The sequence below is a fragment of the Columba livia genome, chromosome 2 (assembly GCF_036013475.1).
Source record: "Columba livia isolate bColLiv1 breed racing homer chromosome 2, bColLiv1.pat.W.v2, whole genome shotgun sequence".
NCBI lineage: Eukaryota > Metazoa > Chordata > Aves > Columbiformes > Columbidae > Columba > Columba livia.
In genome coordinates, this window is record NC_088603.1 from 51,368,019 (window position 1) to 51,422,176 (window position 54,158).

General features: G+C 42.8%; 1 protein-coding gene and 1 long non-coding RNA gene across 16 annotated transcripts; both read left to right on the forward strand.

Annotated features, from left to right (window-relative positions):
• The first annotated feature begins 5,546 nt into the window (after nucleotides 1–5,546).
• LOC110357137 (uncharacterized) lies at nucleotides 5,547–11,988 on the forward strand. The gene is made up of 4 exons (XR_010470182.1): nucleotides 5,547–6,355; nucleotides 6,960–7,109; nucleotides 7,312–8,970; nucleotides 9,059–11,988. It is a non-coding gene; the product is annotated as an uncharacterized LOC110357137 (long non-coding RNA).
• Nucleotides 11,989–19,552: 7,564 nt separating this feature from the next.
• STARD3NL (STARD3 N-terminal like) lies at nucleotides 19,553–53,794 on the forward strand. Of its 15 annotated transcripts, XM_065051860.1 has the most exons (12): nucleotides 21,464–21,675; nucleotides 23,456–23,560; nucleotides 24,860–25,023; nucleotides 25,694–25,811; nucleotides 40,425–40,721; nucleotides 42,826–42,903; nucleotides 44,868–44,945; nucleotides 46,665–46,718; nucleotides 46,821–46,938; nucleotides 49,547–49,645; nucleotides 52,421–52,490; nucleotides 53,302–53,794. In XM_065051860.1, exons 5-11 carry the CDS (start codon nucleotides 40,497–40,499, stop codon nucleotides 52,471–52,473), a joined length of 705 nt encoding a protein of 234 aa, XP_064907932.1. In that variant the 5' UTR covers nucleotides 21,464–21,675; nucleotides 23,456–23,560; nucleotides 24,860–25,023; nucleotides 25,694–25,811; nucleotides 40,425–40,496; the 3' UTR covers nucleotides 52,474–52,490; nucleotides 53,302–53,794. The 15 variants fall into 15 exon arrangements, with proteins under 15 accessions (XP_064907930.1, XP_064907934.1, XP_064907937.1 ...); XM_065051858.1 differs by lacking the exons at nucleotides 21,464–21,675; nucleotides 23,456–23,560; nucleotides 24,860–25,023 and adding an exon at nucleotides 19,553–19,666; XM_021284235.2 differs by lacking the exons at nucleotides 21,464–21,675; nucleotides 23,456–23,560; nucleotides 24,860–25,023 and adding an exon at nucleotides 19,947–20,274.
• Nucleotides 53,795–54,158: the final 364 nt, after the last annotated feature.

Sequence of the window (54,158 nt, forward strand, 5' to 3'; positions counted from 1 at the left end):
AAGAAAATTGGTGTTTTGATTTCTAGAGCCATTCTGTGACAAGTCAGATTCCAGAAGAACTGAGCCTTAATAAGCTCTGTCCTCTGCCTCGGAGAGTAATGCTGCCTGCAAAAGTGCCCCCACCTCTCAGAGCAGGGACAGCTGCTGGTGTCACGGGGCGGCAGGCTGGGGTCTCAAACGAGCTGAGTTCCCAGGTAACTTCCGACTCTTGGGCTTTCTGCTCCTGAACGGAAATACAACTTTTGAAACCACCTGATGACACTGCCCTGCTGGGCTGGGCACAGGAGCCCTTCACTGTGACCATGGCAGGGCGGTGCAACACTGGGGTGACTTGCTGCAGGGCTGGTGTGTCATCGTGCAGCAGAGGGGGATGAAGTGCCAGCTGGGACACTGACAGTGACTGCTCCAGAGACCCCAGGAGACCCAAGGACACTGATGGGGCTTGCCTTCAAGGGAAAAGCTTTACACATTGCACAAATCTGACGTTTTCTTTCTCTCGCCTTCCCCATATCTATATGTATACAGACTAGACAGTTAATAGAAACATGTACATATAGAAAATAAAAACTATAAATGCATATGCACAGAAGCCCACTGGAGACCACTGGAGACTGCAGGAAACCGTCAGAGACTGAAGGACACTGGAGAACGTGGGAGACCAAAGGACACCGCTGGATCAGCACCTTGATATTGAAAAAGGACAAGCTTTTTCACATCTCACAAATACTTAAGACTATTTCTTTCTCTCACCCTCTATAAAAAATAGAAATACAGTACATGAGGAAGGGAAAAAAAGTCTTCTTTTTGTCTTAAAATCATTACAATGCCATCTGCAACAATAATAGATTTTAACATTAAAAGAAACATGCTCCTAGTGAGGCAGCTAGTAATAAAACACAAAAGATCTGTATCAGTTCTAGGGTACCATTGTATCTGCTGAGACTGCGGTTTTGGTAGATATACGTTTGCGAATATATAGGCTGCACGAGAGTTTGTTGATAGAAACTGGAAAACTTTGATTGTTTTTCCTCAGTTAACTTATTTTTTCCCCTTTCCTCTTCTTCCCATCCCTGTTTAGGCTTATAACCTTCCCAAAGCTATTGCAGCAGCTCACACATTAATTCTGACACAATTCTTAGAGGCTCAATAGACTTTTTGTTTTAACATTGTAAGTGACTTAAGCTTTTGTAACGCTTGATGCAAAGCTTGATTCAAAAGGGACTGCAACTCATTGCAGGACCATGTATTAAAAAGATTGCCAACTTGTAACTTGTACCGTGTGTGGTTTCACCTGAACTAAGTTTCCAAGCCTCGGCCACTCAACTCCCCTCTAATTTATGGGGACGGGACACCCTGTGGCCCCTGCGCAGCAGCCTGAGGACGCCAGGCCCTCTCCTCCCCTCTGTCCCTCTGGGCTCTTGCCGGCTGTGGGGACAACACCACTGGCAGGGAGCTGAGCAGCTGGAGGGTCACAGAGACCCGCCGAACCTCCTGGGACACTGTGGCCACTGTCCCGTTAGGGGGCCCCAGGCCTGGCAGCAGAAGGGTGCTGGAGCCCCAGGCACACAGGGGCAGCTCTGCCTGAGGGGCAGCATTTCTCCCTGGAGAGCAAAATGTCCCCACAATGGGGCCTTCATGGCCTTGTGGGCCACCATGCCGGCCACCGCAGCGTTCGTTGGGGACGCCACCAGCCTCCGTTATGGCAGGAACAGCACAGCTCTGCCAGCTGCGCCACCGTTGGATCATCCCTGGAGAAGAGAGCTCTGAGAAAAATGCGCCTCATCGAGCAGAGGAAGGAAAAGGAGGTGCAGGGAACCTCTGAAGATAGCTCCGCCGCCCAGAAAACAGCAGCTGCATGTCAGGAGCAGCAGCAGCTCCCGCAGGCAAGAGAAGCCCATAGAGGTTGACCCTCCCCGGCAAGAAGAGGAGCCAATGGAGGTGGATCCCCCGCGGGAGGAAGAAGAGGAGCCCATGGACGTGGATCCACCTCAGGCAGGGCTGCTGGGGCACAACACCAGCATGGCCGGAATGCCTCCAGCGCCGTGGTGCCCAAAGCGCCGCCAGACAGCTGGGGGCTCTCCCAGAGCCCCCAAACAGGCACCTGGCCGCAAGCGGCGCCACCCCTGCATCCACCACTAGCCGGAAGGGGCAGCACAGCCACCTCCGGGGGATGGGCCGGACCAGCAGCCGCTGTGGAGCCACAGGTGAGCCCGGCTTCCCAGCCCGCACAACCGGCCCTCCTGCCGGGGCATCTCCTCTGCCCTGCGGCCTGGGGAAGAGGCGAGGAGAGTCGCTGCCATCTTCTGGTCGGCAGCCCCAGAGCACGAGGAGGAGTCCTTAGGAGCCACCACACACTGGGGGACAGCGCCACAGACACCAGGACACCCAAGGACACCACTGGAGCTGGAGCTGGAGCTTGCCTTCAAGGGAAAAGATTTTCACATTCCACAGATAATCCCGACTTTTTCTTCTCTCGCCTTCTCCCTATGCATGTGTCTACAGACTAGATAGTTAATAGAAACACGTACATAAATACGTAAAATAAAAGGTATAAATGCGTGTGCACAGCAGCCCGCTGGAGACTGTCGGAGACCGAAGGACACCGCTGGAAACCACAGGGCACCACTGGGGAACGTGGGAGATCAAAGGACACCGCTGGAACTGCACCTTGCCATTGAAAAAGGACAAGCTTTTTCACATTTCACAAATACCTAAGACTCTTTCTTCCTCTCACCCTCTATGAAAAATAGATACGCAGTACAGGAGGAAGGGGAAAAAAGTCTTCTTTTTAACTTAAAATCGTTACGATGCTCTCTGCAACAATAATAGATTTTAACATTAAAAGAAACGTGCTCCTAGTGAGGCAGCTAGTGATAAAACACAAAAGATTTGTATCAATTCTAGGGTACCTTTGTATCTGCTGAGACTGTGGTTTTGGTAGATGTACCTTTGAGAACATATAGGCTGCACAAGAGTTTGTTGATAGAAGCTGTGAAATTTTGATTTTTTTTCCCCAGTTAACTTATTTTTTCCCCTTTCCTCTTCTTCCCATCCCTGTTTAGGCTCATAACCTTCCCAAAGCTATTGCAGCAGCTCACTCATTTTTTCTGATACGATTCTTAGAGGCTCAATAGACTTTTTGTTTTAACATTGTAAGTAACTTAAGTTTTAGTAACTCTTGATGCAAGGCTTAATTCAAAAGGGACTGCAACTCATTGCAGGACCATGTATTAAACAGATTGCCAACTTGTAACATGTACCATGTGTGGTTTCACCTGAACTAAGTTTCCAAGCCTCAGCCGCTCGTTTCCCCTCTAATTTATGGGGACGGGACACCCCGTGGCCCCTGCGCAGCAGCCTGAGGACGCCAGGCCCTCTCCTCCCCTCTGCCCCTCTGGGCTCTTGCCGGCTGTGGGGACAACACCACTGGCAGGGAGCCGAGCAGCTGGAGGGTCACAGAGACCCCCCGAACCTCCTGGGACACTGTGGCCGCTGTCCCGTGAGGGGAGCCCAGGCCTGGCAGCAGGAGGGGCCTGTAGCCCCGGGCACACAGGGGCAGCTCTGCCTGAGGGGCAGCATTTCTCCCTGGATGGTAAAATGTCCCCGCAATGGGGCCTTCATGGCCTTGTGGGCCACCATGCCGGCCACCGCAGCGTCCGTTGGGGACGCCCACCGGCCTCCGTTATGGCAGGTGGAGCACAGCTCTGCCAGCTGAGCCACCGTTGGATCATCCCTTGAGAAGAGAGCTCTGAGAAAAATGCGCCTCATCGAGCAGAGGAAGGAAAAGGAGGTGCAGGGAACCTCTGAAGATAGCTCCGCCGCCCAGAAAACAGCAGCTGCATGTCAGGAGCAGCAGCAGCTCCCGCAGGCAAGAGAAGCCCATAGAGGTTGACCCTCCCCAGCAAGAAGAGGAGCCAATGGAGGTGGATCCACTTCAGGCAGGGCTGCTGGGGCACAACATCAGCATGGCCGGGCTGCCTCCAGCGCTGTGGTGCCCGAAGCGCCGCAGGACAGCTGGGGGCTCTCCCAGAGCCCCCAAACAGGCGTCTGGCCACAAGCGGCGCCACCCCTGCATCCACCACTAGCCGGAAGGGGCAGCACAGCCACCTCCAGGGGATGGGCTGGACCAGCAGCTGCTGTGGAGCCACAGGTGAGCCCGGCTTCCCAGCCCGCACAACCGGCCCTCCTGCCGGGGCATCTCCTCTGCCCTGCGGCCTGGGGAAGAGGCGAGGAGAGTCGCTGCCATCTTCTGGTCGGCAGCCCCAGAGCACGAGGAGGAGTCCTTAGGAGCCACCACAGACCGCGGGACAGCGCCACAGACCCCAGGACACCCGAGGACACCACTGGAGCTGGAGCTTGCCATCAAGGGAAAAGATTTTCACATTCCACAGATAATTCCGACTTTTTCTTCTCTCGCCTTCTCCCTATGCATGTGTCTACAGACTAGACAGTTAATAGAAACACGTACACATATAGAAAATATAAGCTATAAGTGCGTGTGCACGGAAGCCCACTGGAGACTGTCTGAGACCGAAGGACACCGCTGGAAACCACAGGGCACCACTGGGGAACGTGGGAGACCAAAGGACACCGCTGGAACTGCACCTTGCCATTGAAAAAGGACAAGTTTTTTCACATTTCACAAATACCTAAGACTCTTTCTTTCACTCAACCTCTATAAAAAATAGATATGCAGTACAGGAGGAAGGGAAAAAAAGTGTTCTTTTTAACTTAAAATCGTTATGATGCTCTCTGTAACAATAATAGACTTTAACATTAAAAGAAACGTGCTCCTAGTGAAGCAGCTAGTAATAAAACACAAAAGATTTGTGTCAGTTCTAGAGTACCGTTGTATCTGCTGAGACTGTGGTTTTAGTAGATGTACGTTTGCGAATATATAGGCTGCATGAGAGTTTGTTGACAGAAACTGGGAAACTTTGATATTTTTTTTCCCCAGTTAACTTTTCTTTTCCCCTTTCCTCTTCTACCCATCCCTGTTTAGGCCTATAACCTTCCAAGAGCTATTGCAGCAGCTCACTCATTTCTTCTCATATAATTCTTAGAGGCTCAACAGACTTTTTGTTTTAACATTGTAAGCATGTTAAGCTTTTGTAACGATTGATGCAAGGCTTGATTCAAAAGGGACTGCAACTCATTGCAGGACCATGTATTAAACAGATTGCCAACTTGTAACTTGTACCGTGTGTGGTTTCACCTGAACTAAGTTTCCAAGCCTCGGCCACTCAACTCCCCTCTAATTTATGGGGATGGGACACCCTGTGGACCCTGCGCAGCAGCCTGAGGACGCCAGGCCCTCTCCTCCCCTCTGTCCCTCTGGGCTCTTGCCGGCTGTGGGGACAACACCACTGGCAGGGAGCCGAGCAGCTGGAGGGTCACAGAGACCCCCCGAACCTCCTGGGACACTGTGGCCGCTATCCCGTGAGGGGACCCCAGGCCTGGCACCAGGTGGGTGCTGGAGCCCCGGGCACACAGGGACAGCTCTGCCTGAGGGGCAGCATTTCTCCCTGGATGGTAAAATGTCCCCGCAATGGGGCCTTCATGGCCTTGTGGGCCGCCATGCCGGCCACCGCAGCGTTCGTTGGGGACGTCAGCAGCCTCCGTTACGGCAGTTGGAGCACAGCTCTGCCAGCTGAGCCGTCATCGGATCACGCTCAGAGAGAAGAGTCCGGAGAAGACAGCGCCGCATCGAGTGCAAGAAGGAAGAGGAGGTTCAGAGAACCCCTGAGGATGGCTCTGCCGCCCAAAAAATAGCGGCCCCCTGTCGGGAGCAGCAGCACCTCCTGCAGGCAAGAGGAGCCCATGGACGTTGACCCACCCTGGCAAGAGGAGGAGCCCATGGAGGTGGATCCGCCTCGGGAGAAGGAGGAGCCCATGGACGTGGATCCACCTCAGGCAGGGCTGCTGGGGCACAACACCAGCATGGCCGGAATGCCTCCAGCGCTGTGGTGCCCGAAGCGCCGCAGGACAGCCGGGGGCTCTCCCAGAGCCCACAAACAGGCGCCTGGCCACAAGCGGCGCCACCCCTGCAGCCGCCACTAGCCGGAAGGGGCAGCACAGCCACCTCCAGGGGATGGGCTGGACCAGCAGCTGCTGTGGAGCCACAGGTGAGCCCGGCTTCCCAGCCCGCACAACCGGCCCTCCTGCCGGGGCATCTCCTCTGCCCTGCGGCCTGGGGAAGAGGCGAGGAGAGTCGCTGCCATCTTCTGGTCGGCAGCCCCAGAGCACCGGGAGGAGTCCTTAGGAGCCACCACAGACCGCGGGACAGCGCCACAGACCCCAGGACACCCGAGGACACCGCTGGAGCTGGAGCTGGAGCTTGCCTTCAAGGGAAAAGGTTTTCACATTCCACAGATAATTCCGACTTTTTCTTCTCTCGCCTTCTCTCTATGTATGTGTATTCGGACTAGATAGATAATAGAAACACGTACATATAGAAAATAAAAGCTATAAATGCGTGTGCACGGAAGCCCACTGGAGACTGTCGGATACTGAAGGACACCGCTGGAAACCACAGGGCACCACTGGGGAACGTGGGAGACCAAAGGACACCGCTGGAACTGCACCTTGCCATTGAAAAAGGACAAGTTTTTTTACTTTTCACAAATACCTAAGACTCTTTCTTTCTCTCACCCTCTATAAAAAATAGATATGCAGTACGGGAGGAAGGGGAAAAAAGTCTTCTTTTTAACTTAAAATCGTTACGATGCTCTCTGCAATAATAATAGATGTTAACATTAAAAGAAACATGCTCCTAGTGATGCAGCTAGTAATAAAACACAAAAGATTTGTATCAGTTCTAGGGTACAACTGTATCTGTAGAGACTGTGGTTTCAGTAGATGTCCCTTTGCGAATATATAGGCTGCACGAGAGTTTGTTGATAGAAACTGGGAAACTTTGATTTTTTTTCCCCTTTCCTCTTCTTCCCATCCCTGTTTAGGCTCATGACCTTCCAAGAGCTATTGTAGCAGCTCACACATTTCTTCTGAAGGATCCAGATGCTGAAATGATGCAAAGAAATGCGGCCTACCGTCGGAGCAGACCTGATGCTGAGGAGCAAATTAAAGCCTTGGAGACAAAACCTTATGATGTATGCTTTTTATTCAGAGTATCTTCTTTAGGAACCCTTCTTTTACTGTTCTGATAGGGTGAGATTCAAGGGTCTCGTTTGCTTAGGTGTTCTGTGCTCCTCCTGTCCTTTCCGTCATGCTCCTTTCCTCCATGATCTCCATTGTGTCTTCTTATTGCATTCAGTAATTCTCATCTATGGCATTTTGTTTTTTTCTTCCCAGGTTTGGTCATGAATTCGTGACTGGGCTGCTGGAAGAAGGACTATTTTGTAGCCCTTTAGCAACCATATCATCAGCTTGGAGCCAAACAACTGCCAGCTGTTCAAACACGCTTTGCCTGCTTAATGCTACTGCATTAAAGAAAATTGGTATTTTGAGTTGTAGAGTCATTGCACATTGTGTGATGCTGGGCTGGGCACAGGAGCCCTTCGCTGTGACCAGGGCAGGGAGATGCAACGCTGGGCTTGACTCGCTGCGGAGCTGCAGGGCTGCTGTGTCATCGTGCAGCAGAGGGGGATGAAGTGCCAGCTGGGGCAGTGACAGTGACTGTGCCAGTCAGCGCAGGGCAGGCAGATCGCAGGAACAACCACAAAGCCACACATGAAATGCAAAGAGTGCATGTATTTTCGTTACCTCGCCAGCCACAGCATCCCCAAAGCAGCACCAGGGTATTGGCACAGAAGCTGTGACGCAGGCTTACGTGATGGCTGGGAACCCTGATCTTCAACTCAAAGAGTTGCTTCACGGGCAGGGGGTTTAGGTCCCTTAGAAAGAGGTGACCTCTTGTGCATTGAGACCCCACTCCTTTAGTCACTTAACTGAGAAGCTCCAGAAAGCCGCCCGTCTGCACCCAACGCATGACTGACATTTGGTTCCTCAGCAGAGTTCCCCGCTGCTGTTAATTGCCAACCCCGACAGAATGACTCCCCTACTCTAGGGCCTGCCTGATTCCCTGCAGCTTCGTGCTGTACAGCTGCAAGATCATCTGCCCGATGCTTTAGCCCCTAAAGATGGGGGGTGGACTGGAGATGCAGCAGCATCGACCTGGGGGCAAGAGGTGCAAAAACTGGGTGGATGTGGGAGACGGATGGGGTCGATTGGCCCTAATGCTGAACAAAAGACCACGGTGAGGTGGGCTGAAAATCATGAGGGGCCACCTTCTGCTCCATGAGCCTCAAGGGCCAAGAGAAACCTACTGTGGCTGGAGGGAATAAAAAAGGGATCTCATGGACTGTATGCCCACTGGGGCTGTGGAAGAGATTGTTGGAGCTTGGGAAACAAAGGGAATATAACTTCCTTGATCTTCAGAGGGGAAATTGGACGTGCTGTTCCCAGTAAGTGAGCCAGGGGACGACCAGTGGTCCCATTTAAGAATTCTCGTGGAAAATAAGATAAGGGACTTGTTGATTACTTTTCCCCTTGGCCCCTTTTAAACCCCAGTCAAACCAGTCAGGTAAGGGAAGCCAGTTTGCTGCTGGGGTGGTTCAAGACTAGGCCAAAAATGAAGGAATTCAATGGGTTTTCCACACTCCCTAGTATCCCCAAACCAATGGGTTGTAAAGCAATCAAACATGCTCCTGAAAAAAAAAGTGCTTAAACCTCATGAGCCTGGATGGGTGTCACAATTATGGGATACTGTTTTCCATGTTAACAGTCTATGGGCGGCCAGTGGTTGTCCCCAACTTAACCGCTTTCTGTCCCCAAGCCCCCTCTATTCTTCCAGGGAAGAAGGAGAACAAGGACCCATGGCCCCGCTCCACTACACCAGACAACCTGTCGTCACAGAACTACCCACCCTTGGCACTGTATATGTCTTGGGAGAAATAAATTTGCAAGTTTGACAAGTGTGAAAGATGACTTTGCAAAATCTGTTGGCTTTAGGTATGTCACTGATGAAAGAATGTGAGGCCCATAAACAGGGCCAAGTTCATGAGGAGAGGGTCACTCTGTCTCTCTCTCTTTCTCTCAGGACTGATGACCTCTTCATCTCACTCTTCCTCCTTTCTCTTCAAGTTGTTAGGCAGCGTAAGGCTTACCCCACTGTAAAGTTGGTGTTTGGGTGAATCCGTGTAGCTTATTGAGGTAAGTGCATCATTTGGGTTAAGACATAATTCTTAGAGGCTCAACAGACTTTTTGTTTTAACATTGTAAGCATGTTAAGCTTTTGTAACGATTGATGCAAGGCTTGATTCAAAAGGGACTGCAACTCATTGCAGGACCATGTATTAAACAGATTGCCAACTTGTAACTTGTACCGTGTGTGGTTTCACCTGAACGAAGTTTCCAAGCCTCAGCCGCTCGTTTCCCCTCTAATTTATGGGGACGGGACACCCCGTGGCCCCTGCGCAGCAGCCTGAGGACGCCAGGCCCTCTCCTCCCCTCTGTCCCTCTGGGCTCTTGCCGGCTGTGGGGACAACACCACTGACAGGGAGCCGAGCAGCTGGAGGGTCACGGAGACCCCCCGAACCTCCTGGGACACTGTGGCCGCTATCCCGTGAGGGGACCCCAGTCCTGGCACCATGAAGGGGATGGAGCCCCGGGCACTCAGGAGCAGCTCTGCCTGAGGTGCCTGAGGTGCAGCATTTCTCACTGAAGAGCAAAATGTCCCCACAATGGGGCCTTCATGGCCTTGTGGGCCACCATGCCGGTCACCGCAGCGTCCGTTGGGGACTTTACCAGCCTCCGTTATGGCAGTTGGAGCACAGCTCTGCCAGCTGAGCCACCGTTGGTTCATCCCTGGAGAGAAGAGTTCAGTGAAGACAGTGCCACATCAAGGCAAAGAAGCAAGAGGAGGTTCAGGGAACCTCAGAAGATGGCTCAACTGCCCAGAAAATGGCAGCTGCCTGTTGCGAGCAGCAGCAGCAGCTCCCACAGCATTGCTAATTTGGTCGTTTCTTCTCATAACTGGTATTCTGTTATTCATATACTGTTTATATAAACGGTGTTCTCTTGCTTGTATTTCTATCAATATGTGCAAGTATAAGATTATACAGAATACATCACTGTAAAATCTTTTAACCTTGCAGAACCATTTATTGCAAATAGATTACACCTGGATGCATTCTCAGCATAAAAGGGAATAAAATGTCTCTACTTTTACATATCAAGTACCTTTAATAAATGTGAAGAAAGGCACCACTCTTGATGGCTGCTGAATCAATTTCTTTATCCAAATTTATCTATATACGTACAAATTATTATGAAATGCAATGTGTTTTATATCTACATTTCACTAATTAAAAAATCCTTTAATGTTTCTAATGCATGTGAGCTTGATCTGTTGCATCCAACCCTGTTTTTAGAAAGTTGCAGTCCACAGCAATACTGATGACATAACTGTCTTTTCCAATAAAAAGATGGCCGCACAAAACAAAGATTCTCCCCTGCAGTGTTATTTCCTGGAAAGAAGGGAAAACTCCTGGACAAAAACCTGGAAATAATGTTTCTTTTTCTCTTGTAAAGCCTCTACGAGCTACAGTGGGTCAGACACTATTTTAAAATTTTCATAGATACATTTTTCCTTCTCTCTATAGTGCAATGGTTCAGGATTGCTAAACTGAACACTAAGAATGAGAACAGCACAGTGTTTTAGCTTGGCTGACAACCAGATGAACACTGACAAAATATCTCACGCATCTGAAGGCCTTTTGTCAGGGTATGCTCTTCTTATGTATCTTCACTTCCAGCATCCAGTTTCTACATTTTGAGGGCCAAAGGAATTTCTGAATTTCATCCTTTCCAGGATATCTTTTGCGTGATGAGAGAGGCAGTATTTTCTTACATGCCGGCGTTTCTTGCCATGCAGAGCCACAGATGACTTTCATGGTCCCTTCCAACGCCTTCCCATCCCCCAAAAAAACACTTTGGGCCCTTTTTCCCAGGCGATGAGGGGCGCAGCCACGGGGTGCAGGCAAGGGGACCCACCAGCCCTCCCCGCCACCGGCCCAGCATGCACCCGGGGAGGCTCACGGACACCAGCTCCCAGGCTCCTGCCGCTCTGTCCATCACCCAGCCTCTGGTCTGCACCCGCCAGAAATCGGCTGATCCCCTCCCCCCAAAAAAAGCATTTCCCATGAGTTTATCGGTAGGATAAGCACAAAGGACCAGCGTCCTGGTTGTACCCATTCATGGTGAGAGACCACCAAGTTTCTGAGCAGCTTGAAAGATCCCACTCTACTCAGTGCTTGCCACAGCACACGTGGAATATTGTGTTCAGTTTTCATCCCTGCTATACATAAAAGGTGCAGGCAGACTGGAGAAGGTCCAGAAAAGTGCCACAAAGATGAGCAAAGGACTGGGAAGTTGCCATGTGAGGAAAGGCTGAGGAAACTGGGCTTGTTCAGCCTTGAGAAAAGAAGGCTTAGGGGAGACCTTATCACCCTGTTCCAGTATTTAAAGGGTGGCTATGAAGAAGATGGAGACTTCCTTTGTAAAAGGAGTCATGTGGAAATGAGAAGGGGTGATGGGTACAAGTTACTCCTGGGGAGATTCAATCCGAAATAACAGGGAATTTTTTCACTATGAGAACAATCAGCCATCGGAATAATCTCCCCAGGCAAGTGATTGATTCCCCAACATTGGACAGTTTTAAGATTCATCTGGAGAGGGTGCTGGGCCATCTTGTCTAAACTGTGTTTTGCCAAGAAAGGTTGGACCAGATGATCCTTGTGGTCCCTTCCAACCTGGTATTCTATGATTCCATGATTCTATGATCCTTACTGCATACCACTGCACACTCTGAGTGTGCCTCTGATATATTTTATATCCCACTAGAGCCAAAAGGGGCTTTGCAGGGGACCCGTATGATGGAGTAGATGCTATGCCAGCACAGGTCCTGAACAGCAGCTTCAAAAAGAGCATCTCAGGTTAGAGTAACTCACCTGACTAGATTCAACTGAAAATGCATCCAATACATGAGATCCATGTGTATTATTTTAGAAAACAAACTTAAACTGCATGGGAATTTCACAAGAAACTGCAGTTATGGAAACAGCAAAAGACATGGAAAGGAGTACATGACATTTTCAGATAGTAGTCAGTTAAAAGAACAGAGTAAATAAGCTTCATTGAAAGAGCTGGGTCTCTTCACTCTGGAGAAGAGAAGGGCATCACATCAATATTTATAAATATCTCAAGGGTGGATGTCAAGAAGATGGGACCGGACTCTTTTCAGTGGTGCCTAATGGTAGGATGAGGGGCAACAGGCACAGACTGAAGTACAGGAGATTCCATCTGAATATGAGGAGAAACTTCTTTACCTTGAGGGTGCCAGAGCACTGGAACAGGCTGCCCAGGGAGGTTGTGGAGTCTCCTCTGGAGACATTCGAGACCCGCCCGGACATATTCCTGCACAATCTGCTCTGGGTGAACCTACTTTAGCAGGTGGGTTGGACTAGATGATCTCCAGAGGTCCCTTACAATCCAAACCATTCTGTGATTCTGTGATTCATTAAATTTGAGTGTAGAAAATTAAAATATTAATTCTGCAGTTCATTCTGCTGGGTTTGTATATACTGTTTTGGGAGAAAGGACTGTAGTTATTTTAAAATCTGATACCCATTTATATGGTCATGTGCTAAAGCATAGAGAAAAAAAAATAAAGTACAAGGTTTAGTCATTTGAATTTTTCAGTTTTCTTTGCCACCTGCATAATTCTGCTTGTCTCATTTTTTATTTGCATGATTTAATCTTTTTTTATCCACTTAGTCAGAATAGCCCACAAATGTTTTGTTCAGAAAAATATTTGTCACTCAGACAGGAACAACATATTTGACATTAGTGGTGTTCCTATTAAAACATCCTTAAAGCAAAACAGAGAGGAGGAAGAGCGGGGAGGAAACAAGGGTAAGAGGGACCTACTCACTCTTTAGCCATTTAAGATTTAAAAAAAATGGATGGTAGCCATTTCAGCACTCCTTTCAAATGGTTTTGAACAGCTTTTTTTGAAACATCCTTTTAAAGGAATCCTTTTGTTGAAGCAACATGTCAGCATTTTCAAGCTTTCTAGAACTGATGTTGCTCTAAACATACATTAATTCCTTAGAGTTCAGTATATTTATGTTCAGAAAATGTTATTGAACATAAATGGGGGTAAAGGTCTTTGCAAACATTTAAATTACCCAGGAGACACTTGCTCTCTTGTTAGTACTGCGTTGTTAACCACATACGTCTAAAATCTGAGAAGTATTGACTATCTACTTAGATTATTATAGTCATACTGATAAAACCATAACTGTAAATTTGTTTGTTGAAGGCTGTAAATCTACTTAACTCCGTTGGTGTGATGTCTCAGGCTTTACAGAATGAGCATTATAAAACCTTTTTGGGTAAATCCAGTTTGGTGAAAAACTCTGTCTTGCTTACAGGGCAGTTTCTCTACAATAATCTGGACATATTTCCTCTTTTAACAGCACAAAGCATATCAAAGGGTCATACTTAAAACTTGCAGGCTAGGGTGTTGGGGTATTTTCGTAATTTTAGCTTCTCCTTTTTCAGTTAAACATATTTGTTTCAATAAATCTCATCACAAGAAGTACAAAAATAATATCCTTTTAAGCTTCATAAAACGATCAAATGTTTATTTGATCATGCAAGCATATACCCATATTCCTAAGGTTAACCTTACTAAATATATTTAGATGCATAAAGGAAGTTATTTAGGTGGAATACATGGAGAATTAAAACCAGAAATATATAAAAAGCAGATAAAAGAGAATAAAGCAGATCAAGAGGAGAGTGTATATATAGTAGTTCATGCACAAAAACATAGCTCATGGCTAAAAAGGGGATAATTATTGATGTCTACGAGGATTGCATATACAAGGTTTTTGATAAAGATAGCAAAATAGCTTTAGGCACAGGTAGAGGGTTTATCATCAGTTTTTAAGGAAAAGAAACTGTGAAAACTCCGTTAAATGTTTGAAACTGCTCATTCTTGCTCTCATTAAACTCAAAAACGCACACTGTGGGTGAGAGCACTTTTCCTGGGGCAGAGGCTTGATATAAAAGAAAAGGGAAGGACAATCTTAAAAAGTTATATAGAGAAACAGGGCCTCTTTAAATTGGATGGAGGGGAACTGATGAGGGTAAAAAATTAATAGAAAATAATAATATGCATTAGAAAGATATGGTAATTGAAGTGGAAAAGACGAAGAGTTTGCAGAGAGAACATGAGTGTGCACAGCCAGAAAAATGAAAAATCAGCTGTGAAGTGACCTGGCAGCATTCTGTGTGCTCAAAGAACTTTCTAAAAGTCAACAGAAATTCAAAATGGTCTTTTGTTTAAAACTAAAGTACAAGTATTTCTTGCTTCTACCCAAGTGAATGAGCTCCTATCTTTAAGATAGAATTTGTCTTGCTTTGATGATGGCAAGAGCTCAGAGAGGAACATTTCCGTCACTGAGTTGACTAGCAAGCTGCTGTGGGTTTAAGCCAAATAAAGCTTCAGTTGACATCAGAGAGAGTGGGATTTGGAGGCTGTTTCTTTTCCAGGGAAAAGGTTCCCTTCAGATCCCAGGGTTATAAAGTTTGATTCATGCACATGTTAGAAATTTGGGGGCTTTTAGCATTTGAGAAAACAAGTGTAGGTGGGAAGTATCTAATTTCATGGCATGCAAAAGGTACCTTTTAATACAGTATTGTTACGAAATATTTTGAGCAGAGCTGCTCAGCTACTGCACTGATTATTAAGCAGCAATTACTGCTTCTGCTAGTACCATCACGTCATCCTAAAAGGAAAATCTAAAAAAGAATGTGTTTTATTTCAGTGCCTGACAAATGGTTGGAGTTTGGGTCTTGGATTCACTTAGTCATTTTCTTGTCACAAAGTAAGCTTACAGCTCTGAGTGGTTCGTTCCCTTAAATTGAACCACATAATGGAAGAAAGCATTAACACCAGCTTTAACATTGAAGTGTAATAAGCAAGTTATGTGAGAATCTTAACTCTATAATCACTTCATAATTTCTCATGCAAAAGGGTTTTTTTCTTCCTGATCTATTGCAGAAATACTTGATCACATCCTACCCATATTATCTATTTGGGAGGCAATCTGATCACCCCCAGTGTAACCTACTTCATTTTTCTTGAAGGAAAAGTAGACATTGGGATCTTATTAGCCAGAGAAGCAGAGTTGTTAACTCCCAGCTAGCCAGGGATGTCTTTGGTCACGGATTTGCAGCTTGAGGTCTGACAACCAGAATGTCTCATCACATCCTTAAATGTATTTAAGCAGACCAGTTCCTTTGACTTCAAAGGAGATTTGGGGGTATAATGGCTTGGTCCATCTTAGTGTCTATCTTTAGCTTCCTTGTTTATTTACAGGATTATTTGTTTATGTTCTGTTGCATGAACCAACTAACTCATTTTAGCTGTTTACCAGAGCATGAAAGAGCAGGAAGAGATACTTGACACTCTTACGTCAAAAAGTGGCTCATCTTGCATCCATCTAATTGATGTAATGAGGCATATTAGAGATAACTGTTGCAGTGCCCAGGTTTCACCCTAGAGCATTATTTGCTGTGAGAAAATTAAGTGATGTCCCAAAGCCAGGGTGGACAGCAAAGAGCAGTGTCCTGCCTTAACTGAGACACCCTGCCTTTAGACCTGCTAAGTGCCCTACGTAAAGGATCACACTGAAAAAATGATCCATATTCCAGTTCCAGCACTGACTAGGAAGCTCTGTATTGCAACCTGGTCCCCAGGAAAGCCAACCAACAAGACGGTAGTCTTGCTCCTTCCCAAACTCCTCTCCACTGATGCCGCAGACTGACACAACCTCTTTCTAAAAAGCATCATTAGGAAAAGCTCAGACATATTTGCCTCCATTTGGTATCCCTTTTGCCCCACCCTTGCCACAGCTTAAGGCTGAGTAATCTTTAGAAATAAATTTAGATCCAGCGGTGGTAACACTTTTGAATATAGAATTAGGATTCCTTCGGCCCTCAAATAAATACTGAACCCTAATGGTTTCTCCCCAGAAAGAAAGAATTTAAAGCTGACAATAAGCATGTTGAAAAAAAAATACATAAATATTATTAAACTGTCCTGGTTGCTGGCTACTTATTCTGCCAAGGCACATATTTTTGCCACACGCTTTTTACAGTGGGGGCAGATCTAAAGGCTGAAAGTATGAACTTAAGAAGAAGCAGCGGAAAACCAAATGAGGAAGGCTTTAGGATGTAACTTATGAGTCCTGACCCTAAGCTTCTCTCTCCATTCCTCTTGCTCCGGAAGATTAGACACTCTTTCCTCAGTGCCCTGTAATAAGCACACATGAACAAAGTCCAAGGTAAAAATTGAAGTGAAAAGTTGTCCAAGACCTACCTCCTTTGGAAGGAGGAGCAGGCATTCCGTTAATCTGCACATTAAACTCAGTCACTCACATTGAAACATCAGCATCAGGACAGAGAGACATGCCTCTGTTTATAAAATGCTATTGAAGAGGCTGCAGAGTCCTTTCTTACACGATCTGATGTTGTCTGTCCTTCCCTACTTTCAGATCCACTAAAGCTTAGGAAAATACCTCTGCACAGCCTGGAAAAAACTGCCCATTAGTCCATGCTCAGCTCATTTTTTCCAAGTCTGCACTGTTAAATGACCTCTCTTTGGGCAGCATTGCAATCATAAGATTGCTTGATTGAACTTCTTCATAAATAAGGATTTTCAAAGTAAATTTCTATATAATTTAATCTGTCCAAAGTTACCTGAGTGGCTTCTAAATATAAATCCATGAATCTCTCAAATTGTTATCCAAAAGCAGAGATTGATTATCAGCTCTCAAAATTAAGGTGTTATTTAGCTCACTAAGATGATCTGAAATGAAGGCATTCAGTAACGATACTGTGTGTGATACACAAGAAGATATTTTGCTTCTCAGAATTTCAGTAGATTTGAAAACATAGCCTTAGCATATTGTGCTAAGCACTTTAATTGCTAACTATTTTAATAAAGTTTTTTCAACAAACCTTACTTGAATTTCCCTGAATAATGCAAGACATGATCTTTGACTCCTTATGGCAGGAACTGAAACAGTTTTTCACCCATCAGGATCACCTCCACACACCCTGAAGAACAGGAAAAGCAGAACAAATGCTGTTTTCTCCTCAGTGAGATTCTGTAGGGTAGTATTTTGACCAATCTAGCAGAAGAGAGAAAATAGGCCACTTAGGAGGAGGAACAGACTCAAACATTAATCTGACAGGTCCTTAGACACCAATTTTTTATCTTAAGACAAAGATTTGTCCTCTCTCCTAGATGTGATCCAGGATCCCTTTTCACCCTGCCTTCCATATTCGCCTCATGTCTTTCCCTTAAAGCCAACCACTCCTTTCCCTAGCTCTCCACATCTCTAGAGCTTAAACTCTCCCAGTTCTCACCATTAATCTAGAAGAGCTGTCAACAGGACAAGAGGCTTGAGGTGAGAGACACGTTGCACAACCTAATATTAATAGTTTAAAGAAGATGTTTTTTATGTTGATCTCAGTGCTACTTTACATTACTTCTACATTTTCAGGAATTTAGATTTGAGAGGTTTTTGCTATTCTAATACCATATCTATTGTAACTACAAAACAGAATAGCCATTCTGAAGCTACAAACTAATCACCTTCTACATAGTCCTTTCCTTGCAGCCAGATCTCTTTTTTATGATTAACCAGTCAGCTGCCTGGTTCTGTGAATATATAAGATTACCAGGCCTGAGTCTCAGATGATTATGACTATGATGTGTCTTTATTGGTTTATACCAATTTATTCCATTAGTAATCTGCAGGAATATTGAGGGTTCTGCTTGGCTTGCAATATTAATGGTTACACACAGCCTGCATAGGCTTCAGCTAGCTGAAAGCTAGCCTGTATTTATTGAACTTGGCTATATTTTCAAGATGTAACACTGGGCTTTTTTGTAGTTTGATAACCACTCATCAGGCCTGAATAACAGTGGCTTTTCATGTGTTTTCACAAATTATGCTCCTAATCTGTTCAGCTAAACATCAACCACACTTTATTTCAAGACAAATTTATTTCAGCGTATGCAGTGACAAACGGCAGCTGCTTTTGTTTTGCAATGTTTTAAACAACGTGTATCAAAACTATTTGGGGACAGGAAATTCACTACATGCTGCCACTGAGATTCAAAAGTCTTTCTCTTTGCATTTGTATGAAAAGTAACAATAAATCCAAAATATAGCTACATGCCTGAATGCTTGAGGTGGTCTTTAGTACAGTAACTCCGAAAAACAAAAGCAAAACCAAAAGCAAACAAACAAACAAGATAATAAAAATAAACACAGGCAAAAGGCACGGAAATCCATAAAGTGATTGTGTGTTTACTGACTGATTAAGAAAAAATGATTAGCAAAAAAAAAAAAAGATCTTGCAAGATTTTCCTCACAGCTAAAGGAACCCCCTCTCCTTCCCACGAACAAGATGCAGTAGTGGACAGGGCATTTTATTGCAAGCTCTGTGTTTGTGGAATAAGGGTGAAGGGATTCACCTCAGCTGTTATTCACCAGAATGTTTTTTATTATATTAAATGCTTAGTGTACTTGTATTTCAGCTGTGTCCCGACTCCAGGTTGAACACCTCAGCAGTCAGCATCACCTCCCTGAAGACACGCAGGGGTCCTGCAGAACCAGGCAGAGCGGGGTGTGTGTCCACTAGCTGGATAGATGCCTCGTTTTCTTAGACCTCTCCTTTAAGCCTTCTTCCTCCGTTTCCCCGCTGTAATGCAATAGCTGTGATGAATTTTGTTTTGCTCTTCTTTTCCCTGTGTATCTTGATATGTACAGCAGAGCAGAGTATTGCTGTTAATTTCTTGTTACAAGAGACATATCTTAGATCTAGCCTGCAACACTGAACTGCAGGCAAACCTTATGATATACACAAGCATTTGCCAAGCTTTGGGCTTTGATAAGGACAGGGACCCTACTTCAAAGAAAAGGATGGTTTTCTTAAGTGGCTGGTTGGTTGAGTTTCTGTCATAGTCTCACAACAATGCCAATCACACTCCAATTTTCTGGTGTTAATCTCTGTATAAGGACTCTACTATGACAAGACACAGGAGCTTAAGCAGAATTTAGGCCAAGGACAGATACTCAGCCTCACTGCTCCTTTTGATGGTTTCATTGCAATTTGGGAGGTGCTCACATTTAAAGAGACGAGCCCCCACCCGCGAGGCACGTGGCCAGGCGTGGCCCATCCGCACCTTCCTGCCCTCAGCCCCCAGCGCTGTTCGGCCGCTCAGCCCTCACACCGCGGCCAGGCCGGATCGTGGCGTGGCGTGGCCCGAGGCGGCAGCGACAGCAGCGGGGCGCTACCGAGACCCTCCCGGTGGCACTGCAGCGCGTCCCTCTCCCTTTAATTAAGTTCACAATCCCGCGCCGCCGCGCCACGGAGGGGGCAGTGGGATAAACCCCGCCCCTAAAACAGGCCCCGCTCCTTAACGGCGCGTGGCCCCGCCCCCTACGGCTCATGGTCCCGCCTCCTTCCGCGCTGGGCCCCGCCTCGCCAGTCTCCGGGGCCTGCGGCGGTGCCTGGCCGCGGTTTGGTCCTCGCCCTGGGCCGGAGCGGTGCGCCTGCGGTAAGCGTCGGTGTCGCTCCTCGGCGAGGAGCGAGAGGAAGGGGCGAAGGGCGGGAAAACGCCGAGAGGGATGCGAGGCGCGCTGCTGTCGGGCGGGCGGCCTGGCCGCACCCCCGGCGGGAGCCGCCGCCCCGGCGAGGAGGCCGCGGCTGAGGGGAGAGGCGCGAGGGCGGCTGGCGCGGGCGGGGGGGCAGCGCGCGGCCCCGCTCCCCCTTCCCTTCCGCTCCTTTCCCCTCCCTCCCGCTCTCCCTGGGGAGGGGAAGGGGCGGCCCGCTCCCTTAGGACGGCTTTGTGCGTCCTCCCCGGGTACCGCAGTCGCTGTCCCGCTGATGCGGGAGGGCGAGAAACGGCGCTTGTTGGGGGTGGAGAGAGGAGGAGGAAGAAGAAGAAGGAGGTGGTGACGTGCTGGGATGACGCCGGGAGGGGCGGGGGTCCCCTCTCCGGGAAGAGGGGTTTTGGGGGACGCTGAGTGGCAGAGCTGTGTGTGTTGCTTCTCCCGCGCCCCCGCCTCCCTCATGTCTCCTGCTGGCGAACCTGAAGGCTGGGGTGTGGGAATTGCTTTTTCCCTCTGCCTCAGACCCCAGTTCACCAAATACATCTTAACGGAGGTACAGTGACTTGTTCGTCCTGCTGAAAGCGGCGTGAACAAACCAGGGCATGCAAAACCTCCGGTTTCCATCAGGGAAAATGATATGCTGAGGTTTAATTTTAGCGTTGGACTGAATTTAAGCAACTTAGGGGAGGCACAGCGCGATTTTAGCATCCAAATGAGAAGTGGGTCATTCATTCCTGAGGTGTAATATTTTACATGTATCTCAAGGGTTACACTGGTGTGTCTGCAGAGTGAACTGGTTAAGCTTAACAGCAGTTTGATCTGCACTAGCAGTTAAAGTTACTCATTGATGAAGTGCTAACTTTGAGTCACTATCCGATTTTGTGGTGATCAGGTGTAAGTAGATACAATGATTGACTTTAACTTGGAGAATATTCACCAGAAATACTAAACTTGGAGAAAGAGGTTTTGTTGTTGTGGTGGTTTGTTTGTTTTTATTTTTAAATCATGTTATTGTGCTTAGAGGTATAAGGCCATCACAGTATTTCTGCACAGTGTTGCCAGTCCATTTTATTATGCCTATTTGTCATCCTGGTTTTTATAATGTGATGTAGGATTGTGCTGAGTATTAATTGTTGAGCCGTGATTTTGCTCTGGAAATCCCAGTGTTTGGGGGATTTGTTAGTCAATCCAGCATTGCAAGAAGGCTCATTTCTATTCATAAGGCAATAGTTTTGTGGGTTTTTTTTAGTAGATGTTTTTCATCAGCTTTGCAGTTGTAAGTAGGCCAGATGCAGAGTAACTGGGTTTTTGTTTGTTTGTTGATAGTGTTAAGGGCCATATACTTTTGGTAAAATGCACCAGTGTTCTTCTTGTTATGACAGAGATCCTTAACTTCAAATATTTGCTGCTATTTGCATGTTAGACTTTTTCAGGATGAATGTTGTTCTTTATAAACTTGTTATGTCAAGAAGGAAATAGTTGACCTTTTTAACAATGCTGAAATTTGTGAATTACTTAACTCTTAGTTCAGATGGATTAGGCATTCTTTTTGGTGCATTCAGGGACAAGAATGTGGTTTTCTTGATGTGATGTGTTCTAATTTTCATAAATTCTCAAGTGTTTAGCCATGACTTTAACACAGTTTTTCTAGGCCTTGATTCGTGTGAAAGAATGTATTGAGACTTTACCATTTTAAACTGACCATACCTTTTAATAAGTGTATTTGTTGAAATGTTTTACAGGGCTAAACCTAATTTCTAGTAAGCAGGATTAATGGATTTGATTCAATGAATGAAGTCAGCAAGCACAATATTATCAGTGCTTTTGCAGAAGTGGTTGGTGATGTAATGTTAAATCATACTTGTGACAACAGAAACTCTGATTTCACGTGGTTAGACAGCAGCATCCAGTAACTCAAACGAGTTATTTTAAAGGATCGCAGATGTATTCCTTGGTAAATGTTCTCTAATTTAACTCTGTCTGCTAAAAATCTGTTCGTAATTTGAAATCCTTAGTGATCATGTTAAAAGACAACTGGTCTATTACCTCTCAGCCTCAGTATGTTAAATTCAGCTAGGAGTAAGATTGAAAATTGAAGATTGAAAAAAAATAATCTTAGTAATGAATGAAATTAATATCTAGTAATGACATCACACTTTTCATGTTAAGATCAGCTGAAGACCTGAAAACAGCATCACTTAAGACATCAGGAGTTAATTTCTATCTAGCACTGACAGCAAAAAAATAGATTAATTATGTGGAGGTATGTCAGAATAAATATTTTATGGTGAAGGTTCAGATGCAGTTCTTTGCTAGAATTTGCTGCTGCTTGGACTGGGTAATCGTTCCCTTACACTGCTCTGTAAGCCTTGTAAGGAGAAAAATGTAGGCAATATGTAAACCCTGATACTTTTGTTTTGAGGGATATTCAAGAGCTGCAAAATAGGAGTTAAGAATGAGAAATCTTACAAACATTTATCTTGTATTCTAAAATGGACGTCAGTTTCTTAAAATACTGTATTTCTTAAGAGCTCTGAAGAATTTCTGGAGCTTTAGTTTGCCTGGAGAAAACTTTTGCACTGTTTTGTTGAATAGTTTTTGAGTGGGTGATGGAATACTGAGCATTTCGCACTAATACATAAAATGACTGACATATTTCAGAAAGAGTCCTGCAATTCTGTGCCAGCAAAATAAGAGCTTTTCTTGTCCAAGCAGTATTTGGCTAACAGTCCTGGGGCATGTGTTTGTTGTTGAATTGGAGAAAACAAACAAAGGTCTATGAGTATCCTGTGTAATAAACCAGTCTCATGCTTGAAGTTCAGGGCAACCAGATGTTTGGTCTCTTTAAGGAATTGTATTTTGTATTCAGAGAAATGCTGACATGACAAAATATATATGCTTTGGCACCTAAAAGGTTTAGTTGACTTACAGCAATTTTTTTTTTAATTGCATGTGGCTATGGCATGTTACTGGCTGTACCTATATGTAAAACATACAAAAATACTGTATGCATATGTTAATATGGGGAACTGATTGCATTTAACCTTAAAATCCTGACGTAGTTTCAGGTCTTTGGCAAGACCAGACTAGAACATCTAAACCAAAAAAGAGGTGGTTTATTTTTAAGAAAATAGTTCTGGTAATTAATTAAATAACATAATAGTATCAATTGGAATGTATTGGTCTAAAATGAGATGATATATCATCAATTCTGTAATTGAGGTACTACTTTGTATGTTCTAATGATGTAACTGATAAAATGCACGCACTTCAGTTTTGTAGTTTGCCGTGGTTAAATATCTTGAGTGCAGCTGAGATCTGAGGCAAACCTTCAGAATGTGTTATGGTGCATCTTTTTTCTGTGTTAGTTTTTAGTATTTTTCTTAGAATATAGTTGCATACTTAAGATCACACTCTTGATTAAACAAAAGCTGAACTCCACACATTTTGAATTCTGGCAAATGTGTTTTCAAGTGTGTCATGAATTCAGCATAGAGTATATTTTCAAAGTCAGTTTGATTTAACACTGCAGAACTGTTCTTTCGTGTGCTGTTCTCTCTGTCTGGTTTGAGTTTACTCATAGGTAGGCACAAAATCATACATGCTCATTTTAGAAGTAAAGAGTCTGGGATATGCTGTTAAAAAGGAACCCAGAAGGGGAAGAGGCAATGGAGAGAAAAGTAAGGCAATGCTGATACCGCATTTGCAAGCAGTTTACTCTGCCATTTCCTCAGCTCTTGTAGAACAAGAAATGAAGTTATTGTGAAAGGACAGCTGCGTTCTACAGGACACTGCTTAGTAGCAGAGCTTCTTCAGCTGCGGAGAAAAATTAGTCCAAGGTTAGAGCACTTTGATTTGACTTTGTGAATCTGTGAGTCTCACTCTTGGGATGGGAGAAGGTGACGTTGCTGTTCCCTCAAATGTCCTACTGACACAGAAGTTTTCCTTTTTTTCTTTCTTGTTTTAGCTTGCAAATTGTGCTGTGCATGCTTCAGCACCATCTTCCAACATTCTGAGAAGAGTATTGTTCAATATGAATGTGGGATGTGGGCAACTGCCTTGTTTTGTTAGGTCACCATTAGAGTACAGGAAATTGGAGAAACATATTTCTCAAAGAAATTTAAAAAACAAAAACCCACACAAAAAACAAAACAAAGCTGGTGTGGTGAGGTGGGTTTAATTTTTTTTTTTCGGGAAGAAGTTGTCTAAATATCTTTCAAATGCAGTTCTTGCTCAATTAAACAGCATAACTTTAGAATTAAGTTGTGTAATCGCTTTGTAGAAACCAAAATTTAAAACCCATGAGAAATAAATAATAGGAAGTAGGCAAAATTAATTTGCTAGCAAAAGCACAAATACTCATGTTTCCGCTTACTTTGTAACCAAGGCAAGATAATGGCTCTTTTTGCTTTGTTCTTATCTGGCATCTAGCCATGTGCTTCATGGCGTATCTTTCAAAATCTTGGTGATAAGTTATTTCAGGGCTCATTGGCATGAAACCAGATGTTCATTATAAATGTAAAAGTAATTTGTATGATGTATAAGCTGTACTCAAGTATATTTTGTGCATTCATCTTGCGTGTTAGATGAGAAATGTTGTTTTGGCCTGAGGGATAGGTAAGAGCTGCTATTTCAGGGTCAAGCAGAGCTACCTTAGTTCTGAACACTCAGAGAAAGCAAAACTCTTTGTAAGGAGTTCTTTCCTGTATGCTTGTAAGTCTTGCCCTGCCCCTCTGACGGGAAGTCTTCCCACCATTTAAATGTGTCGCATATTTGTTACTTGTAATTCCTGCTGTGTTGCTTCATTGAAAATCTAGAGTGTTGCCAGAAAGTTACATACAGCGTCTTGTGCTTGTGTTTGGGGGATTTTGTGGGTGTGTGCATGAGTTTAAGTTTTTAGTCTTACTTGGATTAAAGTCTCTCATGCCCATTGAATACAACACTATCTAAATGCCTTTCCCTCTCCTCCCCCCAACCCCCCCCCCCCCCCCCAATAACTAGCTAGGAACTCAGAGGACAGAGTGTAAGATAAGGTGTATCTTTAACTGTGTAACTAGTCGAAATCTCTGTTGAAATGAAGGTTGGAGGAGGCCATATCCTACAGACAGAGTAGGAAGGTGTGCTTTACTACTTTGCAGGAATTTCATGAGAATAAAGCTGAAGAGAACAGGAAGGAAGCCACAGAAGACAAATGGAATGTAAAGGAGATACAATCCTGTGCAAGTCATGAACAACAAAGGACAGACTTGGGTTGAAGGAAAACTTTCTTTGGACTTAACAGTTATCAGAATTGCTATCTATGGTACAATTTTTTAGCGTTAGGCTTCTACAGGTGGTCTTTGGGAACTTCATATTGGTTCATAGTAATTAATCTCACTATTCAGAACCTGAGCCTCTTGGTGCAGTGTGCAGCTATGAGTTTTAAGTTGTGCCTGCTCTTGAGACACAACCCTCTTAAAAGCAATTAAGTCAAGTTAATATTAATTCTGTAAGTGGTCATTCTATGTTTGGGCCTTCTGATGATATAATGTGACCTGAAAGTTAACTAGAATGTCACATATCAGTGAAAGTGGCACATCTTTCCTATTTCAGTCCCACTTCTAAATGTTAACTGCTGTTCTTTTAGCTTGAAGTTGGTTATTTTGTAGTTCTATATTTTTTTCAGTAAATTTTAGTTTTGAATAGATATGTCCAGTACCGTGGTGTACCTATTTGCTTGTCCAGTACCATAGTGTACCTATTTATATAGTTTAAAAATTTCTGCCTCCCTATTTTAGAACCAGAGATATAAAACCAAAGTATTTTTGTGGACTCTGTGTTTTAACTGGAAGAACAACATCTGTAGAGAAGGAATACAGGGCAGTCTTAAAATTCCCAAATGTGCTGTAAAGTAATTAATAGACAAACAAATAAGTTGGATCAATTTGAATAAGTACAGCATCAATTTTTTTTTTTTGTTTCATCTAATACAGGATTCAGGTGCTGTGCCTCTGATCTAATATGTTATGGAGTAAACAGGGTTATAAACTACATGATACATCACTCATTAGGCGACTTCTCATGACTCTAAAGACTACTACTATATGTCAGGTAGGTGTCTTCATGTAGTCCTGTAAACCTCTGAGTATTGTTGGTTATCAGAGTTGTTTCCAGTAAGATCTCCCAACAAATCTTTGCCTTAAAAAGATAGCAGGTTGGTTTTTTCCTGTGGCAAGTCTGTGTGGTGTAGTTTGTTGTGGGGTTTTGTTTTTTCCTTAATTTTTTATTTTTTGTTTTGTTTTGCTTGTGTTTTTTTGTTTGTTTGTTTACGTGTTGTTGTTGGGGTTTTTTGTTTGTTTTTGTTCTGTTTGGTTGGGTTTTTATGGCTTCCTTTCATGCCTGAATTTTGGCTAACCACTACGTGCAGCTGAGCTTGAGTATTAAAGCAGTGACTGATGAAGCCAAACTCATCTCAGTAACAGTAGGCAGCAAAACAAGGGGCAGCTTGCGAGGCTTGGGTTGAACCATAGGAAAACTCTCTGTGGGAGTTAGTGTAGCACATGTCACCTAGAGACACTGTTAGAGGCTGCCCAGGGCAGTGGCTGAGTCATCATCCCTGGAGGTACAGACATCATGCTTAGGGACATAGTTTCAGTGGACTTGACAGTGCTAGGTTAATGGTTGGACTTGATGATCTTAAAGGTCTGTTCCAACCTAAATTATTTTATGAAGCTGTTTCTTCACTAAAAGGTTTTCAGGACTCAACTGTCAAGAGGTTCAGCTGATCAAGCATCAGCACTGGTCAAGTCCAGTGCTGGTCCTGCTTTTGGGAGGAGCTTGGACTAGGTGACCTCCAAAGGCTCCTTTCAACCAACATTTCTGTGAATCTGTGGCTACACAAATCACTGAGTTTTCATTCTCTCAGTTTTCTGTAACTATGCCTGCTTCATGTTGGCTAGGTTTTCTATGAATTTGTCTTTTTATTCTGGTTATGCTCTTCGTGTCCATGTGCAAGAGGTAGTAGACAGTTGTTGACCAGTCTCTAGACAACTGTTTTGTGATAGTGAACTCTAAGGGCTTTATAATATTGGTTCTTGTTTAGCTAAAACACAGATTTGCGAGATAGAAGTGCATCTGGACATATTTCCATTTTCCAAATTCTGTACTTTCAAGGTCAGGCTATAGTATCAAGTAACTGGATCAACTTTGAAATTAAGGTGGTGTATTTCCTCAAATGTATGCTGGTTTTTGTTTGTTTGTTTGTTTGTTTGTTTGTTTTTTTAATATTCTCTCATGTTTATAAATGGACATTTGTTTCAAACAACACATTACTTTGGACTGAAAAGTATTTTAAAGGAGCTGAAACCTTAAAATGCTTCTGAGACAATGATGTGTTATAGCTAGAGACATAATGAGTGCAGCTTGGAAAGGATTTAACTGCCCTTCAGGAAAGTGAGCAATGACTATCGCGAGGTCACTAGTAATGTGTTCACTATTATACAAGCAGATTTAATGAAAATCTGTTCTTTCAATTATATAAACAGAAGAGGGAGAGAGTGTCAACAGAATGTTTCTGGTTCATTTATAGTAGAGAACAGTATAAAAAATGTGTCTGGGTAGGCTTTGAAGGCAGTGTCCAGCTCTTGGGATTGTTTTGCTCCCCTAAATTTATAGTCAGCATTACCTCATCTTCATAGAATTTGGATTTGTCTGTGTTGGCTCTTAGTCTAGTTTTATGCTGGCACTGTCAGAAAACACAATGAGGGAATTTCGCTAATACTTCTGCAGGTTAATACAGGTTCATATCAGATATTCTCAGTGTATATATGGAGTACCAAAGCAGTCTTTACAGCTGTGTATTCTGTCCAAAGTGATGGCTCGACCAACCTGTGTCTATGACTAGATAAGGAGTGAAGTTGGAATTTGTGATGGTTGTAGAGCAAATGGGTATGACACTTAGTTCCCAGACCCCAAGGTCTTTTGTTGCTTCCAGATAATGTGTTGAGTAAACTCAGATCTAGCATAGTTCACTGTGCTGACAGAGTAAACCCTGGAGTATTGGTGACAGGCCATTCCTTGTGTGGTGGCTGCTGCCCACACTGGGCCTGGGATGGAGTACTGCCTGGGGTGGGGTAATACCCAGGGTCCTTCTCACTTGAAAAGTTGCTGATTCAGAGCTTGCTAAATTGAAGACTCTTTTTCTGCGGGTGTTATGTTGCCTGTTATGCTTATACATAATTGTCTTTTATGTTACACAACGTACGTTAAAATGATCTGAAATTGTCTTTAAGTATAACTTAAATATTTGAACATTAGGAATATAATAGCAGTTACTGTATTAAGCTCTGGTCTTGTAAGGGATTTTGGTTTTGCCAGGCTATGTAGTGTGTTCCTACAGATGAGCAGGTAGTGTAAGCAGTAATGCAAGTCCTTTTAACAGAAAATAAATCTTTTGGTAAGGAGATGGACACGTAAAAAACTGTCATGTTTTATTTATTATGAGGAACCTTTCTGGCAAATAAGTGCTTTAGTTTTTGTGTTCTGTTAGGAGTGAATACTGTTCCAGTGTCAGCTCTCTTATCAGGAAGAACTTCTAATACTGAAAACCTTGTAGTTTTACAATACTTTAGCATCCTGGCCACTATATTGGCCAAGTAATCCTATTTTACTCACTGAAAATAAATAAATACTTTCAGATTATTTTTCTAACCTTCACAGAAAAGCTATTTATGGTTGGAATTCTTGGGAATTAGTTAGTGTTGTCAGAAACATACATAAAAAGTATTCTAGGTTTTCAGTGGGTTTCAACAAGTGTGACAGAATGTTAGTTTGTGTGCCTGTAGTTATTTTATGCAAATATGTTTTCTCTGATATTTTAAACTAAAACAGGGTTGCTGTATCCTAGAATTGCCTCCCTATGACAGTCACTTTCAATTTTGCTGAGCTGTAGATAGCCCTTTGAGTAAGCCTCCTTTTTTTTTTCCTTTCTTTTTTTTTTTTTTTTTTTTTTTAAATCACTTCTGTTATTCCTTCTCAGTAAAGTTCTGAAGTGTGTTTTTTTTCCCTTGGAAAGAAAAAAGCAACATAAATTGTGCTGGTGCTCATGAGTGAGACATTAACGTATTAACAGGAAAATAATTTAAAACAAGGACAATACAATGGAAGAATAGTGATAGTATAATGATAGAAAAGAGAAGAGCCATTCTGATCCTACATCTCTAAGATATATGTAAAACTGATGCGAGCAGTGCATGCCATCTGCTTCTCACAGTATGAGTAAAAGTAATTGTGTTAATTGTAAATGTAACCTGAAAATCATGAGCTAACTCTCAGCATGTATTATTAAAGTCCTTGATAGACTTTAAGGGCAGGGAAGGAGTATAGTCCTAACCTTGCTAATTTTAATTAACTCCTTTACTTTTCACTTCTTAAACTACTTCATAATAATGGGAGTAAAATCTTTAGTTCACTAGGACAAGTTTGGGAATTTAGTTCTGTTTGGAAACCTTAGTCATGGCTATAACAAGTGTTAAAAGAAGAAATCAAAACACACATTGATTTTAAATTAAATAGATACGAACTTTGCTTCTTTCCAGGAAAAAAACAAAACAACCAACCAAAACTGTTGTCTATGACGTTAAATAGATCAGTATAGAAAACTTACTTAGCTAAGTATTTTAGTGGTAGAAGTTGAGTGAAAGTGAATGTATGCAGTTATGAAGAAAAGAAAAAAAGATAAAATCTTCTCTTGAAGTCAGGAGGAGTGAGGGGAAAGTATATCACAACTACTATAATGTGGATACTAATCTTAGACTTCTTATTTCCCTCTTAAATGTTTTGACATTGAAGAGAGCTTATAAATTCTGTCATTTCACCTGCTTGAAAGGAAGGCAGTGGATGGAGTTTTTCTGGGTTTTAGTAAGGTTTTTGATACTGTCCCTCACAGCATCCTTCTGGACAAGTCATCCAGCTGTGAAGTGAGCACACACATGGTGCACTGGGTGAAGAACTGGCTGAAGGGCAGAGCTGAAAGGGTTGTAGTGAATGAGTCTACGTCTGGCTGGTGGCAGAGTACCAGGGGTGTTCGTCAGGACTCAATTCTAGGGCCAGGACTACTCAATATGTTTGTCACAGATTTGAATGAAGAGCTGAATGCACCATTGGCAAGTTTGCTGATGATACCAAACTGGGAATTGGTGTTGAATCTCTTGAGGGACAAGAGGCCTTGCAAATGGATCTGAATAGATTGAAGCACTGGAAAATCATCAATGGCAAAATATATAATAAGAACAAATGCCTGATTCTGCAGCTGGGATAGAGTAACGTCAGACAGAAGTCTAAATGAGGAGAGGGGTGGCTGGAGAGCAGCCCTGTAAAAAGAGGTCCAGGGATGCTGTTTGCCAGGAGGCTCAAGAGGAGTCAGCAAAGTGTGCCCTGGCAGCCAAGAGGGCAAACCCCATCGTGGGGTGCACTGATCACAGCATAACCAGCCTGTCAAAAGAGGTGATTATCCTGCTGTATTTAACACTGGTGTGGCCCCCTCCTTGAGTGTGTTGTGCAGTTCTGGGCCCCACAATTTAAGAAGGATGTGTGGGAATGGCTCAAAGCTGCATCCATTGGGGAGGTTCAGACCTGGCATGAGGAAATATTTTTTTCCTGAGAGGGTGGTCAAACCTTGGAACAGGCTTCCTGGTTGATGCCCCATGCCTGTCAGTGTTTAGACAATGCACTTAATACCATGCTTTAACTTCTGGTCAGCCTTGAAGTGGACAGGCATTTGGACTAGATGATTGTTGTAGGTACCTCTGCACTAGCAGAAGGCATCGAATACCCATAACCAGGTCCCAGCCTCAGCATGGGCTCTTATCACCTTATGGGAAAGGGGCACATAACTTCTGATGGGGTGAGAGCTGTGGACCATCTTGAGATAATTGGACTGTCTGAATTAATTTGCAACAAGCAAGTGTAGTTTTTGGAAGTCTTCTGTGTTCATCGAGTTCAGCTGCTGGGTTTCCACAGGATAGCAAATCTCCACATCTCTGGTACTGGCCAAGCTGAAAGATCCAAACCTTGGTCTGAAGCAGGATGTGCTCCTCAACTAAATGTTAGCAAATCTTTTTGAGGTGAGCAATACGTGTTCACTACCTGTGGATTTCTTTTTTTATTTTTTCCTCTTGTACTCATTTTTAGAAATGCCTGATCAGTTTCCAGATGAAAAACATGCTAAATCAAAAGAGACTGAGAACAACAGAACTCCATCAAAGAGAAGGTCCATCTGCCTCAGTAACCGGTCTTCAAGGTTGAGAACCATCCATGTCTACAGAGGAGCACATGAGCAGTACCAGTCTAGTTCTGCCAGGGTCCTGGGGGTGCTCCCAGGCCTCAGCGGCTGGGACCGGCCTCCCCTGGGACCCCCACCCACCGCCACCATCTCCTGTCAGGGGCCCAGGGGACATATCTCAGCTCAGCCTGGGGCCTTGAGTCCCTGCCTGAGCCGTGTTGTAGGTGTGTGTGCCCGTGTCGTCTCTGCCCCTGTCCCAGGCTGGGCCTGGGCCCTGCCCTGCAGAGAGCGGCTCTCCTGGAGGGAGGGAGCCCTCAGCGCTGGGTCAGAGCTCGTCATGCAGAACTCCCCGCATAGCAGAGCAGAACTTTTCTATTCTATTTGCTCACCATGAACTGAATAACAATGAGACGACTATATCCCTGAAATGTTGGGGGGGGGTTTAGCTCCAAAACCACTTCCAAGGAAACAAAACACAAAGAAGAAAAGTGGGATCAGGATTTTGTTTCTTTTATTTAGTTTTATTCAGTTGTTTAATTTTGTCTGCTTGTTTGTTTGTTTGTTTGTAGGTAGGTTGATGGTTGCAGGTTGGCTAGTTGGCTTAGGCTGGATTGTTTAGGATGGTCGGTTGAGATCGGATAGGTTGTTTGGTTTTGGTGGTTTTGGTTGGTTTTAGGTTGTAATTGGTTGTTTTGGATGTGAGAGCAATCTGGCTGTGACCTCTGTCACGCCATTGATGGCCAGGGTTGATTGGACTGGTGTGGCTGGCTAGGCAGGTGTCCCCTTCCTCCCTCCGTGCTTCATGTGTGTCCTTCCCAAAGCCAGGCGGTCACTCCAAGAGGATGACCTTCCCTGTTGGAGGGGTACCATTCATGGGTCAAGGGTATACGGTAGCTGCACTCCCCTTCTAGAAGTTGCAAAGAAGCTCAAGGTGCATTTATAGGAGCACCTGGCTGGGGTAGTCAAGCTTTCAAGACGGCAGGCACATCCAAGTGAGGCACTGCGTGGGGTAGGGTGTTGGTTGGTTGGGCTTTGGTCATGTAGGTTTTTTCGGGTGTTTTAGCTTGCTTGTTGAAGTGTTGTTGATTTAGCTTGGTTGTTTGAGGTTGGTTTTGGTGGTTCTATTTTGGTTTAGGTCATTTGCTTGAGATGGTTTTGTTCAGGTTGTTTATGTTGTTTGGTTTCATACTTCTGAGGTTGGTTTAAGTTGGTTAGTCTAGGTCATTAGTTTAGCTTGGTTGTTTGAGGTGGTTTTATACTTTATTAGGTGGGTTTTAAGTAGTTTGAGATTGTTTAAGGGCTGGCTTAAGTTGTTGAAGATGGGTTGGTTTAGATTTGTTTAGTTTGTTTGGATTTAGGTTGCTGAAGGTTGGTTGAAGAACACTGGTTTATGTAGTTTAAGGTAGGATTGTTTAGGTAATTTGTTTTAGGTGGGTTGGTTTTAGGGTGTTTCAGTTGGTTTATTTTGGTTGGTTTAGGTCATTTGTTGTAGATCGTTGAAGGGTTGGTTTAGGTTGTTTAAGGTGGTTTGGTTTAGATTTCTTTTGCTTGCTTGGGTTTAGGTTGCTGAAGGTTGGTTGAAGAACGCTGCTTTAGGTCGTTTTAGGTAGGATTGTTTAGGTCATTTGTTTTAGGTGGGTTTGGTTTGGGGTGTTTAGGTTGGTTTATTTTGTTTGATTTAGGTTGGTTTAGGTAATTTGTTGTAGATTGTTGAAGGTTCTTTTTAGGTTATTTGTGGCTGATTGTTTGAAGTTTTTTAAGGCTGATCGGTTTAGGTTCTTTATGGTTGGTTGTTTCCAGTTGTAGGTTGGTTTAGGTGAGTTGTTCTATGCTGGTTTAGGTAGGCTGTTCTAGCTAAGTTTAGGGCCACCTCGTGGAGCAGCAGGCACCCAGCCAAATGGCCCAAAGAAGCCCTGGCAAGCGGGCCATGCTCAATGCTGCAGAGGAAGGCAAAAAACCCCCAGAGACACTTGGTGTCCCACATGGGGGGAAAAAAAAAGCCTTCCTCCCCCCAGCTGCAGGGCACGAGAGGCCATCTTCCTGGTGCTTGAGCAGCAGGTAGGAACCGAGCCAAAAGGGCCCAGAGGAGCTCTGCAAAGTGGTCACGCTCAATGCTGCAGAGGAAGGCAAAAAACCCCCGGGGACCAGGGCCAATCTGCCCCGGGGGAAAAAATTCCTTCCTGACCCCAGTGCTGGCGATCGGCTGTTCCCTGAGCATGTGAGCCAGGCCTGGCTCCTTGTCCCACAGGCTGCTCACGCCTCCCAGGACCTGCCCAAGCCCTATCCTATCCTATCCTATCCTATCCTATCCTATCCTATCCTATCCTATCCTATCCTATCCTCCCTCAACCTGGAGCCATCTCTCGGACTTCCGAGAGTGCCCAAATGCCTCTTGAGCTGATGGAGCTTGGGGTCAAGAATCCTTCCTGTTCCTGTCAGGACACCAGTGAGTGCTCCAAAGCACTGCAACCCCTTGCAACCTCTCTGTATCCTGTTTCTTATGGCTCCTGAGCCTGTCTGTGCATGGGATGAAGATGGTGAGTTCTGCAGTGCTCTTCAAGAAGGCATCATGCCCTCGGTCTTGCCACTGCTATCCATCTGAAAAGGCTTTCCATCCAGCCATCCATCCATCAATCGCATAGGTTTGGAAGATGGCCCTGTCAGTCCCTGTGCCGTTCCTTCCCAATGCAGCAAGTTACACGCGCTGCTGCGCTGTCATTTCGTTGAGGTTGTCTGCTTGGGGAGAAGTCTTGACTGGTTTTGTGCTGTTGACCCTATGTTTGCTTGCACTTGATAGCTCTTTTCCTCCTTTGGCCTTCATCCTTGCTATCTTCCTTGAAAGTCATGGCAGCCCTCTCAGGCTTTGTCTTGCTTCTTCTAGCCATTGTCTTCTTCTGTAGGCCCTCAGTGTTCCTAACCAACTACTTAGTCTTGATTTGCTTTCATCCTGGATGGATTTTATCTTTCCTGAACCCGAGGAAGGAGCAATGTCCCTAGTGGTCCAGGTGAGTGCTGACCAGGGCTTTGCACAGGGGCTTGCCTTTCCTATGGCAGTGCCTTGCCTGACACACCAGAATGCGTTTGCCTGTATCATATTTGTGGCTCACCGTCATGCTGTGACTTACTTGTGCCTCCAGGAGCATTTTTCTACTCCGATGTGTTCAACCTGTGCCAGAAACTGATGGTGCTCTGCCTGACATTGTGTTCCCTATTTCTAGGCTGTAGATCTTCACGCAGGGTTTCTTGATGTAGGGGATTTCTCTTGTGTCGGAGCTTCAGTTGGGTGGGAGTGTGGGGGCTGTAGAACTACTCTGTGAGCTAGAGCTTCTTCTGGTTGATGGACGCTGAGGACCTGGGATTTTGTCTAGTTTGGAGAGATGGAGGCTGAGAGGCGACCTCGTTGCTCTCTACAGCTTCCAAGGAGGGAAAATGGAGAGGGAGCTGCTGATCTCTTCTCCCTGATAGCCAAGAGCAGGAGGTGTGGCAATGGCTCAAAGCTGCATCCATCAGGGGAGCTTTGGACTTGAGAAGAGGAAACTTTTCTTTACCAAGAGGGTGGTCAAAGCCCTGGAACAGGGTTCCCGGAGAAGTGGTCGATGCCCCTTGCCTGGTCAGTGTTGAAGAGGCCTTTGGACAACGCCCTTAATACTGTGTTGTAACTTCTGTTCAGCCCTGAAGTGGTCACGCATTTGGAGTAGATGATCATTGTAGGTCCCTTCCAGCTGAAGTCTTCTCTTCTTTTGTTCCTACCTCCTCCTTTCCCTAGCAGTACATGCTGAAGAAATTCCTGCTGTCGTTGCTTCCCATCCCTGCACTACCAGAAAGCACTGAATACCCTTAAGCATGTTCCATCTTCGGCACTGGCTCTGTCACCTTGTGGCAAGGAGGCACATACCTTCTGATGGGGGTGAGAGCCCTGGGCCCCCTTGTAACATCTGGGCATCCCACTTCTTACAGCTACTGGCCCTGGCCCCGCAGGGGATGAGAATGGTGAGCTCTGCAGTGCTCCTCAAGAAGGAATTCCCTTGGTCTTGCCACTGCTATCCAGCTGGAAAGGATTTCCATGCATCAGACGAGTTTGGAAGGTGGCCCTGTCAGCAGATTGCCTTGCAGCGGAGAACCTCCAGCAGCCTCATGCAAGGTCTTCCTCCCTCAGCCCCTGCCCTGTGATTCCAGCAGCTGCTCCAGTGCTTCCTCGGGGATGTGTTGGGGTTGCCCCCGGGCCAGCTCTGGCGGTGGACCCGGGAGGCTGCTCCCTTTTATAGTGCCCTGGGGCATTGTGACCTCAGCGTTGCCAGGTGCTGGCATTGTGATGTGGGGGTGACAGAGCCACACGTGTGCAGCCCCACCCACCCCCCCCATCACCTGCCCCCCCCCCTCCGCCCAGCACCCTTGGGAGGGAACCTTTGCGGTGCTTTCCCTAAGGCATTTCCTATGCCCTGAAGGCTCAAGGTGCTGTCCCTTCTCTTGGTGGTCATGCAGTGGGCACTGCTGCTGGGTGTTCCTGGCCCCTCATTTGCCTCTCAGCTACCCAGGACAAACCTCCTGCTGCTGTTCTTTTTCCCTAGGTCCACAGCAGAATCTAGCCCTGTACCTCCTGTGACCTCTCCTGATAGCTATTCTCTCTCTGATCCAGAGCTCATGTCCATGAGGCCCTACAGTGAGGAGAACCAGGACAGCTCTTTTCCTGCTGTGGCCTTCATCCGTGCTATCTTCCTTGAAAGTCATTGCAGCCCTATCAGCCTTTGCCTTGCTTCTTCTAGTTGTTGTCTTCTTCTGTAGGCCCTTCATGTTCCTAACCACCTAATACTCTTCGTTTGCTTTCATTCCAGATGTGTATTATCATTCCTCACTCCCAGCAAAGAGCAATGTCCCTAGTGGTCTAGGGAAGTTCTCACCAGGGCTTTGCACAAGGCTGACCAGGGCTTTGCACAGAGGCTTGCCTTTCCTATGGCAGTGCCTTGCCTGACATACCAGAATGCATTTGCCTGTATCACATTTGTGGCTCACCACCATGGTGTGACCTACTTGTGCCTCCAGGAGCATTTTTCTACTCTGATGTGTTCAACCAGTGCCAGAAACTGATGGTGCTCCGCCTGACATTGTGTTCCCTGTTTCTGAGCTGTAGATATTCACACAGGATTTCTTGATGTGGGGGATTTCTCTTGTGTCAAAGCTTCAGCTGGGAGGCAGTATGGGGACTGTAAAACTCTACCATGAGATGGAGCTTTTCCTGGCTCATGGATGCCATGAAATCCAGAATGTGATGTGCCCTATGTGTGTATCTTTTGGACCAGGCTGGGAGCATATTTCTAGAGATGGTTTTCTGCAGTCGAAATTCAAAAGATTTGACTATGAACATTATTGTTTCACCCATTTGATTACTTCAAATCATGAAGCATGGAGCCTCAGAGATGTGTTAAGTGCGCAGCCTGCTGAAATCTAGTTCTACACAGTCAAGTCCAGCAGATTCTGCCCTCCACCAGCTGGAGAAGGTGGGGGCCCACCCAAATCTTCTTTCTCTCCGTGGGACACCCAAAAGCCCAGCACTGGTCCCCACGGTGTCATCGGGTGCCAAGTGAGCAAATCTCATGGGTGCTCTATCAGGGGTGTGAGGTCTTTCAAGGGATTGTATTGCCTGAAAATAAATGGTGATGTTTAGGATCATTTGGATTTAGTCCCCATGTTGTCTTTAGAAACAGGCTGAGAAGGGGCTGGCAAAGACAGTCCTCTGCTATCTTCCTTTGATTTTTTTTTTCCCCATCTTTTTTTTTTTTCACCTTGCCCTGTTCTCTTAAAAATTAAAGTATTTTTCTGTCCAGGCTTCCTGCAGAGATGGTCAGTGCCCCGTGCCTATTGGTGTTTAAGAGGCATTTGGACAATGCCCTTAGTATTGTGTTTTAACTTTTAGGCAACCCTGAAGCAGTCAGGCAGTTGGACTAGATGATCGTTGTTGGTCCCTTCCAACTGAACTGAACTGTTCTAGAGAACTGTGAGTCTGATGGTACTGATTAAATTAATGGCAGTTAGTACTATTTCTATGTGGGGGAAGAGAGGATCGAATAAACGGCAGTTCTTCAGGACTTTTACTCAATTTTCGAAATGTTTTTCTTCAGTGAAGCAGCATGAATCTTGGGGTATGGAGTAGTCTTTCTTAGAGAATGTTATGAGATAACCATGTTTCTCTTCAACGTTGAGTACTGTACTGAAACATGTCTTTGGTTAGTGAATAGTTAAATGATGTTTTGTTTTGAGTAGACAGGCGTTTTAGGTAAGGTGGGTATTATAAAGCTAACAGATAAATGTGTTCTGTAGAATAAGGTTTAGTGGCTGGTTTTTGAAATAGAGCTATAGAAGTAATTGCAAAACAGTTTCTGACTGAAAATGTATATCAGTCTATGATAGCTGGAGAGAAGCAGGTTCACGGGAATTCTTAATGTGGAGTAAGTCTCTGTTTATGTTCCTAGTGTGAAGGTTCCTAGAGTCCTTCCAGTACTATAATTATACATGTTTGTTTGTTAAGGTAGAAATGTGATACAAGTTCTGTTTAACTTCAGAGTTTGACCACTTGTCTAATGGTATTTATAAATTCTAATTTGTGCACGACTCAGAGGAAGGGAGGGAGCATGTGTTACAGAGTTGAGATTACTTTCTGGGAAAAATCATTGCACAAATCCCAACACCTCTTACCCGAAGTTGGCTAAACAAGAGAGTGACAATGACAAGTAATGGAAGATGCTCAATTGTAAATCTGCTTGAAAAGGTCTTGAAACACAAACGAGTGCAGAAGAACCATTCCTGTTCTTTTTTTTAAATTGCAGTTAATGATGAACCTGATTAACTCATATTTCCACTTTTAAATTTCGCTGGTGTTGAGGTTTTGATTGTGGGGTGACAATAAAACCATGGCAGATGTATTGTTAACCTCCTCTCCCCCGCGCTTTCCCCTTCGGCCCCTCCCTCCCCCCTTCCCACTAAGGACAGGCGATTGGGAGGTAAAGAAGGACAGAGAGAAGAGAGTTGGAAAATTTACAATTGTTTTTACTAATAATACTGATAAGAATAGAGAAAATAATACAAAATATACAAAACTAATCTTGAAAGTCTCAGCAACTGCAGAAGCGGCACCCAGAGTCCTGGATTGGACTCTGCAGCCAATTGGAGCTGGATTCAGTCTGTCACTAGGCCTCAGTTTGCAGGGACAACTAGCAAGGTCCTCTTCTAATGTCGGCCATAAGGAAAAGGGATGAGATTCTCGTGATCTCCCACTTTTATATGAAGTATTCACGTGAATGGGATGTTATACTCCGTTGGTCAGTTTCTTGGTCACCTGTTTCTCGTTGCCTCTCTCACGAGAGGTGCATCCATGCTTATCAATAACTTCTCATTCCATTGCTATGTTTACCAAAACATGTATCTGGTTTTCCAGGAAAATGCAGCTAATATGAAGGTTTTAGCTGACAGGCAAATTCACTAAAAGAGGAACTTGTTTTTAACAAAACCAAGACATCTGGCCATGTGGACTCTGCTAGCACCCCTTTGAGGGAGATTAGGCCCAGCAACAGGCCTGATGGCTTTCCTAGTCCCATGGCTTCTGATAGAGAACTGTAACACATATACCTTGGGTTGGCTTTGGAAGGCCATGGGCAGGAGCATCCTGGGGTTAATTGCCAGGCAGGAGCAGGATGGCAGGAGCCTGCCTGTGCTTGTGCTTGGCCTTGTGCTTGGTTTGGCCCACAGCCAGATGCCAGAATGAGACAGTGAGTGATAACGGCGTGGTTTGCCTCAGATCGCCTCTTCCCTGCAGGCAGAGACTCAGCTGACAAGGTGGTTTCTGTTTCAGTGTGGGTCTGTTACTGTTCTCATGACGTTGCCCAAGAAAAGTGGACTTTGAGCTACCTGAAGGCTGCATGTGTGACTTGACCTAGACATTGGCCGTCCCCAGCTGGCCTGCCCTTTCCTCCCTGCCCCAGCTTTCCTTTTCCCCTGTGTCATTGTACCCTCATGTTTGCCTGGCAGTATGTGTCAAGGTTTGATTGCAGGGTGACAACAAACAATGGCAGATGTTTCGTTATCCCGCCACCCCCATTCCCCCTTTAGCCTCACCCTCCCTTTCCCACTAAGTACAGGTGATTGGAAGGCAAAGAAGGAGCAAAGAGAGAGAGAGAGCTGGAAAAATTAAAAATGTTTTACTAATGCTACTAATAAAATAGAGAAAATATTATAAAATATACAAAACCAATCTTGAAAGTCCTGGCATCCTTATCAGCGACCTTGCATTGCATTGCTATGTGTACCAAAACATGTATCTAGCTTTCAGAAAAGTGCAGTTACTAAGAAGACTTTAGCTGAAAGGAAAATTCACTAAAAGAGAAACTTGTCTTGTTTTTAACAAAACCAGGACACTATGTTACAGATCCCCTGTGGTGCTTGGGCTGGCTGTGATTTTGCAGACTTGGGAGTTGAAACACTGTTGAAATAGAAGAGTAGGAAGCGTTTCTCTTGCTGTTTTGTGGTTTGTTGAAAGTCAGCCCACACAGGAAGGGACAAAGTTTTGTTCTTGTATCTCAAAAAGTTATTGCTCCAGCATTAGAGAAGCTTGGATGATGTGATTTGTATTGCAGGTTGTATAGCTTCATCTTCTTAGTATTTTGCATAAAATTGGAGGGTTTTTGCATTTCCTTGACATTTTTGTGGCACTCTTAGTCAACTCTTTCTAGAAGCTTTAATTGGAAAAAAGGTTCTCATGGAGTAATGTGGATCGTGCATCAAACTGCTCCAGTTTTATAAGAAATTTGACCTTTTTTTTTTTTTTTAAGCCTTATAATCAGAAGAGATTTAGGATTTTAACCACTTTAACCACTGGGTTGCATACAGTTTTTTCAGAGAGACCCTGTCTGGCAATGTAAGTTGTCATAGCAGCTGAACTTATCTATAGAGCAATTATTTGCTTTATAGGATGATTACGGCACTACTTAGGGCTTTTAGTGCACATTTAATCTTTTGATTGTGTTAAGTCTGGATGTGCTGGTAGCTAACACTGCCATTTTTGAGGAATTGTATGTGGAACTTCATTTACCTTGGCTTCCTATTGATAGTATTTAAACCAGAATTGTGAACCTTAAAGATGCACAGTGTCATGATTTTTATTGATTCCCATTTAATGATCTCACTCTTAACAACATGGAGAATGGAGCTTTCTAAATCTAGACAGTGCTCCCTTATTCCCACCAGTCTAATTGAACATTAATTCTCTTGTTTCACAAATCCTTTGAGAGATGAATAGTCTAGATATATTTTAGAAACAATTTTTAGAACCTACTTGCCAAATTATCTTAGTTGTCAGTTTAGCAAAAAGAGAACTTAGATGATAAGATGAAATTACCTACTGGAATTCTGGGATTTTGGTGACTAATGTGTTTTGGTTTTGTTTGTTTGTTTAGACATTCTTCCTATATGGATCAGCCATCTAGTGATGGTGAAACTGGAAGAAGACCACTCTAAGGAAACCCAGGATGAATCGGGTGCCAGGTGATGCAGAAAATGCTCACAGTAGCAGCGTGGAATCCTGTCCTCCCTTGCGGGATGTCCCCTCCATCAACTCAACGCATCTGATGGCAAGGATTGAGTCATATGAAGGCAGAGAGAAGAAAGGCATATCAGATGTCAGGAGGACTTTCTGTCTGTTTGTTACATTTGATCTCTTATTCATAACCTTGCTGTGGATAATAGAATTAAATGTGAGTTTTCTTTTCAGTGCCTTTAGACTTTATTAATTTATTTATTCGCTTCAGGAATGGTTATTAAGTTACCCTCTTCTGTCCTAAATTATAACCTTGGTTATTGATCTGACATTATGAAGTTTCAGGAGCTGACTGTTGAAGTAGTACATTGATATAGTGAAAAATACACTTTCTGATTTTATTTTAGAAAGCAGACTTTGCTTGCCTGAATGCTGTAATTTTGGGGCTGGACTTCTGTTGTCTCTCTTGGTGGGAAGACTGTTGTATCTGGTACATAATGTTAGCTTGTCTCAGAAAAGCAGCATAGTGTTCTCATGCATTTCTTTGTTTAGGCCAGTTTCTCAACTGCTTGTTCAACTAAGAGGAGCAGGGTCTGGGTTTGATTCTCTTGTGAGGGACTCAGAGTACAGATTTTCAGATTAGCACTTTCAGAATATTCAAGACCCCCTATAGAAAATGCTACCAACTCATGGTGTTTCATTTTGAATGCTGCAGCATAATGGAACCTCAAGATCTTAGCAGTTTTTATTTTTCTGAAAAGCTTCATTTTGAGGATTATATATTAAGAACAAGAGTCTTACACTCCCAAATGTATCAGGAATGAAAACCAGTTCTTTGTCTTCTGAAGTCATAATATTAGAATTCATCATTTGAAATCTGGGATCTGATGCATGGTTAGTTTTGTTTTGTTTTTTAAATTAAGTTTTATTCATTGGTTAGTCAAATAGTACTGTGTTAGGACTGTCCGTATATGGTATGTAAGTAATAGGACTTCACAATTACTGCCAGAGTTCCCGTAAGTGTTGTTTTCCCTTTGTCGCTGTTATCCAGTGTGCTTAGGTGTAATTTATTTTTAAACACTTCAGGGAGTGGTTCTGTGGCAGTTCAAGCAAACCCTAAATCAAGGCTGTCGTGGTTCTCTCTTTATCTTTATGTTAACATAGTGCTCATGCAGCCGCACAGTGAACAGCTTGGCAGAGGGGAAGCTGATCTTCCTTATTTATGCTGGAAACAGATGATCACACCTGATGCTGTAGAGCAACCAAGGGGAAGCTATATTTAGAGAGTTTTTTGTCAGGTGACCGTAGAGGGGTGGGAGAGGAGAAGAAATAGAAGAAATTTGGGGTTGGAGTGCATAGGCAGTCCAGCGCTATAGTTGGGAGACATTTGGAAGTGTCTAGACTGTATTGCTTTGAGATGGTGAGGATATGTTGCTGGCGTGCTTTGGTACCTGCTTTCTTTGAAAGGATGACAATAGTAAAACTCAATATTAAAGCCTTCTGTTGTTGTTTTCCAGTGCTTTACATAACTATTTCATGCAGTGCTTATTTAATCTAATATTAAAAACAATAGGGTGTGGACACTAAGGTTTTTTGCTCCCATCTCAGATATATGCTCCTCTTACTCTCTGACCCAATACATCCTAAACTGTTTTCTTACTAACCCAGTTTGAACAGGAAAGTGGTGAGTCATTCCATTGGAAAGGAACACAGTTGCCAAGGATGAAGCAGATTTGTATCCTGCAAAGAATTAAACTTGGGAGTTAGTTATTTGTGGGAGAATGGTCTAATAGTTGCAGCTTCAATGTTTTTTACAGTGGCTTCTTTTGTCCTCTTGAAACAAAGTTTGTGTATGCTGATAAGGAAAAGATCTGGAGTATGAATTCAGTGACTGTTTTGTTTCCTATTTGCTAAAATGTGACTAACTAAAGCGGGTTTCTGGGTGGCTTTTTGATCAGCTGTTTTGATCCTCCTTATGAGACATAAAATGCTCTGAATTTGTGTAACAGACCTTACTTTTAATAATTTCTTCTTCCCTCAACAACTTGTTTGCTTTTATTTTGATGCACTCTGAAATACAGCTTGCACAGGCTAGCTCATAATCCTAAATGTTTTCACTTTGAAAATTATATGTAGTCATGAAAAACAAATAAGGACACTAAACTTGAAATTTATATTGTTAGCATGTATGTCCTCTGTACTTAGTTTATGATCATTTTGTACATCAGCGGGGAGCTGTTAATTTCATCTTTCAGATTTGTGTGGATTTTGGCTTCAGTAACTTCTGTTCTAAAGCTGTGTGTGGTGTTTTTTCTTTGCAGGTAAAAGGAGGCATTGAGACTACCTTAGAGAAAGAAGTCCTACAATATGACTACTCTTCTTCATATTTTGATATATTTGTAAGTGTTCTTTAAAAAAAAAAAAGACAAAAAGTATAGATTTTCAACATTCCTTCTTCCAAATATGTTCTCTAGTTTGAGTCCTGTGAAAGGGTTGATCTTCTATTGGTAATTTAAACCAGAAGGACTTGTGCCAGATTTCACCCATCTAGGAGTTGCCCAGTCCTGCTTTGGCAGCAGGCTCCTGGAGCCTGAGGATAGAGATGCTTAGGCACACTTAAATTGCATCTTCTGCTTTGGGGTTGGTGGAAGAGCAGATGAAAAAGTCAATCAAGAATATGAGACTGATGCAACATAAAGATAATTCTTTAAAAGAACAATCCCAATAGTCATGCAGCTGTAAAATCGTTTTGTTTAAACTGGCATTTTTGTCCTCCCACAGGAATAAGTCAGTTGCAGTGAGGAAAGACTTATTCTCAGGTTGGCCTGTATAGGTCATTTTTTTTCAGATTTCTTTGTTTTAACTCAATCAGGATTTTTTAATGTTCTACTAAAAACAGGTGACATGAGGTACGATTTTTCTTTACTATGTATAAGCACCTTAAGAACGTGGGATGAGCTCCTACTGCATTAGGAAATTTGCCTTTCAGCAAGGCTGTAACTCTGTAGTTGCAATGCATTTTGTGCTGCAGAGACCACGTTACTGATGTCTAAGTAAAAGCTGTTTCTTTACAGTTCTTCTAAAGGGCCCCATGTTTTTACAAGATCATTAATTCTACCAGATCTTGTTTGCCTGGCAGAGGTGAATTGGTTTGGTATCAGTCATTTTATATTGATGGCTCTATCCAGAATGTCTCTTTGAAACTAGGGTAAAAACCTGTCCTTGCTTCTCTATTGGACCATGTACTGTGTCAAATGGAATGAGATACTGGACACAAGACCTTCATATGCTAGCAAACTATGCTGCTTCTTGCTTTCTCTCCCATAATTAATTTGCTATCAGGTTCTCCCTGATATATACCTTACTGCAGAAAGTAAAAAATGTTACCTGTAAATGTTGATGCCCTGGAAATTATTTTGCCCTGTAGTTCAACCAACGGTTAAAAACATTTAGTACAAAATAATAGACTCTTTTTCTGGGGACGGAAGTATGTGATTGAATTCTGCAAAATTATTGGAGGGCTAATACAAGATTTCTTGAGTTTCTGCTACATCACTGGAACGTATATATTTGCATAAGATTAAATGGGTTCAGTGTACCTCTGGCCATGTCTGTCCTTGATTTCTATTCATTTTTAAGTGTTTCACATTTTTTAGATTCTGAACACACCTTTTAACAGTTGGAGGCAAATGAGGGCTAGGGTCTCTGACTCAGAACTCTCATCTGTCAGCTACTAATTTCATTTTCTGGCCTAGAAATACTGTAACTTAGCTTTCTTTACTGCAAAATTTTTGGAATGGCTTGCTTCTGCAGGTATCTCCATAAAGAATAATTGATTGTTGCAGCACTAATATGTCAATAAATGCTAAAAATACAGTAAGTAGAAAATTGTTTTTAAAAACTCTTCCCATTTTGCAGTTGCATTTGTGAAGTTTTTATCGTTTTTTTTTATTACATTCTTGCGCAGCAGCATGCCACTAAGATTAGTGGGATGCAAAGTGATGCTCAAGGTATTTGCTGGATTAACTGCATCTAGATTTAGCTGCCTAGATTCCAGTCGGGTAAAATGATCATGAACATCCTTTGTGTAGCTTGCTTATGTTTCTAACTTACTTGTGGAATTGCACATGCTTGCATATTTGAGCCTGCATAGGCTGAGTAGTGCTGTTTGCTTTACAAATGGGGAATTATGTTCTGTTTCTGGTTTATAAGCACACATTCCAATTTGTTTCTCGACAGCAGAACTTAGATTGCCCTGTTTTAAGTTGTTTTGTAAGCAGTTAGTATTTTCAGTGAGCTGAGAATCTTGTGGTTCTTCTTTGTTCTGAATTAACCAACAAATATTTTTTTCCTTTCTCTATAGCTACTGGCAGTCTTTCGATTTAAGGTGTTAATACTTGCATATGCAATGTGCAGACTGCGCCATTGGTGGGCAATAGCTGTGAGTAGTAGCCAAGCATAATGCAGTTTTAACTAGAATGGACCAAACAGAAAAAAATTTTAGATGCCTCTTAACGCTTGTATGTTAAGAATCATCTTGATGCTATATATAAAAATTTGCTGTACAGTAACAGATTAAAAACTTCTGTTCTGGAAGATTTTCAGCCTAAAGACAAGAATTTAATAGTGGAGTGGGTGTGGTCCCTTATTAGGTATCATGTTAATACAAATCAAAGACTTATTTTGAATCCAGTATGGATGGCTAATCGTAACCACTTGTTACATCTGACTTGTTAATCGATGTTTGAAATATATTTGCACATGAAATTGTGATCTGTATTTCAAAAAGAAGAATTGGTGTTATTGTACCAGAGATCCAGCTGTCCATTAACTCCCACATTCTAGGCTTTTTAGTTTTAGGTGCCAGCCATTGAGCAGTAGCACTTGTATTGCTTCCTGCTCCCATACAAAATGTTGAATATGCATCCCTTCTTAGAAAATAAATTCTTGGCAACTATGGGTAATGATAATTTTTTTCAGTGGTTGGGAACAAAGATCTTCTATGCAGCTGTCCTGTGTAGATGAGAAAGAATGCATAACCTGATGACAAATTCATATTTCTACCAGTTAGTACTATAGATTGTAAAACAATAGGTACGTTGCTGGCTTGGTACATTTGCAAATCTTAGACTTTTTTTCCCCCTACACTCTGGTAGGTGCATGTAGAATGTTTTCATTTATAATTTTCTTCAAGTGAGCAGCATACAGTTTCTTTAGTAGTCTGAGATTACATATCATGGGGTTTTTTAATTGTATTACTAGCATGGCACAAACACATGCATAATATAACTGCTGCTCTGTGTTTATTTTTAAGTGCATGCCTGTTAGAATCCCTTACTCTTAGTTGTGTACCTTCAGAGTATTTCTTCCAATAACATCCTCCAACCTGATGCTGTTGGTTGAGAGGTGCTGAGAGTGAACCCATCACAGTGGTAAAAACCAGATATATAAAACTTCACTGAAGGTTTTGCAGAAACCAGTAATCTTAAAATCCTACCTGTGTTTAACAGAAGCTAGTTGGGTTCTGCTATTATTTAAAGTATTGCTGGACACAAATGCACTTAGAAGCATTGCTTAAGTGAACAGGACTTGTTCACTGCTTCTTTTTTTTAATCAAGTGTTTTATGCAGCCTACCATTTTTACATGTCAGGGAACATCAGGTCTTCAAAGTGATTCATTTTACACAGTCTCATTATGTGAATTTAAATATTAGTTCAAATTTACTCATGCAAAGATGTTTTGTCATTTGAAGTGGATCTTTGGATTTGGATGGTAGTAAAAAGCTGGTGGAGCAATTGCTGTTTGCTTTTTCCCAAATACATAGGTAGATGATTTTTCTTTTTAAGGGACTTGATGAATAATATATTGCATCTTCATTCTACAGTAGTATTTCAATTTATATAACAGCATCTGTGCAGCGTCTATACTGCCTATCTGTTATGTGGAATTCAACATTTGGACATGTCTGTATTAAAAGTGACTTATATTGAGAAGATTATTATAATAGTACTTGAATTCTGTCATACCCAATATGTTTTTATTAATCTATTATCTTGCTGTTGTTAGTAAATATTTAAAATTGTAACTGATAGATAATGGCAGAAATGAGAAAGTAAATCCAGTTATTAGTCTTAACTGTTTTTACCCTGTCTCTTTCAGTTTACAACAGCAGTGACCAGTGCCTTTTTATTAGCAAAAGTAATTATTTCCCAGGTACATATTCTAATCACATGTTTGTTTTACTTTGTTCTTTTCTTGAAAGTGAGATTCTTGTGGGTAATTTCTGTGATTTTGTGTGGTTTTGTTTCCTTCAAGCTGTTCTCACAGGGTGCTTTTGGCTACGTGCTACCCATCATATCCTTCATACTGGCCTGGATTGAAACTTGGTTCTTGGACTTTAAAGTGTTACCACAAGAAGCTGAAGAAGAGAACAGTAAGCTTTTGGTTTTCCCTTCAGTCACTGCATTTGGCAACATTTGATCCTGTGTTATCTGACAGAAGAATGCTTCTTTTAGCTTCTCCAAATTTGAAGAGCTGTGGGAAAAATTAAATCATATGGCTTGATTTTTCTTTTTCTAAAAAGAAACATGTGCCTTCAACAAACTAGGTTTTTAATGAATTTAAGGAGGCAAAGTTAACAGTTACAAGGCCCAGATCAGTAATTTGTCAAGCACTCAGGAACATATATAATTTTGTATCCTTAAGACATGAAAATTTAACTGACTTGGGCTTCTAAATATTTTGGGGGGGCGCATAATGCATAGAATAAGTTGCTGGTTCCTCTTTTAGGAAGGGTAGGCACAATAACCAGCTCCATCTCACTAACTTTTCTTTTGAGGTGAAAAAGGGAAAGCAAAGTAGTATTGTGGAGAGTCTGCTTCATGCACAAACAGAATGAAACCAGAACAAGTATGAATTTCAGCCTCTTCAAGATGAGGCAGCAGGTCGTCTGATGCTCAGTTTACTCAACTAAATGGAGGAAACCCACTGATTTAGTTGAAAGAGAATATTGCTTGAGTGGTGAGGAAGAGGAAGCATAGATTTCTCCTACAGATGTTTTGTTAGTATCAACACCAGGAGAGTAACTGTACAGTGAACCTGTTGTTTGTTCATCACTGTCTGAAATGCAGTCTGAAACTCTGTTGGAAGGGCATAGTCGCCTGTTACTTAAAAATGAAAACTTTACATGGGCATGGATTACTCAATTTTTTTAGCGCTCTGAAATGTGGTCTTTCTGTTTCGGCCCCTTCTGTCATCTTTTCCGCCACTCCAAGAAAGAAGTTGGTTGAATGAGTACGTTGGGTTTTGCCTAAAGAAACAGAAACTTGGGGTACCTTTTGCTTTGAAGGGGGGGGTGCAGTGAGGAGATACAGCTGCATCACACCTTTATCTCAAAAGATAGAAATCTAACCAATTCAGAGATGTTTACATGTTTTATAGTGAATATTCATGGACAAAGCATTTGATACATACACATATAAATACTTGATGATCATATTCATAAAACTGAGATATTATAGGTAAAGATACTTTCTTTTTCTTCATTCCTTGAAATCGATGGTATTTATTCAGAAGTATGTGCTTTTAATTTGAACTTTGCATATATGCCAAAAAGATGGGATTTCACTGGAAAATGCTGGTTTTAAGCAATTAAGTCAGACAAAAGTTAGGCATGGTTGTGTTGTGTGGTGGTACTTATATAGTGCCTTATTTGCTCTTAAATCTAGGCAGATAATGAAGCGAGATTTTAATAGGTTTTTATTTTTGACCAGGTATTTTTCTCTCCTGTCTTTCATGGGAGTGGAAACCTTACTGGTTTTTGTTTGTTTGGTGGTGGTTGGATTGGTTTTGTGTTTTGTTTAATCACAAAACAGCAAAAAAAAAACCAAACCAAAACCAACCAAACAAAACCCCAACACAACACTAAACCAAAATAACAAAAAAACCCACACTAAACTGTCTTTCCACTGAAGATTTCCAGCTCTAGAAGTTTCCTTCTGTGAGCAGGATTTAAATCTAAAATCCACCTGGTATATGTCTTCTAGTATCTTGTGACTTGTTAAGTATGGAGACTGACATTCCTCTTTTTGACATAGTGGAAATAGAAGTAAAATAGTTGTCTCCTTTGGAGACTTCATGGAATAACAGAATCATAGAATCATTTAGGTTGAAAAAGACCCTTAAGATCGTCAAGTCCAACTTGTTAATAAAGCAGAACTAGTTAATAAACTAAAAAGAAATGAAGAAATAGTATTTTGGGTTGTAAAGTGTTGTTTTAAGAACTGCTGTCTACCTCAGATAGCTCTCCTGATTCAGTAAAACATAAAAGTTTCCTTTGTTTTCCCCATCAGTCTTCATGCGATAGATCGTAAAGGATGGGAGTTAATAGCCGTATGTTGACCCAAAATGCCACCTCTGACCTGTTATTATCAGAAGACCTGTTGATGGCAGCAAGGAGGAGATGAATTACTTTCTCTCCCAGCCCTTTTTGGTTTTTATCCTGTATTAAACACACCAGAAAAGCCCCATGTCATTTCCCAATCACTTTCCTGATTTTAGATGAAACTGGAGGTTTCATCTAAAAGGAGTTGAAGGTTGGAATAACTACCTATGTTGAGAGAGGTAAGTGCAAGCAAGCCATTAATGAGGACTCTTATAGTGACAAAGTGAGAAAATAATTCATTTGGTTATGTGTTGCAGCTCAATGATAAAAAAGTATGTATTTCAGAGTTTTAGTTAGCCAGTGGATACTGATGAACAGATTAGAAGGAAGGATTCTTTAATTCATGTATACAGTACCTCTTTTTTGCTGGAGTGTGTCTCCTTAGCTGCCTGAAGTTATGCGTAAGACATAAATGTTAAATTCACAGTTTGCCTTTTTGTGAGATATTTTTTGATAGAACTTGTTAGGGACACTAATACAACACATCAGTCTTCAAGGTTCTTCATCATTACTTGATCTTTAAGATGCTATGTGATAGCATTAAGGATTTGTATTTTGTTTTGTTGTTTGTTTTTTTAATTATAATTATTTCTTTTAGGATTTTTGATAGCACAGGATGCTTCTGAACGAGCAGCTCTTCTTCACCCAGGAGTCCTCTCTGATGGGCAGTTCTATTCTCCTCCTGAATCTGTAGCAGGTAGTTGCATTCACATAGTGAATGATTTTTCGTATTGACATTAAACTCCTGCATATTTCTCCCCGCTCAGAGTGTAAAGTGAGGGAAGAGTGAAGGGAAAAGTATTCCCCTTTTTAAATGAAAAGTGTACTTTACAATCCTAAAACTAAAGACTCTTTTTATTCAGTAATTTGGTTTAGTTACTACCTATCAGTTGAATTACAATATGCATAGTTAATGGGGCTTCTGACATGCCCCAAAGGTTTTAAAAGCAACGTAAATCTGAAAGAAAATGGTATTGCAACTGAAAGGAGGCGGTTATTGTTTGTTTCTTCCATCGATGATCCGTATGGGTCCCTTCCAACTTGAGATATTATGTCACCTCTTATCTGCTAGCAATAGTGTTTGCATTGCAATGCACTATTAAATCCAGCCTGAACTTGGTACTTTACAGTATCTTGGGGTAGACAGTGAACCTGAAACTGCTCTAAAGCAAACTGAAATTTCAGTCAGAGGCTCTTTTTCTATGTTTGCAATGATTTCAAGGAAATAAGTAATTTATTTAAGGGCTGAGTAGATTTATTTGAGGATACAGCGTGAACCTTCAAATCCCACGTCAGTCTTTTTACCTTAAAATGTGAATCTCTTCTGTAAAGCTGTGCCATATTATGCAAGATATTTAAAATAATATCTGCTAATTGCTCCTGATACGTTTGCCTGTTTTGTGTTGCGGAGTGATAAATGTTGATGTTTTTCAGTTGAATGGCTGTCTCTATGGTTGCTGAGCATCTTGGCATAATGAATGCGTTAGAGCTCCATCTAGGGATGGCGAAGCATTAATACAACGTTGAGTATAACTAATGATTCAAAATTAAAACATATTTTAGTTAAAGCTGTGAGTCTGTCTTGAGAAATAATGATTGGAAGTATTACGCTGGATTCAGCCTGGGATATTTTTGGCAACAGAACGTACAGTGTAAGAGGAGGTGTAAGTGGAGCAAACATGTTTTGCGTGGCAGTTTGGCTGAGTGGGTGTTGCACGTGCAGTGGGCTGTTGTGCCTCAGCATGCGTGTGGTGACTACAGGTATATGATTGTGCTACCACCCATTGTGTCAGCTTATTGAATGGCTGCTTGTCACTTGGGTTTCAGTAACAGCTCATGTGCCTTCTCCTCGTCTGCCCTAAATGCCAAGTTAATTAGTTTAAGCATCCCTTTATGGGTATGAGAAGCAAAAGAAATAATCAAATGAATATATTCAAGCTAAAACATATAGACACTAGTAGCTGCAAAGTATTCTGAAACTGTTAGATGATATACAGAAAAAAAATCTCACAAGTAAAGATATTTTCTTCAAAATTCTGCATTTCTTTCAGATTAGGCAAATTAGAGAGTGTTCTAAGAGGATAATTTTTGGTTTACTTACCTTACATATTGATTGGAAAAATACTTAGAGATAAACTATTCCCCCTGATCATGCAGATAGGAATAAATTCCTCTAAAAACAAATCCTTGCTGTCAGGAGGTGACATTTAAAACGGGCTCTGTTGGAATTTGCAGCATATTTATCCTTTGATGTCTTCCTTGAAGATGCACATGTCCAGGGCCATACCCTTTTCCATCCACTTCTTTATAGGGGTTGACCCTTCATCATCAACATTAGACTTGCTTTCCAAGTAATCATTCTGGATGTACCAAGAGGAAAATCAGCCTGGAAAGAATAAATTTCTAAACTTTCTGTACAATTTGAGCTTCAAAGTGAAAGGCAGGTAAAATATTCCAAGAAAGGAAAAGACTTCAGAGTAGTTTGACCAAAAAAAACCACTTAACACCTTTGTCTTTATTTTTTTGTACATGAGAATACGGGTCCATAGTTCAGCTTTAAATTGATGGCAAAAGCCAAAATAAGTCGCCCAGACATTTTATCAAAGACACTTCTTTACTTTTTTGCAATCTCCCTGAGGGAGTCTCATGTAAACTACCCAAAACATTTATGGTGAAATGCATGGGCTGGTAATTTCCTCAATCGTCCCTGACAAGGGCTGACTGCTGTGAGGACCGGCTGCCACCTCATGTGTGGGCAGAGCCATCTGTGGCTTGGATCAGAGCTCCAGAGCTGCAGGCTTGTGCTCCTCAACCTGCTTGCTCGGGATCTTCTTGCTCTCCCTGAGACGACTGACCCACGGAGCCGCCTTCTGCAAAGCGGTGCTTCCAGCAGGAGTGTCTCTGGGCACGTAGCCCTGTGACCAGTGACCAAGGCTTTGTCACAGCGGAGAGCTGAGGGCAGGCGGGGACAAGGAGAAGAGAACTGCACAGGGAGAGGCAGCGGGAGCTGTTTGCTTGCTGGCTTAGAGCGAGAGAGTCTCTTGCTGGAATACTAGATACAGACATTATTAATTTGTAAAGCAGTATTTCTCTTGGCTCTGAAAGTGTCTTCTGAAGTTTTCTTCCAAAGGGCAGGATGCAGCAAGTGGGAAAATCTGCTTGTTAGTGAGCAAATATGGAATTATTTGTCCTGAGCATGTTCTAGTGAAAACTTGAATCTGACTTGCTAACTGAATCTGTTGACAGGGTAGGTATTTCAAGAATAAGCCCAGTGCTAGGTTTTGGGTTTGATAATTGTTAAAAAGCCGTTCAGTATGAAACATCCCAAAAGATGAGGAATCTAAAATAAACGGAAAATATTTCTATGGAAACTAGTTGCTTTGAATTGTCTTTTGATAAGCCATTACCAGTGGTGGCCTGACTCTTTCTTATTTTTCTTCTTTTCCCAACTGATTCCTGTCTTCCTTTTCAGGATCTGATGAAGACTCTGAAGAAAAACAAGACAGTGAAAAACCAGTTGTATAGCAAATATGAAAAATCAGGTAAGTTCCTTTGCATAGAACCTGGATATTCCTAAAAATATTTTTTCTTTTTGTTTCCTTCCCAAATAATTTGAATAGTGGGCCAACTCTTAAGAGTTCATCATCTTTGAACCAAATCTGTCTGTCTTAGCAGCCTTCAAGTAGGAAATCCTGCCAGGCTCTTGAGAGCCTGTAGTTGGGCTCCTCTGCTGCTGAGTTCTGGTTAAGCCAGGCTCAGGGTCTGAGAGCGCTGTTCTGGAGTACAGAAGGCTGCAGGCTCAGGATGGAAAACTTCCAGCGTTTATTTGTTTATCTGTTCTGGAAAGAACAGTGGTAGACCAGCTATGTAAAAGCTCCTTATCTTGGAAGTGGGGAGACATATTTCTTTGGAGATGGCAATGCAAGAGTGCTAGGAAGAAATTTTCTTTTAGTTTAGGTCTAAGACAAATATACTCATCTTGGAGATTGCATGGGCAAAACTACTTCAATATTTCCCCTCAGTCTGTTTAACACTACAAATGGGTTACATTGGAGCAGCTGCATCTTAAGATTTTTGTAGTGTACTTCGGTTAAATATGAGACATGATTTCCTTATTTTGGAAATCACTTCATTTACTTTTGGAATTATCCTGCCCCATGCTTTGACTTCACCACACGTGGCAGAGCTCAAGATAGGGGAGGTATTAAATGTTCTTGAGAAGCTGAAGCTTCTGATTTGAAATAGTCTAGTGCCTGTCTGGAAGAGTGGATGACCTTTTCAGCCTCCCCATTTTCAAGATCTGTTGTCTTGTCTTGCATCTTCATTCATCCTGACTTGTGTGATCTGTTACAGGAAGAAAATCTCTGAGGAAAGTTCTTGAGGTTTGGAAACTGGCAAGAGAGTCTGTGGCAGACTTGCTGGTGGAGCTGCTGATGGGAGAATTTGTCCATTGGAAAGCAAAGGGAATAGTTCCCATGTACTGTAATACCTCACGATGATGTTCCTTGTTGACATATGTATATTAGGTTGCCTCCAAGATGGTATGAAAATATTTGTCCATGATGTATTATTATTCAGTGATTCCTGAAGTTGATCTTCTCATGGCTAGGTAATTACTGAAAAGTGTTGTCTTGTGTACCTAATCGAGAGACTGGTAATATAATGAAGTAAAACTTCTCCACAGTGGAAGTATATTTAATGATTGTTGGGACTTGCTAGGTAAAATTATTTTATGTTATTGCAAATTTGTCATTAGTTTTGTGTTTACTTTTTTTAACTCCATGCATTTTCTTTTTTAATGGATATGTTCACTTTCTAAAATAAAAATGTTAAAACATGGGTGATACATTGTGGTATTTTATTGCATTATCAACTTAAAATCTGCAGGTACCACTCCTTTATTTCTTCTGAGGCAATGAGGATTCCAGTTTAGATAGGTGTTGTGCAAAATGTGTTACAGTGTCATTTGGTTGCCTGTAGGGATGCAGCGTTAGTAGAACATTTCTTTGTTGCATGTGTGATATCAAAAGGGCTCAAGGAGTTGTTTGAAATAACTTGGGTCCCACTCCTGTACTGGTGGTGGATGTTATTTCAGGGTCAAGGAAGAAACTGGACTGAGCCTTTGCATTACACCACTAGTAAAAGGAAGGCAGTCAATCATTCTATTTAAGTGTTGAAGTAGAAGATACTTATTTTCGGATACAGATCTT

Coding starts and splice junctions, on each gene's coding strand:
- STARD3NL (XM_065051858.1), top strand. CDS start 40,497: ATGAATCGGGTGCCAGGTGATGCAGAAAATGCTCACAGTAGCAGCGTG. Junction 42,904..44,867: donor CTTCATATTTTGATATATTT/GTAAGTGTTCTT, acceptor CTTTCTCTATAG/CTACTGGCAGTCTTTCGATT. Junction 46,939..49,546: donor AGAAGCTGAAGAAGAGAACA/GTAAGCTTTTGG, acceptor TATTTCTTTTAG/GATTTTTGATAGCACAGGAT.